Source organism: Capsicum annuum, chromosome 12 (assembly GCF_002878395.1).
Source record: "Capsicum annuum cultivar UCD-10X-F1 chromosome 12, UCD10Xv1.1, whole genome shotgun sequence".
In the NCBI taxonomy this organism is placed as follows: Eukaryota; Viridiplantae; Streptophyta; class Magnoliopsida; order Solanales; family Solanaceae; genus Capsicum; species Capsicum annuum.
In genome coordinates this window covers 27,918,998-27,991,086 of record NC_061122.1, presented here as the reverse complement: position 1 = coordinate 27,991,086, position 72,089 = coordinate 27,918,998, and the positions used below count along the sequence as shown (strand labels likewise).

Here is a 72,089-nt window from a genome sequence, read left to right as displayed (position 1 = left end):
TCGCCAGTTAGTAAAGTAATTAGTAGAAATACATTGGTCCGTGGTCTCTATTTTCTATTCAAACTGGTTATGAATAGAAGTATCAATTAAATCTTTTCAATAAAGTGGATGTTAGTGCTTTGTGCATACATAAGACAGTCATGAAATTACTATTGTGTATATATAGGACAAAACTTGACGCCTAAATTTGAACCATCACTTAGCTCTGTGTGTTGAGAATTTCATGTTGCATTGTGCTCCACTACATTGTACTATTATCAAGGTCAACAATTGATGGTTAGTTTTGTTAGATAAAGTTGCTACTTACTCGATATACATAATTGTTGTAAAGATAATACTCACTTCGCCCGATATTAGTTGGACACATTTCATTTTATATGATGATTATGAATCATAAATAAAAAAATAATTTTACTAATTCACATCTTAAAAACGTCGTAAGAATTTACAAACAAATGTGAACACTTTAAAAAAGAATTAATTACAGTGATAATATGAAAATTTTTAATTAATGCTTTCTTGATTTAGTAAGGTGATCAATTAATATAGTCAACTATTTCACTAAGATGATCAACTAATAAGGGACGGACGAAGTAATGTAATTGATGGCTTAGAAATATGGAATCTAATTAAGAAAGAGGAAATGTTAATTAAGTGATGGTTGTATTTTTTGATCATATGTGAAAATTAATCCGACAATAAAAAAATTTCTTTCGTTTCAAAATAAGTCTCATTTTTTTTTAAAAAAAACTTAACAGTATTAATCATAAGAATTGTGTCTAAATTACCTTTATTTCTCCTCAAATCATCTTTTGTCTGGAATCAAACTTTATACTAGTGTAGATCATTTATTGAGTTAGGATATATAGATTTGAATAATAGCTATAGCATAATATATTTTCTTATAGATTTTATAAAGCACATTTATTTGGGACCAAATTATGCTCGCTTACATCGACCATGATTCAGTAGCTATTGAGACGGATCAATTCATCTCCACTCATTCTAATTTCGCTAACTACATAGTGAGCTCTAAAACTTGTCAGTATATTTCGTTTAGATAGACTTGAACTAAGTTACTTTCAATTGAACACCTTCTAAAAGAATGTTTCAGTCAGACACTTTCGATTCAAATTTTGAAAAGAAATTTTGCACATGTTTTCATTCGTTTATTAGATATTTAAGTAACTACATAAATATGTCATCTTCTTTAGTTATATATAGATGAACCTCATGTAGAAAATGCATGGGATTTTATGGCTTATTGAGACGAATGTGTATAATTAAAGAAAATAGCCTATTTTAAGTGATTAACTTAACCACCTAATAAACGAATGAGACACAAACCATCAAAAAATTAAATTTTTGAATGAAAGTATCTATTTGAAAAACTATATTAGAAGTTTGAGATATTAAGGTAAAATAGAGCTTCGAATGTCTAAATTTAAGGGGGTAATTATGTGTATTAAGCATTCTTAATTTAATCCCAAAATAACGATTATGTACTATTAAGAGATAGAATCAGGCCTTTCATGGTACTTAATAATACTTACTTAATAAATTCATTACGGAAAATAATCATTAACATGGTTATTTTATCATATTATCCTTATTAAATGATGTTTACTAGCTACTTGTGTCTTGAAATTAATTTGAGAAAAAATAATTAATGTTAAGAATAAAATATAATTTTTTTTATTTTTTCTTGATTTATCAAAAATAACAAGTAAAAATATAAATCAAATTAAAAAAATAGTAACAAATAAATGCAGGAGTAACTAATTCTGATTTAATTCTATCAAACCAAAAATACTCTTACCCATTTTCAATATATAATATTATATATAATGTCTTATCCTTCCAAAATGCCTTTTCATAAGGATGTAAAGACACTTGATTTATGTCTTCTGCAATATTAACAACACTTCAAGAAATAATTCAACAGTAATAATTCCTTAATGTGGAACCCATATTACATCATAGAGCTTCATAACATAGGACTTCTCATAATATAAATATGATAATTTAAGTGTTTTTTGTCGTTTGTGTTCAAAAGATTGATTAATAATTTAATTATATTAAAGAAGGAAGGCTATCTTGTAAATTAATTAGATTTAAGTATGATTGCGTGTAATTAAACTAAACAATTTTGACTTGTTCTCTGATCAAATAATTGTTTGGTCAACAACTTAACATGACTATATTATCAGATGACTTTCATTTTTTTAATTCTTAGTTTCTCTTAAATATACATATACATAAATTTGTAACACAAACTTATTTACACAACTACTTGAACAAAGCTTATTTTGTTTTCCATAATTAGCTTTTATGTAAAATATATATATATATAAAATCAAATTGTGTAATACATTAGTGTAATCAAAAATAATTCTAAAATTTATATTATAATTACGTTATGACAAACAAATAAATCGTTGCAATTTAATAATTATGGTATTACTATTTTATCACTATTTTGATTACTAGGCAATTTAATAATTATATCGTAAGTTTCAAATTCCAAACAAGCACATAATAATGCATCGTAAGCACTTTGCCTGTCCAAATGACTAATTTTCGTTGTCAGTCTAACAAAAGGAAAAGTAAAAATTCCTAATTATTTGTTTTGGAACTCTGGGGGAATTTGTAGCTATTATTTTTGAGTTTATACTAGATAAATTTACTCTTCTGCAATAGTTTACACAGTGTACACAAAAATTGTAAATCTCAATGAATAATTTCTTTTTTATTGTGTAACAACTTACGAAATATACACGGCAAGTCAAGTACTACGAACTCGATCAAAAAAGCATTGATAGAGAAAATCGATTGCTTGTCTTTCTTATGGAATACTATGCTACACTAATTCAGCCATACTTATAAATAGTACAAAAAATAATTAAGCCGCTACTTTTAAACACCTCAAGTGCTTCTACTAAAGTGTTTCATGAATGCTAAATTAAAGCAAGGAATATAATTAAGTTGTATATAAACAAAGTGATGTAGGCCAAACATAGTGCATTGTCCACTTGTTAGGAATATTATCTAGATAAACAATCTTCATTTTTACATCAAATTCAATAAGGCTCATAATTGATCCCAATATAGTACTCCCTTAGTGCCAAAATATTAGTGATTTATTTTTAGAGAGCTAAACTATATAATTTTGATTGATATTTAATATTTATGTCTATTATATTAATATAGAAAAAAATTATAAGTTAAAAAATATTAAGGCTAATGTAATCTAATTTAGCTCAAAATAGTCAAGATAATTCCCGATTAATGAAATGCAACAACAATTTTAGGATGGAGACATAGTATTGTGAACCAAGCGGATGTTAGGGTTTTTGTCCTAGTTTTCTTATCAAATTTAAGTTTTACTTTTCTTAGAAAAAAATAAAAATAATACCATAATTACTTTTATTTTTCTGAAAGGAAAATATAAAACTTTTTCATATTTGGCAAACCTCTTTCTAAGAGGAAAGGTTTTGGAACTCTATAAATAGAAGACTCTCCCTTCTCATACAATAGCACAATAGCATCCACAATGTAATTGTTTAAGAGCTTTGGTTAGGGGGGATTTTCTCTCTCATTAGTTTTTGTGTTTTTTTAAATATTATGTTTTATAATATGTAGGCCAATTGGCCAAAACATTTAATAATTTTATACTTTTTAGTATTGTTTTCTTTGTCGTCTGATTTATCGTCTCTATGATTTGCAAACTATAAGCGTCCACATGACACCCTCTCGATTTCGAACCTAACAAGTGGTATCAGAGCCTACGGTTCAAGGATTCAGTGGTCTGATAAAACGAGGTTGAAGACAAGTCCAAGGCGGTTCTAATCAATTTGCAATTAATTGGATGATAATGAAGATTTTTGTCCAACTACATGTGGAGAACAAGTTTCAACCATATTTTCAACATTCCTGTTGTTGCATCTTTAAAAATAAAAATAAAAATTTTATTTTTAACCGACTTTTAACCATAATATTTTAAATCTTATTTTTAACCATGACAAGCAATAGTTATGAAGATTATATCAAGAACGATGTTCATGTATGTGATGTGAAGAAGGCGGAACAAGTGAAGAAAATCAAGCCAAAATGGGGAGATTTGTTAGGGTTTTTGCCTTGATTTTCTTATTAAATTTAAGTTTTACTTTTCTTAGGAAAAAATAAAAGTAATACCATAATTACTTTTATTTTTTTGAAAGAAAAATATATTTTTTTCCATATTTGGCAAACCTCTTTCTAAGAGGAAAGGTTTTGAAACTCTAGAAATAGAAGACTCTCCCTTCTCATACAATAACACAATAACATCCACAATGTAGTCGTTTAAGAACTTTGATTAGGGGGAGATTTTTTCTCTCATTAGTTTTTGTGTTTTTTTTTTTTAAATATTATGTTTTATAATATGTAGGCCAATTGATCAAAACATATAATAATTTTATGCTTTTTAGTATTGTTTTCTTTGTCATCTGATTTATCATTTCTATGATTTGCAAATTATAAACTTCCGCATGATGCCCTCTCGATTTTGAACCCAACAACTGACTTTGTAGATCCTATGGATTAGAAATCGTGAATGCAGTTGATTTTGTTGGGATTATTGGATGACTAAAATGTTGGAAAGTTTTCTTTGGGATTCACGCCCAATTATCAATTGGTTAAATAGGACTTTGGATTAGACAAAAAGGGTTAAGCAATTATGTCGAAGCTTGGGCTATTTTTCATCTCTCATCTCCTTTCTGTGTTCTAGTAGTTCATTTTCTTTTGATTACCTTTTTACTTTATTAGTCTTTCCTTAGGTAGTGTTGCTATTGTGCTATTATTCGAATTTTAAGTTGTAATTTAAGTTCAATGAGTAAATACATCTCATGTTTGTGTTGAGAACTGATTTGTTACACATAGTATTTATCAGTGTTTTAAAAGATTGGGGCATGGATGAGATGTTTTACTTAGCACGGAGTGAGGCATAAGCCTCGAGGCATTGGGGCGTAAGCTGCATGGATCTTAAATTTTTTAATTTATAATATAATAAAATAGTATTATACAACAAAAATTAGAAACAATAAATTAATAATTAAGATAATTAAAACCATGATCAAACAAACTCATAGAAAATAAAACTTCTAATATAATTTTACAAATATAAATAAAGAAATGCTATAACTAGTATGATATACAAATCAACTGCAACATTTTAGCTTTCAAATAATAAGAAAATAATATTTTTGTAAAATATATTATGATCGTACTATGCAATTTACATATTGAAAGAAAATAACCAATAAACCTTATTATCACCCTCACAGTCATTTTGAGATAATAAAACAGAATAATTTAATTTCAAATAACAATTATCTTGAGACGTATGAAAATAATATAAAAATCAAAATTGATTAGTGAAGAGGTAGAAATCAACTAATTAAGTATTTTTTGAAAAATTGTTAAATGATATTCACTCTCACCGTACTTTTAAATAATAAATATGCAATACAATGATTTATTAGTTGAGTTTCTCTTTATCTTCTAGTTTCTAAAAATGAAAAAATTATTAAGCATCATTTTCTTATTAGAGAATTATAACTTATAAGGGTTAACAATGTCAATTAAGGGTTTGACACATAACTTTCCTAAGATTTGTTAGGCGAGCTCCGAGCTTTGGGTGTTAGACTTGCTTAAAGAGTACACTCGGACGCTTAAGGCATAAGCCTTATAGGACATAAGCCTCACACCTATGCCTTGAAGCATTTTTTCAATGCCCTGCCCCAAGGCGAGCCCCACCTTTTAAAACACTGGTATCAACTGCATAACCCTTTGATTGACATATTGCAATTGCATTAATGTTGCTAGAGATAACTTTTTTGACGAGAAAACTCACCGGAAAGAATGTCTTTCGTCGGTTTTTCTCCCCTTTTCCTCTCTCGATCTAACTACTCTCTTTGTTTTCTTTTCTCGATCTCGACTCTCCTCATACCTTACTATTTTGCCCCATTTTTTGTGTGTTTATGCATCTATGGTGAGTGTGTACGTATAGCAAGAATGATGGAGAGGAGTGTGTTCTCAGGTGTTTGTGTATTTTTTTCTTTTTTCTCTATGAGTATGTCTGTATGAATTGAGAAGAAAGGTGAATAGTATATGTTGTTCTTGTTCCCTGGAAACAAAAATGGATTGTCTATGCTACCTTTTCACTGTGGGCCCCTCATAAAATGTGTGTTGTCTATGTTTTTTCCTTCTTTGTGGACAAGAAATGTGAGGAGGGGGGTCATGTGGGTAGGTAGGGTAGGAGGGTATTGGGCAGTGAGGTATGAGGTGTCCTTTTTTTAATTGGAGAGGTTGTTGGGATATTTAAAACAAGATAAAATTTGTTAGGATTTGTTATTTGGAATAAGGATAAAGAATAAATAAAATAAATAAAGTGATGAGGTGGTTATTTATTTTGTTTTTCTTGTGAAAAAATTACCACGCGGATAGGATACACGGTAAGACGGAGTAGAATGTAAAAAATAATTTTGAAGGGACAAAATCACGTGTCTACATCATGCCCCCTTTGAATGTAAACACCGAGTATTTTCATACAAAGAAGTAGACAACGAGACAGAGTTTTATCCTGATCACTATTTAAAGGAAGAAATAAAAGGAAAAAGGACAACCGAGTCTTGACTTAGGACATCCTACCTACCCAAATTGTGAGGGAATCAAGTGACAGGTATCTCAAAGGATTGGAAGGAGATGGACTATACCGAGTTGGAGGGTCGAGTGAGGTCCCATCGAGGTTCCGGTGCGCGGCTCTGTTATTACATCAAAAATAAAAATTACAAGTTAGAACATAAATAAAATTACAAAAACTCTATCTATGCAGCTTTTCTTGACTCCTGACTTGCTACTTCATCACCCTGTTCTTCAGGCGGGCTCCTGACTTGCAATTTCTTCAACTTGTTACTTGCCTTTCAATTTCTTCACCCTGCTTTCAGGCGGGTTCCTGACTTGCTATTTTTCAACTGTTGACTTTCAATTTTCTTCCTCTTGTTGCTTGCTTTTTAACTGCTTCACCTTGTTGCTTGACTTTCCATGTATTCGCCCTATTCTTCAGGCGGGCTCCTAAAATCACATCAAAACTTAAAAAAAAATTATCCCACACAAAGAAATGCATCTTTTATGAGTTAATCGGAATAATTCGACTAAGAGGTACGTCTTCTAGGGTCAAGGGGAATGACTCGACTAAAAGGTACGTCTTATAGTAATCAAGGGGAATGACTCGACTAAAAGGTACGTCTTATAAGAATCAAAGGGAATGACTCAACTAAAAGGTACGTCTTCTAGGGGCCAAGGGGAATGACTCGATTAAAAGGTACGTCTTATAGGAATCAAGGGGGAATGACTTGACTAAAAGGTACGTCTTATAGGAATGAAGGGGATTGACTCAACTAAAAGGTACGTCTTATAGGAATCAAGGGAGATGACTCGACTAAAAGATACGTCTTGTAGAAATCAAAGGGAATGATTCAACTAAAAGGTACGTCTTATAGGAATCAAAGGGAATTGACTCAATTAAAAGTTACGTCTTATAGGGATCGAGGGATATGACTCAACTAAAAGGTACGTCTTATAGGAATCAAAGGGAAATGACTCGACTAAAAGGTACGTCTTATAGGAATCCAGAGGATTGACTCGACTAAAAGGTACGTATTATAGGAATCAAAGGGAATGAATCGACTAAAAGATACGTCTTCTAGGGGTTAAGAGGAATGATTCGGCTAAAAGGTACGTCTTATAGGAATCAAAGGGAATAACTCGACTAAAAGGTACGTCTTATAGGAATCAAGGGGGAATGACTCGACTAAAAGGTATGTCTTATAGGAATCAAAGGGAATGAATCGACTAAAAGGTACGTCTTCTAGGGGTCAAGGGGAATGAATCAACTAAAAGGTACGTCTTATAGGAATCAACGGGAATGACTCAACTAAAAGATACGTCTTCTAGGGGTTAAGGGGAATGATTCAGCTAAAAGGTACATCTTATAGGGATCAAAGGGAATGACTCGACTAAAAGGTACGTCTTCTAGGAGTAAAGGTTTAATTTAAGAAGTGTATCACCTAACAAATGAAAACTGAAATCCCTGGACAAGAAAGTGCGTCTCTGCGGGATATAGAATGGCGAATTTTACCATAATTTGACTATTAAACCTGTGTAGCAACATTGCTTCCTGTATTTATGAAAGTGAGGCATTGCAGCCCTTGGTATTTACGCTTTGAAGTACTTGCTTTAAATGTAATATGTTACCTTTTTCATCAAAGAAAACTTGTGAGTTTAAAACATTGTGGCTAGCTTGCAGATTTGGCTTTCGGGTGATTTCTCTTGCACTTGTCCCATTAACATTGCTTCCAACAATTAGAATATGTCATTGACTTGCTGCATCGTTAACCTAAACTCAGATTAGTAAGAGCTACTCTGAAACAAACACGGTATCTCTGCTTTGCCATGCTTCTCGAATAAACCCTTCAAACCTTGTTATTTTCATGAGTTTCCAGACTTGTCTATTGACAAAATTCCTTTCATGCCTTATTTCGGTTCACAATCATGTCTTTTTTATGTGCTAGCTTTTATCTTGCTTTGTACAATTGAAGAAGCTGGTAGCCGATTTTGAAATCTTTTCTCCCTTGTTTTGACACAGACTTGACTCAAAGACGAGAAAAATGACAATGATTTTTATTTGGATAACTGACTCAAGAAAAATAAAACAAAAATAAAGAGAATAAAGAAAAGACAATGAATGTCCCTTTTCGAAATAAAGAAACGAAAAATTCATCTAAAAATGACAGTCAACTCTAATGATTATGCCATGCATTTTCGATTAAACAACTTGATCTTTTCATCCAAACTTTCTACCAATTGATGTTGAGTTAATGGCCTTGAAATTGAGTTGTTTCCTTCGGTCAATTGTATTTAAGACCTCATTCAGCTAGTGGTGCCCTGAAGGGTTTTTGCCAACAAGCCTCTCTTATTTTTTTCCTCAGTTCACCATTTCCTTATGGTGTCTGTGAGGGTTTTTCATCATTGAGACTCTCTTATTTTCATTTCTCTCAACTCACAATCGTCTTATGGTGTCGATAAGGGTTTTCACCAATAAGACTCTCAACTTACCATCGCCTTATGGTGCCTGTGAGGGTTTTCACCAATAAGACTCTCTCATTTTTATTTCTCTCCTGGTTCCTTATGCTGAGGAAGACAAGTAGTTCCCAAAATGCATCATCATATGCATTGCATGCTTAGCCTTAACATTCTCAAAGATTGATCTGAAGGTCTTTCTTTGGTTGTAACTTGACTTTTGGATAGGGTTAGAAAGTAAGGATGGCATGAGGCCCAAACGACACTTGAAGTGGGGTAGGACTTACAACTTTTAGAATCGACTCAAGAAATGAGGATCAACTCATACCCCAGTTTCTTTTGACTGAGCAATTCTAAATTATTTATTTGGTTGGACCGAGCCCAGAGTAGGGCATCCCATGTATCTCACCCCCGAGAGAGGAGAATCAGGTCACGCGTAGTTCTGGCAGCTTGTTTTACATGATTTAGACTTTTAATTCTTTTTCTTTTATTGATACTCTTTTCTCTTTGGATTTTTCTGACTCTATTTGTCTTGGCACTTTTTTTTTTCTTTTTGGACATATTTTGTTTTCTGACTATATTTTGATTCCAAAAGAGGGGTATGAAAAAAAATAGGACTAAAGCTCAAATGGGGTAAACAAAGGCTGACACGATGTTTGGATAGCAGAATAAAATGCCTTCGTTATATCAATCCTTGAAAATGCAAGTACATATCATGCAATATGAAAGTGCACGATCAATATCACTTATGACATATTTTACAACACTAACTTGCCCCGAACATATGTACCACCTCTTCTTCTACACTTGCCGAACATACAACTCCATCTTCGTTGTACATCCCTCCCATTGAATAACTCATGCTTTCGTGGAGTTGATTTTTGTTCTGTTCCTCGGGATCATATATCCACTATTTGACCTAATTGAGCTATGTTTTTCTATTGATGAATAAGTAATTCTTGTAATTCTTAAAATAATTGCCTTCGTTTTCAAAGAAGGCTTGAACTTGTCACCAAATGTCTCAGCACTCTACCTATTTTCTCAGATGTTTTTTTTCTAACTTTAACCCTCTGATTCAATGTTCATGCTTAAATTGGATTTTAAGATCTGCCTGAAAATTCCACTAGCATGTCATAACACTAGAATTAACCTAAAATATACTGTATAAAGAAAATAAACAAACAACACATATTTAAAATACAAAGGAAAAAAGGGACATTTCATTCAATTAAAATAAAAGATAGAAGGCTTTGAACATAATGACAAATGGACAAAACAAGATAGATCCTGAACTACAATCCTAAAATAATTCAGATAACAGAAAATCAAATAAAACACACTACCAGACCTCTTCCTAGTAGGGCGAGGTGTGACTTTCCAATTGCTTAGCCTGACATCTTAGCCACTGGTTTGCATATCGCATGACTAGATTTTTTCTCACTGTCAATGTTCTGCACCATAATCAGTTTGTCTTGAATCATCTTTCCAATTTCTTCTTTCAAAGCACAACAATCTTCAATATTGCGACCCTGGACATCAGAATGATATGCACATCGTACATTAGGATCAAAACTTCTTGAATGTAGGTCAGGAGTATACCCAAGGAGAGGAGTGATCATGCCTTGTTATGCCAATCTCTGAAATAAACTGGCATATGAATCTCCAATTGGTGTAAAACTATCCCTCAATTTCAGCCTCATTTCATTGTTTAACTTGGATCGAACATCAGGCCTATAAGGGCTTTGGTATGTTTATGGAATTGGAGGATGACTTTAAAGAGCTGGTGCACACCATTATGGGTAAGGAGGGAGTTGAACATATGGTTGTGCATAGTATACTAGATATGGAGGTGGGAAAACAGATTATAATGAATTTTGGGAGTGATTATGGAGAGCTTGGTATGAACTTGGGCTTGAGACTGATGGCAACGACGACGTCTTCTTCTTGGATGTGCCTGTCCTCTAACTACAACAATAGTGTCATCTTTCTCATTCATCTTCTCTCCAGGTTTCCTTAATTGATTGCAATATTGTCTCAAATGTTTCACAGATTCCTCATGCCCATCTTGCTCCTCAAATTTCAACATCTCAAAGATTGAAGGAAGGTTAGCAGTTGGAGGCATGCCCCAGTCTTTGTATGAAACATCTTCTTTACCCACAGGTCTTAGAGAATTTTTCATAGTATTTCTTGCACTCTTCATTTTTCCAACCATTTTCTCCGACTTTTTGGCGTATTGGACTTTTTGTTAAGAAATTTTGGTGGTCCAGTTAACTTAAAAGCAGGATCAGGAGTATAACAATGATCACCAAGAGTATTGAATATAGGTTCACTAGCAGCATGGGGATGCACAACCGTTGGGCAAGCTAGTGTGGAAGTCCCAGTAGAGAATTGAGCAACAAGATCACAGACGACATGTGGTGTTGTGAATGTAGCAGTCTTATGCTGAGGAGCTAGAGGAAAAAAAGTGGAAGTATTGAGATTCTTTTGGCTCGGAATGAATTCTGAGTCATGTTGCGATGCATCAACAACAGTAGAAAATTGAATTTGAGATTTTGGTGGAAACTCGAGATGTTTGTAGGATCAATAAAGGGAAATGGAGGAGGAGACAACCCACTGGCCTAAGCTTGATGCATTTCTGTCATTTGTTGTCTCAACCTCCTAATCTCTTGCTTCAAATTCTCTTTTTTTTTAATTCTTTGTTTGATCCATGATGTCACTCTCTATATCTTTGTTGGACACAACTAACCCTTTGGATTTGGTGTGATGTGAAGAACCAGCCAAAATGCCACAAACCAACCACCTTAAAGTGACTCAACAAAAAAAATAGCAAATGTATTAGAGTTCAACACTTTTTAAAACCTCTTTTTCCTTTTTTTTAAAAGATCACCGAACCCAAGAGGAGCGCCTACGTATCTCACTCCCGAGTGAGGAGAATCAGGTGTGCGTAGTTCGTGAAGTCTTGCCAAAATGGCCAATTAAACTCTTTTTTCATTCTTTTTTTCTTTTGCTTGAAACTGTACAAAGAAAAGAAAATAACAAATTGTCAAAAAAATTGACGAATTTTTTTGTTTTTTGAATTTTCAACTTTAACATCCCTATACAAAATAAAACATATGATTACCAAAGAAAAATCTTTTTGGGTTTTCAATTTTGAATTTCATATGAAAATGAAACTTGAACCGATTAAATTTTTTTTATATTATTTAAAGATGTATATGAAACATCTACTGTAAAAGGAGAGTGAAGACAATCTATTTTTTTGGATTTTGAAATAAAATTCCCGAACCAACAATAGGTTGCCTACATATCTCACTCCCGAGAGAGGAGAATCAGGGGTGCGTAGTTCGTCCAGATTGGACAATTAAGGATTAAGGAACAAACTAAACCTTGACTTGAGAGACATGAATACAACGGTTAAAATAAAATCTTTTTTGGGGTTTTCAATTGACACTTCACATAAAACTGATACCACCAACTATGAAAGAAAAATCTTTTTGGTATTTTCGTTATAAGAGATGTACAAAACTTCTACCATTTTTTGAAATTTCTTTTTATAAAAGCTCCTATTGGAAAAATCTTTTTGGGGGTTTCGACTTGTAAACGTTTACTAAATAAAGAAAAAAGAAAATCTTTTTGATGCTTTTATTTTTTGAGAAATGAGTGCAAAATGTAAAAATCTTTTTGAATTTTTGGATTGTGAAAAACAAAAACTATAAAGAACACTAAACTACGAAACTCTTTTTTTTTCTCTTTGTTCTCCAACAAGTTCTTGCCAACATACTTTGCTTCTAACACATGCTTTTGCCCAAATCAATCTGTCAAATGACCCCATTACCCTAAAAAATGCAACATTTAGCACATAGGGATGCTTTAGAGGTGAGTCTCCTACAAAGGACAAAGTGGGTCCCGCTAGGTCTCAATATGATACAGATAAGTATGACCTAAAGGCTGACCTATGCTGGGGTTCACTAACAAGGCTTTTCGAGGGAGCGTATGGTCGATAGTGGCTGCTTTAGCTTCCCACTCACTCTATACCAGCCGACGGCTCCCCCTTCTAAGATAAGGGTGACTCAACTAGAGGTCATGTACACATCGTGTACTATGGACTTATCGCAGAAAGAATGACTCGGATTATGCACATGATGCCAGATATAAAGCGGTAACATATAAGATAAAAACTATAAACAAAGAGCACGTAGGCTTTGAACAATGAAAAAAATAATAACACAAAATAACACAAACAATGTCTATACATCCATAATGTCAAACTAAGCCGATACAACTCTAAAAATAAGCTCAAATTCTAAAATTATTCCCATGAGAGTCGCCAGAGCTGTCACACCCGTTTTCTAACTCCAAAAGAGAATTCATTTTAAGGTTCGAAAGGGTTTTTATTATTAAAGTAACAAAAAGATGAAAATTTTTATTTCGAAAAGGATTATGTACATTTAAACTCAAAGTCTCCACTTGGCATAATTGGGTGTGCCAAGTCACCTTTGGAAATCCTTTTCGAAATGATTTGACTCGTTAAAAAAAAACTAGTTCGCGAACAAAGATTCCGGCAAAGGAATACTATTGACTGAGGAGAAGGTATTAGGCACCCCTCGATCCCGTGGTTCGACCACAGTCGCTTGATGGAGCGTATCGGCTAGTATAACACTATGAATGAACAAATCATGAAAACACATAAAACAATCAAAACAAACAAATGAAAATTCAAAAGTTAATGTACAGTCCAATTATACAGTCCATAAATAGAAAATACGAAAATATAAATACTATTCTAGACTAATCCTAAACTATGCTCCAATGTTTTACCCGATGCCGCGGGCCTTAATGATGACCATCTTCCGCCAACATGATACGTCGGGGCATTTTTCGGTGAATAAATACAATGAGTCTCGAGGCATTTCGCGGCTAAATAAATACATTTTTTCAGTGCGAGAAAATCAAACTATTCAATAGAACTTCAAACATTCCATAATATTTTCAACATTCAACCAAAGCCACAAATTCTAAACTTTGCCTACTCAACCTATGTTTGCCTAAATCAATTAACGTATCATGATACTACCAAGTTCAATTAACGTTCATTTCAAATCAAACAACCAATGAATAAACCTAATCAAAATTCACCAATTATTTCATGTTTTCAATTCTCACCCCTAAATTAATTCTCAAAATTTCAACAATTCACAATTACCACTTTAACAATCCACAATCTTTGTCAATGAAACCAAACAAAAAAATTGATATCACCCAAGTATTTATATCATGCTTCACACAAACTAATCACGAGTATATAATGTAATCAAAATGAGAACGAGATAAAATTGGACCTCAAATCGAGCTTTATTGTGCAAATTATGCAATTAGGTGATGCACCCGGACCCGGACCCGGACCCGGAAACCTCGATCGACTAACTCACCTCAAATCAAACCTCGAACGACAAACCAAATCCACAGGAACATCTCAAAACTTAATCCTAACAAAACTCCACCAAGAACAAACGAATTGGTGGTCGGCATTAACGTTTTCCAGCCAGATTTAAACTGAAAACGAGTAAAGAAGTGGTTGTTCGACATGAGATTAGCTGAATTGGGGCTGGTTTTCTATTTTCGCTTGGTAGGAGCTCCGACGAGCTCGGCAGTGATGCAACTCAAAAAAGGACTGATAGAGATAACTTTTTCGGCAAGAAAACTCACCGAAAAGAATGTCTTTCGCCGGTTTTTCTCCTCTTTTCCTCTCTCGATCTAATTACTCTCTTTTTTTTCTCTCAATCTCGACTCTGCTCATCCCTCACTATTTTGTCCAATTTTTTGTGTGTTTATGCATCTATGGTGAGTGTGTGCGTATCGCAGGAACGATGGAGAGGAGTGTGTTCTCAGGTGTTTATGTATTTTTTTTTCTATGAGTATGTCTGTATGAATGGAGAAGAAGGGTGAATAGTATATGTTGTTCTTGTTCCCTGGAAACAAAAATGGATTGTCTATGCTCCCTTTTCATTGGGGGCCCCTTATAAAATGTGTGTTGTCTTTGTTTCTCTTCTTCTCTGTGGATAATAAATGTGAGGAGGGGGGTCACGTGGGTAGGTAGGGTTCGAGAGTATTGGGTGGTGAGGTGTGAGGTGTCCTTTTTTAATTGGAGAGGTTGTTAGGATATTTAAAACAAGATAAAATTTGTTAGGATTTGTTATTTGGGATAAGGATAAAGAATAAATGAAATAAATAAAGTGATGAGGTGATTATTTATTTTGTTTTTTCTTGTAGAAAAATTACCACGCAGATATGATACGCGGTTAGACGAAATAGATGGTAAAAAATAATTTTGAAGGGACAAAATCACGTGTCTACATTTATAATTAATTCTTCTCCATTTTGGTCCGCATCAGTAGTATCATCTATCTATTCTATCACAGTGGTTTGTAAACCTATGATTTTATGATTTTCACGGTGGTTTGTAAACCCATATTTTTAATACATTCATATTTGGGTTTGTAAACATGGTTTGTAAACCCATATTTTTAATACATTCCATCCTTGCATTTTTTTTTATAGAAAGCAAGGTTTGAAATTTATTGCCGGAAAAGCTCAAAATTTTAGCGACTTGCAAGGTTCTGATGAAATCGCAAATTCTCAATGCAAATTGATAGCTGGGGAGGTAGGAAATAATTCTATGGCAAAATCCCCAATTATTACAACTCCCACTGATTCTAATTTCAAAATTCTAATTTAGCGAATTCAAAGAAAATTGATAATTTGTCAGCTTTGATTTAAAATTTCCAGCAAGTTTTAATCAAAAATGATGTTGAAAATGCTGGTAAGTCAAAAGCCCCTTCAGAAAATGATCAGAACTCTTCCAATTGTGATTTTTTGATTACTACTTTGGTTAATTGGTCGGAGACGGTGCTCAGGTGATCGTAAATCAAATTGGTCAAAGAGATTCGATTGAAAATGAGATGGAAAAAAATGAAGGAAGATGAAGAAGTGGAAAATTGATGGATATAGTGGTGGTTGTGCGGCGGCATTGGTTGGATAGTGGTGGAGAAAGAAGTCCTTTATTTTTATTGTTGGTGGTGGGAGAAGAAAGAAATTAATAATTAAAAAAATATAAAAATAAGTTAAATAATAGATATATTTTTATTAAAAAGAAATGTAAAAAATAATTTTTTAATATTTTCGGCTGCTCACACTTTTTAAGAGAGTGAAACATACTCTCTTTGCCATGTTAGCCCTTAGGGGGGAATTAATTCCAGTTATAAATAGTTTGGGGGGGGGGGGGGGGGGTAATAGGATCCCAGCAAAGTTCAGTATGCGCAACTGCAAATTCGGTCAAAGTTCAGGTATTTTTCTGAGTATTTTCTCTTAATTTATTTGGAGAAATATTTATTTAATTTTATTAAATCAAGAAGCTCAGGATTAAAGTAAGTATTAATTAGGATTGAATTTTAATTTAATTTAGCCAATCTATTAGATCTGGCCATAATTGAAATCAAATTGGCCATAATTGCAATGCAACCGGTCAATTGATTTCAATTTGGTCAAAATTAAATAAATTTGACTATATTTTAAATCTCAATTGGAGTTATATTTTAAATAACCCTAAATTCCCAAAAACTCTCATAATTTCTATCAAATTCCCACCAAAATCAAATTCAAATCCCAAAATTCAAATTTTGAAATTCAAAAATTGTACTACATTGTACAATTCTCCCTCAACCTTGTTCCTTTTCCAATTTTGAAATTCAAAAATAGTACTACATTGTACAATTTCCTCAACCTTTTCCAATTTTGATATTCAAAAACTGTACTACATTGTACAATTCCTCCCCCACCTTATTTTCTGCCTCACCTTATCTTCAATTTTAAAATTCTAAAAACACTCCTAAATACTTTCTCCCACATTGGTGGATTAATAGAATTGAATCTCCATCCTTTCTTATAAATACTGCCACTATTTTGGTAGAAAGGAAGTCTCAAAGGCTAAAAGAAAAAAAGTCTCAAAGTAAAAAAAAAAAGGAGTAAAAAAGGAGTGAAAAAAAAACTTTTGAGCAAATAGTTAAATTTTTTTTTAGTAAAAATTTTCAAGTGGTAGTCTAATCCAGGTTCTTGAAAGATTGCTTTCCGGTGAAAGACTCTGAAGAAAGCTTGAAGTCCCGTTTCGCTGCCCCAAAAAAGGTAAACATACCTTTTCCCTTTTAGTTTTATTATCGTGTTCTTCTTTATCTCCTTCTTCTTCGTAGTTCGTAGTTGTAATTTTATTTTCTGGGATTGTTTGCTGTAGATGGGATTGAAGGCCGTAGGACATTATGGTTATTTTCATGTTCATGGTATAATAATGAGCTAGAAATAGTTGAACGTATTTTTTTGGCTTTATTCTTTGATTATTATGGATAAAGTTTTGATCTTTGCTTAAAATTTGTACTCATGCTTTGTTTAAATTTATTGTTGGCAGATATGTTTGTTTTTTAACATGTAAAGTTGTTTTCTGTATATTGAAAAAAATAGTTAATATTGATTGTTTCGCCTTTTGACTTTATTTTTAATTATTATGGATAGAGTTTTGATTTTTGTTTAAAATGCGTGCTCATGTTTTGTTTAAATTCATTATTGGTGGATATGTTTGATATTAGTATGTAAAGTTGTTTTCTTTACATCGAAAAGGAATGGTTACTATTTTTAAGGGTCTGTGAAATTATTTCTCAATTTGAAGTAGTGAGTTACTCGTTTTCGTGGTCAAAATTATCTTTGATTTTTTCTTGTTTAGATTGAAAAGTTGTTAGGGTTATAATTTTTGTTGAAATGGTATAGAACTAAAATAGGATTTGGCACAATTGAATATTCTTTCTTAGATTAATCTTTTACTATTTTTCCTATGTTGTCGTTGAATATAATTTCTCAAACTTGTTTCATATATGCAATTTGCTTCACCTCGCCTATTGATTTATTTCTTAAAGTATTTTTGTGCATTTAGACGTCCCATTGTTGCTCACATACTACCATAAATTTTTCTTCAAATTTGTTGATTGACTCCACTTAGTATTGAAAAAGTGTTGTTGCATTAGTATGTCTTGTATTTCATATTCAAGATGCCACAAAATTTTTTTCTCATCTTATGCTCATTCCCCTTTTCTTTCTTTATTGAAAGCATGTCTTAGACTTTATCATATCATAGTATTTGGTGTAAATATGTGTAAATCTATAGAAAATATTTGTTCAAATTTTATACAACTATGTTTGTGGATCCATGTCTTCTTTTCAAGGGCTAGTTAATGATATTGTGTTAGGTTCAGTTTTTGTAAGATTATTTAAGAGATGTGTTAATTTCCTTTTCATTGGATAATTTGATTTGCTTTGATATCATAAATTTTTCTTCAAATTTGTTGATTGACTCCACTTGGTATTGAAAAAGTGTTGTTGCATTAGTATGTCTTGTATTTCATATTCAAGATGCCACAAATTTTTTTTTCTCATCTTATGCTCATTCCCCTTTTCTTTCTTTATTGAAAGCATGTCTTAGACTTTATCATATCATAGTATTTGGTGTAAATATGTGTAAATCTATAGAAAATATTTGTTCAAATTTTATACAACTATGTTTGTGGATCCATGTCTTCTTTTCAAGGGCTAGTTAATGATATTGTGTTAGATTCAGTTTTTGTAAGATTATTTAAGAGATGTGTTAATTTCCTTTTCGTTGGATAATTTGATTTGCTTTGATATCATAGTTTACTATTTCTTTATGCTTGAGAATGTTATATTTTTCATTTCATCATTTAGCTATAAGTGTAGAATTTTTGAACACATATTAATTTTTTTGTTTTATCTTTTTGTTTGCATGAATCTGTTTTGGAGTCCAAAGGGACTCCTTTCATCTTTCATTTTGTAATGGGCCAATGAGGCCCACCTATCCGAGTCAAGTTTGAAGTTTAAACCCAAAGTCGATTATATGGAGTGCGGGTGCAAGAAGATAGAAGAACAAGAAAAATAAGTCGAAACTCATTGATGAGGTCGCTAAGAGACATGGAAAGTTTTGATTCTTATTATTATCTTATTCTTTATTTATTTATTTATTTATTTATTTATTTATTTATTTATCTATTTAGTCATTAATTTGAACCTCGAAACTAAAGTTGTAATTTAATACAGGCGAAGCAAATTTTGGGCCTCAAAGGTCCGAAAACTAGCTTAGGATGGGTTATGGGCCAAAACCCCAAGTATTTAGATTAGGGCTGGTGAAGATGGGTCAAAATCCCAAATTAGCTTAGGACAGAGTTTATGATTTGGGCCTAATGGCCTAAGTCCTTTAGTCTCTCCTTTTCCCCTTTATATGTTAATTGTTCTTAGTTTTCTTAGACTTAGTTAAAATCCCAGCAAAGTCATCAAAATTTATTTTGCACAAATCTTGAAGACAATTTTCCTTAATGTTTTTTTTTGTTCAAACATCAATTTCCCTTTTTAAAGTTAGTCAAAAAGTTATTTTCAAATAGTCTGGATTACCGCAAGTTAGAGTATACTCTTGGTTCCTTAACAACCTTGCAAGAGTATTAATAGGAACCGCTTACTCAGAATTTCTAAACTTAAAAGATTTTTTCTGTTTTCTATCTTTAAGTAATATTTTTAGTTTTTCTTGATATTTTCTCAAAAATTAAGTTGCGACTCTGTAATTTTTTAAATTGTTTCAATTTTTTTTTAAAGTTTTAGAACAGTTTAAAAGGCCGAAAATAATATTTTTCAAACCCTTCAAATCAAAAAAGGCCAAAACAGAAATGACGACTCTTCTAGGGACTTTAACTAGGTTCTAACCAAATATTTAATTAGCTTCTTTGACTAATTATTAAACTGTTTATGTGCTTATATGTTTAAATTCTATGAAATTTAACTGTTGCATTTTATGGCATCATCTCGCATGATGATTATTAAACTGTTTTAGGATTTCGTGGATGTCCCGACCCCTGTTTAATTTCATATAAAATTCAACTTTAAAACTAATTTTGGGAACAACGATGAAAGGATTATCCTTGTTGAAAACTCCAAATACCTTAATTGATGAATAGATGAAGAAACTTGAACTTTGAGTTTCTATTTGTTCCTTTGAAGATTGTTTCTTGAAGATCTTGAATTTTGGGTTATCTTGGAAAGAGAATGGTGGAATTTGGGTTTCTTGAGGATTTGAAATTGAAGTTCTAGGGTGTTCTTGGAGATAAATCTTTTGAATAATGAGTGTATTGGGCTTAGAATAGGTTTAATCCAATCTTTTTCATGATATGGGGGCTTGGGAAAAGACTAAATTGCCCTTTAGAAAATTAAGTTCAGAACTGGAATCCCAATTTTGGGCCTCAACACGATGCATCACCATTGCAGTGGCTTACTATTAAAGGGACGAGTTCCATTTTGCACCATGGAATGACGTAGCTTAATTAAGTTGCATCACTGGAAAAGGATGAGTGCCATTTTGCACTGCACTGTGATTTCTGGTGCGACACTGGACAATTGCGGTGAGGTACTGGAAAGGGATGAATGAGATTTTAAGCTTTACTACAACGCAGTGTAATTATGGTGCTTCAGCGGAAAATGAACAATTGTGAATCTGCACTTCACTACGACGCGATGCTATCGCGGTTCTCTATTGCTTTTCACTAAAAGCTCCATAACTTCTCAACCGAGTATCGAATTTTAGCCAACTTGGTACCGTTGGAAAGCTAATTCAATTATCTACCCGTTGGTGGGTCTAGAGATTGAAAATTTTATATGTATGAAGAGTTATACACTTTTTTAGTTGACCCTTGACACACTAGGAACTAAATGGGACTAAGAAAAGTATGGGGTATTACTGACATGGACTTTACCATGATTTGTGATGCTTTAGGTGTTGGATTAGGTGTTGTGTTGATGCAGGAGGGTATGGTAATTGCTTATGTGTATCATTAATTGAAGTCTTATGAGAGGAATTATCTTACCCATGATTTGTATTTGCACATTTGTGTTTGCTTTGAAGTTGTGGAGGCACTACTTGTATGGATTTCGTTGTGAGATTTTCTTGGATCATGGTAGCCTTTAGTAGTTCTTCACCCAATGAGATCTTAATATGAGGCAGTGTCGTTGGCTTGAGATGCTTAAGGATTATGTCTTGACCATACTCAATCATTTGGGCATGGCTAAGGTAGTTGCGGATGCCTTGAGCTAGAAGTCGACTAACATGGGTAGCTTGGGGCATATTTTGACCAAGGAGAGGCCTTTGTCCTTAGAGGTTCAATCTTTAACTGACTTGTAACACCCTGCATTTTTGAGCTAAAAATCAGACCATCGTTGTTACGTGTGTGAACCCTAATCCTATGATTTGCATTTGAATATATGTTTCATGATCATTATCCTAGTGTTAAGAATGTTTTTGAGGTTAAAATTGATCGTAGGAATTACTTGGAGCAAAGTTGAGCTAAGAGCCTTTATTTTAGCCAAATTTTGGTATTTGATACTACAAGGGTCATCTTTTATCATGTATAACTTTTACATATGTGTAATTTTGCATCTTAAGACCCACCAAATTATAGTTAATTGAATTGCTTTCTAACGACATCAATTTTTCTTTAATCTAATACCCAAACGAAAGTTATGACCACTTTCGTAAGAAATAGTAAGGGTCCACGATAGGTCCGCGCCGCGTAGGATATTCCCTTAAAATAGGGTCCGTGCCTTGAGGGCTATTCCCTCAGACTAGGGTCCGTGCCACTGTAACGCCCTGAGACTACACCCTGGACGTCATACGATGCCTATAACCACACGTGATCCTAAGCTAACCCATGATACTTGCATAACTCATGAGCAACTAAATAAGATACATAAATCTGAAAGAAATAAGCGAAGAGATGTCTTTGATGAATATGATCAATATAAAACTGTTAAAGACATTTACACTTTAGTTATACAAAACAAAACTGAAAGTAAATACATCAATTCTGAATGAGCATCTATGAAGCCTCTACTAGTACTGACTACAGGTAGTCGGGACATGACCCCCAACTATCCCTAGTAAATATGACTGAATAAAGAATGATAGTAGAGCTATAGTTGAATCGAGTCCTCAAACCAAAAGAACTCAATACCTGCTGGTTCGAAGTTGCGAACTATCTGATTATGATGTGAGGGCTACAACTGGTCCCTACATTATGAGACACTGTAGCCACACAGACATATATATTGTCAGTACTTCTGGAATGTACTGAGTAAGTGGAAATGAATGCAATAAGTAAAACTAAATAGATACATAATCTTAAAACATGCATGCTAAGTGCAAGTAGACTTATTAGGAGACTGAAATAAACTGAATGCTGAAGTATCTTAAGACATGAGTAACAAACATAGTCTGATAAGCTGGTAAATCACTACACTTAGTTTCTTAAATCTTTAATTTTGTAGAATAAGTAGAACTAAATCTAGGTATACTTTCAAATCATGTAGGCTAAGTGTAAAAAAACTCACCTTGATTATACGTAAACTGAAACCTGAAATCTCATGGATAATAACTTATGTAAAACAGTATCTGAATAAAATTGTGAGTCTTTAAACTTAGTTCCTAAAATCCTTAGTTTTATTCTTTCTTGTGGGAGATTCTTCTAACTGACATAAAACCATGTGAGCTACCATGGAGTCCAACGTCTTGCAATAGAATTGTGATTGCAATTCTTTGATAAAATGATCTTTTATCTAGTTTATTCATATATCCAGGCGGAGTTTGCGTGTGTATATGGTGGTTGATGCTATTATTTCTATGCATACCAGGTGTTTGTGATTCATCATTGGTCTCTTTCTGATAAAAATTGCGGTGACAATCACAAAATCCACATTTCAGGCACTACGATGTTCCCTTTTCTCCACTTGGCATGAATTCTCCGCAATCATCTAGTACATGTCCTCCCATATTTTAGCATCATTTTTGAGATATTCTTTGTACCAAATGGTGCTAGTATTCCTCTCTCTTGCTGAACTTGTTGATAGTTGTCAAATTAGATTTGGATCTGGATCTGAAGTTTGAGTAAGATTATGCCGATCTAGGGTTTGGTTACTGCTAAAAATGATATTTCCATGGATAATTTGTTCATTTGTTCTTCTATTATCAATAGGAGCAGTAGGGAATTTGTTTGTTACAGAGGATGATGATTCCTGCTGATTAAGATGAGGTGGGTGGTTATAACCCATAGAATTAGGCATGCTCATATCCTTTTCTTGGCCTCTGTGTTCCATAAATCCTAACTAATTTGCAATCTAAAATGATCGTCTGATCTTAAAACTTCCACCTTCAGGTAATCTATCCTAAGTTACAAAAAAAATATCTTCTGAACTCTTTTAATTTCTTTTAGGTAACACAATGATATGTCATAATTGGAGGACTAATCAATTTGAGTGGGATATTTTTTAGTGCTAACTCCACTATATGTTGTACTAATTCTCTATGCGTAGGGGTGTACATAGGTCGGGTTCGTTCGGTTTTTCATTGAAATAACCAAACCAACAATGTCGGTTTTCTAAATCTATAAACCAAATCAAACCAATATACAATAGATTTTTATATTTCGATTTTAATCATTTTTTTTGTTTTTTTTGGTTTCCCTATTTTTTTCTTGTTTTTTTTACAATTATAATGTGATTGAAGAAAAAATTAAATGTTTTCACCAAAAAGATAAAAAAAAAAAAACAATAGTCATAGAGTAGTTCCAATTAAAATTAAGTTGGCAAATTACTAAGACGTTTAAACTACTATCTCTCAAAGTAATATTATGTGGATACTCAGTGGTTCAATTTGTAAGTCACTAGTTACAATAGCTTGTCTGAAAGTTTTCTTCACATAAAATGTGAGCATAAAGAAGAATGAAGAATTGGAGACAACTTATTAAAAATTTAACTCAATAAAATAATTAACTATAACATAATTCCACAAGAAAAAAGAGAAAGAAGAGAAACAAACCTAAATCAAAACTTGACGAATGAGGAGAATGAGAAAATTAAGATGAAAGTAAGATGAGGAAATAATGAGAACTCTCTAAAAACTTGGAAAGTAAAATGTAAAGTGAAGCAATTGAAGAGTTATAGGTTTGTATATTAATATTGAATTTTATATTAATCTATTACTAATGGATAAATATTAGGGAAAAGGACAGCAATACCACCTAAAACTAAAATAATATCATAAAAATAAAACTCAAATTAAATACCCTATAAATAGCCACAAACTAATTTCACTAGCTAACCTTCACCGTCATACGCTTAAACATAACCGAAAATGTCGTTAAAGTAACTTTCTCTTTCTTTCTTTCCTTTTCATTCACAATTTCCTTTCCATTCAAACTCCCAAACCTCCATTCTTTTACCTTTTTTGATACTTCAATTAATCTTTCTTATTCCATAAATTTTGTATAAAATCTCCAAAAATCTCAATTAGCTTCCTATAATTTTTTTCCCATTGTAAATTTGCTCAAAATTGATACAAAATAATGGCTTCAACTTCAGTTTTAGTTTCAATAATGATAAAATACGGAGGTTAGTGGATATATGATGTTGAATTTAAGTGTATCAATGTGGTATAAAAGAGTATCAACTGACTATAGGGATTGCATATGCATGCAAAGAATTCCCTATCCCTTTTTTAAAAAGTATATCAATGTAGTATAAAAGTGTATCAATGTGACATAAAAATGTATTAAATAGGTATAAAGACTGTATATGCATCCATAGGTTCCCCCCCCCCCCCCCTTTTTTAAGTGTATCAATGTGGTATAAAAGTGTATCAAACTAGAATAAAAAAGTATTAATTGGGTATAGAGACTGTATGTGCATGCAAACGTTCCCCTTCTCGCTTTTAAAAAATGTGTATCAATCTGGTATAAAAGAGTATCTATTGGTATATTCTTTTTTTTTTAATCTTTACATGCATCAAAACATCTCCGACTCACCTTGATTGAGTCAGCCTCTAAGAAGAACATCTCCGACTCGCCGTGATTGAATCAACCTCTGAGAAGAACATGAACCAAGACATGGCTTTTCTCTTACATTGAGACCTTATTATTTTATTGTTTTCTTCTTCAGGTTTAAAGAACTATGACATTGCTTCAAGTACAAACCTGTATGTAATGATTCTGTAAAATAAACATCATTAACAACAAATTTGAGGTCAAAATTGACCGCTTTACCCGTTAATTTTAACTTTCCTTTATTTCCTATTTTTTGCTTCATGTCCATAGTTTTCAATGCTCCAATGCAAGAAACAACAAATCAATTTTTGATATTGATTATAAAATACAGTAGATTGATCGATGCATATTAGAGGAGAAAAAAAATAGATTTGAGAAAGTATATTTAGAAAAAAAAAGTGATTTAAGAGTAACAACTATGGAGAGCATTTAATTTCCTTAATTATGTAAGGAGAGTGGTTTTGGGCCAAGTGGATAAAAAAGGAAATAAATTGGGCCGACTGGCTCCAATTGTTCATATTTTTATAGTGTGGGTCATTTCTTGTTAAAATGGTCAGTTCATGTCCTTTTCCCTAAATATTATAACTAAAGGCCCAAGAATAATATAAAAAAGTTATAAAATTAATTATAAAGTAGATTATAAGTAATTTTTTTTACGTATAAAAAATTAAAATTATATATGTATTATGTCGGTTCGGTTTAGGTTCGGTTTCATTTTATTTTTGCTAATACCAAGACAAACCAAGAATGATCATTTTTTTTTGAACACCAAACCAATCAAACTAAACTATAAGTCGGTTGTTTTCCTCGGTTTGGTTTGATTCATCGGTTTGATTTGACTTAACAGTTCGGTTTGTACACCCCTATGACTATGCGTAAGTGAATTAGTGAGGCTGAGAAATGGACAAAGAATTGACCCAATGACTTTGGTGAGCTAGCTGGATTTATTAAGGAGTACTATTTAAAGATGGGGTATTTAATTCCAAGAAAAATTAAGGTAGCCGGTCAACACGAGGTATAAATAGAGCTAAGTTAATGTGGCAGGATTTAGAGTTGATACTAAGACTTAGCAACAAGAAGGGCTAGAAACCATAAAAATAATTAATGGGAAAAGAATTTCTTGTGTCTCCTTGGAGGCATCCAACACAAAAGACAAGACAAGAGGAAGAGGCATCCAATAGAGTACTTTGGTAGCTAAAGAAAGAGTAATGACTAATCAGTAATGATTTCCCATAAGACATTGATGAAAGTAAAGACTTACTACACTAAAACAACCGACTAATAAGTAATGAATAATGAGTGATGAGTTGCAATAAATGGAGGTTTGATCCTCTTGCAGGTCAAGTGGAGCTCTGAGGTACTATTATGCTGCTTGTGAAGAGGCAACGTCGACTTGTATTGAGAAATAGTAACTAGAAAGGTATGTACAATTTCTTCTGTATCTTCTTCTCTCTTTTCATTAACATTAGGTTATTCTTTCTAATTTCTTCTATGAATACCTAAATCAACCATATGATTGCTCATGTTTCTATGATAATAATATTGAATGTTGAATATCACAATTCAAAAATTTTCAAAACTCTCAATTGCTTTTTCTCTTTTTGAAATGGTGTCTTGATAAACGCCATTATTCTCTTCTTCCTTCAACAAATTTTAAGGTTTTGAAGTTTTTTACTATAGCGAAAATGAGAGAATGCATTTCTATTCACATTGGTCTTGAGCAGTTCAGATAGAGTAGTAGTTGTTTGTTTAACACTGTCTAATTGTAGCTCTTTCCTAAGAGGACTACATCTTGGCCTATAATATGTAACCTGAATCCTCATGTTCTTGGACAAATGTTAGAAATGTGGAGATGAATAATTGTAATTGTCTCTGGATTAAATAGACGCTATGTAGTTTGAACATTAGATTTAGGTAAATTGTAAAATATCCTATTGTTTCTTCTCTGAAATAAAACTTGGGCCTAATATACAAGAAGTTTTCAATAAAACAAATTCAACAATCATAAACATGAATGTGATTTGTTGTCCTCGTGTCATTTTAGTGCACAACACACTAAAAAGTATACTTGGCCGAGCTGGATAGCACTTTCACAATGGGGGTGGACCATCATTTAATTAAAGTTGCAGGGATATCAATGATGCATTTTTTATGCCTCTTTTATCATTTGAGCCTTATACTAGCTAATATGGAATCAGCTTCTTGATGCTTTACAAATCTTTATAGGCATGACACATATGAAATACTTTTATGCAGAATGATACGAATGCTTTTGTGCTAATGGATGTTAATGCTGCTGTGGCTACCATCAAGACTAAGCGCACCATCCAATTTGTTGATTAGTGCCCCACAAGATTCAAGTATGGTATCAACTATCAGCCATCTACTGTTGTTCCTGGTGGTGACCTTGCTAAGCTACAGAGGGTTGTGTGCATGATTTCCAACTCTGCCAGTGTTGTTGAGGTCTTCTCACCAATTGACCACAAGTTTGATCTTATGTATGCTAAGCATGCTTTTGTGCATTGGTATGATGGTGAGGGCATGGATAAAGGTGAATTCTGTGAAGCCCGTAATGATCTTGCTGCCCTTGAGAAGGATTATGAGGAGGTTGGTGCTTAAGGAAATGATGAAGGTGAGGGAGAAGACAATAATGAGTACTGAGCAATGATGTAGTCTATTTTTATTTTCTTGAGTTACTACTTTCTTTATGTTGCACTACTGAAGACTTACTTCTTGTGTTGAATTGTGGTATCAAAACATGTGTTTTTTTTAGTATGTTCTTGGTTTTCATCCTACACTGGGTTTATGATCTTAGCATATGATACTTTTTCATTGTGTTGTTTCTTTGTGTATGAAGTACTCCAGAATTGTAGAATGGAGCTGTGACTGAAAAAAATATTGAATATTCTTCATAAAAATTGGATTGTAGGTTATGCCTAAAGGAATAATTAAATTTGAGCTAAAATTAGAATCTATAATTAGTAATTGAAATTGATAGACCCTACTAATTTTTTTTTTAAAAAGAAAAAAAATAGCAGAGGTTTTAAACCCCTGCAATTTTTAAATAAAAAATTATTATAAAAAAGAATTAAATTTAGAATAACGGGGGGTCAATAACCGCCGCAAATTAATTATGAGGGGTTGCAACCTCCGCAAAATGACCACCGCAAATTAATTATGGGGGTCAGAAAAAACCGCCGCAACTTGTTTGTGATGGCTCGTATTGTGGGGGTTTTATGAACCGCCGAAATTACATTTTGTGGGGGGTTTTCATAAAATTAACCCCCACAATTTGACCCCTTTTTTGTAGTGAGAATGGAGAGCAATAAGGGCATTTAAAACTGATTAGTAATGGATAACAAAGCTTATTGGATGATTTTAAGTCATGGGGATTACGGTTTGAAGTGAGAAAAAGACCAAAATACCCCTAAAGAAACTAACAAAAATGCAAGAATTTCCTCAACTGACGACTAGGTTGACAAGTCGTCAACTAGGTGACGTCCCGTCACCCTAGTAGTTAATTCTAGATGGTTTTTTCTCTTTTCTGGTTAAGGTTGATGACTAGGGTTAATGTCTCATCACCTAGTTGATGGCTCATCAACTTAGTCATCACCTAGTTGACAACTCGTCAACTTAGTCGTCACTTTCTGACAGTCAGACACTCTTAAGTAAAATAAGCATAACTTTCTACTACAATATTGGATTAAGGTGAACCCAGTTGTGTTAGAAAGAATACTTAAACATATTTTATTTGATACATAGTAGGACACCTTAATCATTATATACTAGGAATTACACTCATTTAAAATTGACCCTTGTAGCATGGGATACTTAAACTCAATCGATACTAGTGTTCTCAACTTGACTTTGCTCTAAGTGTTTTCTCTGATCATAATTCACATAAAAAATACTTCACACATAAGGTTAAAGGTCATGACACTTAATTATGGCTTAACATAATTGCTTGGGATCCTTTAAACATATAATAAATAGTTGGAAACTTATCTAGGAGCTTGTGGGGTATTAAAACAACGTAGGCTATTCCCTCGCTATAAGGTTCATGATGCGGAGATGTTGTATTTCCAATTTTAAGATTAAATGGTCAAAGGGGTGATTTGGTCCTTTCTCCTCAACCCTAGTCATCCAGAACACGACTTATAACACTCAAAAGGTCATTATTTACCTATTATCCCCAAAATTACTCTCGTAGAAACCCTCCCCTTCCCAAGAATGAAAAATTCAAGCTTTTCCTCCCAAGAATTCATGAGTGCAAGTTTTCAAGTTCAATTATTTTTCACGAATCTAACCATTGAGGTATGTGGAGTATTTATCAATGGGTTTCTTTCACCCATTGATCCCAAAACCCTTCTTTTTGGTTTAAAGTATGGACTGTATTCTATTTTATAAAATTATCCATGCAACTTATGAACTTAATCTATGTATTAATTAGTAATTTGAATTCAAGCCATGTCAACATATGTTCCTATGTAAACTAGTTTATTTCAAATTTCAATTACTTATGTTCTATTCAAGTGATTCCTTGTCAAATCTTTGAGTTATAATTTAAATCATGTAAATATGTTGTTTTCTCAAGTTTAACTCATCTCCATGTTCAAGTTCGTGTATTTCACTCAATTACTAAAATGTCTTATGTTTTGGGTCTTTGAACTATGATTTCATACCACTGTTTTTAAACTTTGTTATCATATTTTAGTATCTTTCAGTGCTGGAGGGTTATGAACACCCGATACCTATGTGTTTTTACATGTTTTCATTTTCAAGTAACAAGTCATTTAGACCATAATTTTATTATCATATTCAGATCATCATATTTATGCTTAGCATTTATCAGTACAGTACCATATTTTATTAAACTAATAATAATACCAGTGTCATTCAGTTGGGAGTAACACTTAGTACCGAGTGAACGTAGGGATGGAGGCTCCCCCGTCAAATAGGCATGAGCTGTTAGTAGCAGTCCCTACGTTCCATACCTACGATGACACCATAGATTATGATGTGTCCCCCGTCATTTAGGCATAGCACTCTCGTCCTTCATAACATCAGCCGTGTGGATCCACATCGTCAGTCATGTGTTGGTACCCTTAGAAAGGTACCAACACCCTTCCAACTAGGGTTAAAAGTTGGACTTTGATAGCTCAAATTTGGGCATGTTGATTCTAGTCAGCTCCCACAGTCTCATTACAGTAGTTAGAGTATGTCAGTTCAGGTTTTCATGACTAAGTATTCAAAAATCCGTTATTCAATCATTCAGATATCAGTTATTCAGATTATGTCAGTACATGTTTATGCTTGGTCTTGCATTCTTAGTTTTGCATGTTCATATTTCCATGCCCAGTATCCATACATAATCCTCAGTTCTATTTTACAGCATGTTCAACTTTACATGAGATTTATATACAATATTTATGTTTTTACTGCTTGCCAGCTTACAAAATTGTTTTCAGCTCATGATTTATAAAATCTCACTATGACTTACAATTTTCACATAAAGCTATGTTTAAATGTATATTTCATCAAATAACTTATATCCTCAGTTTTAAAGCATGTTTTAAATATTTCCATGATTTAGTGCATGGCTCCATATACTCAGTAATGTGCTGACCACATATATGCATTTGTGGCTACATCCTTCATAATGTAGGTACCAGATGTAGCTCATACACCAGGGTCAAATAGCTTTCATCTCTCAACAAGCAGGTGATGATTTTTTCTATTTCGGGAACTCCAGTTAGTTGTAGTTCATGTACTATACTGTTATTATTCTTATGTATTGATTAGTGGTAGTTGGAGGCATGTCCCAGCTACTTGTAGTCTGTATAGTAAAGGCTTCATAGATAGTCAGTCAAAGCCATTACATGTAATACAAGTTTCTTTCTTCAGTTTTATCATGATGTAAACTTTATCAGTATTACATTTATTCTAACTTTCTTATGATCATGTTTCCACTTAGTAAATTTAGTTTTTATACAATTTAAATTAGTTGCTCAAATAGTATGCCAGTTTATGGGTTAGCTTGGGATTACTTATAGTTCCAAGCACCATATTACGACTAGGGGGTAGTCTTGGTCACGACATAACCAAATAATTAGGCTTGATATTTAGACACATGGGAGAATTTTAGCATTTATGGAGGCTAGATCTTCTTTGATGGAGTAAATTTGAGCTCATCAGTTTAAAGATGTTGGATTGAGGTTGATTTAAGATAAGGTATTGAGTAGGGAGGCTAAGAAAGCCTCACTTGATTCATATAGAGTTTTTTGGATTGGAGGATAGGTTGTGTGCTGAGAATAGGTGACTTGATTAGGTTGATATTAGAGGAGGCCCATTGTTTCAGATATGCCATCCATCCAAGGGTTACTAAAATGTATCGTAACTTGAGATAACACTACTGGTAGGGTGGTATGAGGTATGATATAGTAGATTTTATAGATTATTACCTATGTTATCAACAGGTGAAGGCTAAGCATATGAGACTTGGTGGTTTGCTTTAGAGGTTACCCATTCCCGAGTGGAAGTGGAAAAAAAACACCATGGACTTTGTGACTGGTTTTCCTCGTACATCTCATAGTTCTGGTAGTGTTTGGGTCATTGTGGATCGATTGAACAAGTCAGCTCATTTTATTTTGGTTTAGGTCTCATTCAATGTTGAGAGGTTGGCCCGTGTCTACATTTATGAGATTGTGCATCTGCATGCTATGCTGGTGTTCGTTATTTTTTATTGTGGTTTTATGTTCACATCTCACTTTTGAAAGACCTTTCAGGATGACTTGGGTACTCAGGTTGATCTTAGCACGACATTTCACCCCCGACTGGCAGTCAGTTAGTGTGGCCTATTTAAATTTTGGAGGATATGCTCTGATCTTGTATGATAGATTTTGGTGGCCAGTGGGAGTAGCATTTGGCTTAGCAGATTCATATAATAGCAACTATCATTCTAGTATAGATATGGCTCCTTTTGATGCATTGTCGCTTCCTAGTTGGTTGGTTTTATATTTTTAAGGTGAGATCTCGAGGTACATACTTGCTTCGTGAGTCTTTAGACAGAGTCCAAAATATTCAAGATAGACTTAGAAAGGTTCAGAGTAGGCAGAAGTGCTATGTTGATCATAGGCTTCATACCTTGAGATTTGGGGATGGTAATCGTGTTTTTCTTTGAGTTTCACCTATTTAAAGTATAGTAAGGTTTGGGAAGAGGGGAAAGCTTAGACCCAGGTATATTGGTCCATTTGAGATTCATCGGACCATTGGTGATGTGGCCTATGAGTTGGCTTTGTCCCTAGATTTATCAGCTGTTCATCCAGCTTTTCATGTTTCTATGCTTCGCCGTTACATTCCTGATGAGTTCCATGTCATTCATTCAGAGTCCGTTTAGTTAGATGAGAGGTTGTCTTTTGTTGAGGAGCTAATCTCCATTTTGGTTAGGAAAGTTAGACGATTGTGTTCCAGAGTTATCCTGGTGGTTAAGGTTCAATGGCGACATCGACATGTAGATGAGGCTACGTAGGAGTTCGAGTCTAAAATATGCATAGTTCTTATCCCAGCTCTTCGTTGATTCAGGTATTTCTTTGCCTTAAAATTGAGGACAAACTAGATTTTTAGTGGTGGATGAAGTAACGACCTGAAAATTTGATGAAATATGTGAAATATGTGTTTCTATGTAATTTGATTATTTTACCCCTCCATATAGTTTCATTATGGTATTTCTGGGGTGTGGGGGGTGGTTGACATGATTCTTGATGCATTTTGGTCCCTTTTGTGCGAATTATGATAGTTTGGTGGTTTTGAGGGCCTTATTATGGACCTGTGGGGTTTTCTTTTGATCCGTACAATGGATGACTGACCATACTGCACCAACAACTTTGTATTGTCAATTTTCAGCTAGGTAGACCTTTAGTTCGAGTCCCGATGCACCTGATCTTATTTTGACCTGTTGGTTAAAAATTTGAAAATTTTAAAATATGGACGTGGGACCCACATTTAGTTGAAACGACATCGGATGAAAAATAAGACTTTGCCAATGCGTTCAAAATGCCAATTTTATGGTGGTAACATATTTGGTTGGATTTTATGACTTTTAAATCTCATTTTAACCCGCGATTTGGAAAATTGTGATTTCGAATTTTGGGGGTCAACTCTGTGAAAACGATATCTTTTCAAAATTTTAATATAGTCATTGAGTTCAAAACGTCAAATTTAGTGTAGTTACATAGTTCATTTGCGTATATCAGACTCCAAGCGAATCTCAGGCACTCCATCGAAGTCCGTTTTGGGACTTAAAAATTTGATGCACCAGGTTACTAGTGCAACCCGGAAAATAAAGGGTAATGCTTTAAATACCTGGTTTCCTGGTCCAAGTATAAATATCCCCTTTTTCCTCGATTTTGCTCATTCTTTCACCTTGCTTCTTGAGAGTTAAATCCTAAAATAGTGTAAGAGTTTAAAAATAAAGCTTGTGGGTGTTTCAGAAGCTAGATTAACGTCTATTTCTTGATTCTTTTACGGATTTAAGGTGAGATTCATCCTTTTATTACTTTAATTCTTGATTTAATTTCTCAAACCTCCCCAAATCTTATTACTTGATTTAACTCCAAATTTCACTCCTTTTTACTTGAATAATGTTCCTAATCCTATAATTACTTGTTTTTCCAATATTTCATCTTTAAGCCATCCTCGATTCTTGAATTTTAAATAGATTTCAAAGGTTTTACCCAGTAAAGCTTAAAAATAATTTTTCTTCGATTTGAATCTTGTTTTTGACTCAATTTGACTTGGTTTTCAGCTCTAGATTTCTAAAGGTATGAGGAGCACGTTTTTGAAGTAAAGTTATGATTTTTCTCTTCTTTTTTTGAAAACCCATTTTGAGGGTCCGTTTTGAGCCCGAATCAAAATTAGGCAATATGAGTATCGTTGAATTTGTTTTGATGTGTACATTCTATATTTCTTGATTTTAGTTGATTTCGGGATTCTTCATGAGAAGTAAGGTCGTGGGTTTGAAGCGTAGTAGATCAGTTCCGACATTCGAGATAGGTTATGGCTTAACTCTTTAGACTGGGCTAGGTAGTTAATTTGTATACCAAAATACATGTTAAGGGTGGGAATCAATTATGAAATATGGCTATCTATATGTTGTGCCCGTGTGGGGGGCCTAAATGTGATGTAATTATTAAATTTGATATATCAAGTGATATTCGTGACCGTGCGGGATCTTATGTGATGATTTGATAGCCTTGAATACCCGAGAATAATTGTATTGTATTGTTAGAAATTCCTATTATGGAGCCTTTGTCGTATTATGATATAATCATACTTTGTGGGAATGTGAATCATGTGAAAAATTGTTGGATGGTGGAAATAGTGAGTAAAAATTTGGCTCACGTGGTTATAAAATTGTAAAAGTATGGTTGGTTTTAGAAATACTTCATATGGATTGGTTTCTGGAAATACATCATGTAGATTGGTTGTGGAAGTACTCATTTCGAATGGTTGTGAACCCTACTTCATCATTCTCATGTCGTGATATGCCAGTTCACTTGTTTGTTTTATTGCTTTATATTTACTTATTTTCATATGTGTGTACTTGATTTATGTCTTATGTTATGTATGTGCTTTGGAAACACTGAAAATACTAGAATCACTAGAAATATTAAAAATACTAGAAATATTGAAAACACTGAAAATACTAAAATTACTGGAAATATTGAAAACACTGGAAATACTGAATATTGCTCAAGGTTGTGTGTCAAGCACAAGACTGTGTGTCAACCTCATGCATCATCATCATCATCACATCCTCATCGTCATTAGCATTATCATCTTATATATTGCATTTGCTGATTGAATTTACGTATTGACTTGTTATATATATACTTGCTTTATACCCTGTTACTTATACTTGACCATTCTGTATATACATATTCTTCTCTGTTTATACTTGGATGTGATATAATGATACTTGTGTTATACTTGTTTTATTGTTGTTGTATTTATGATATATATATATTAAAATTGTTAGAGCAAGTGTGTGGGCTACCATTGTGGGACATTTTCTGATTGCAGGTGACATGTTCTTAGTGTGTATTTTGTGTACTTTATTTTCTACTTTGCTCGATTAGCCTATAAAACATACTGAGTACAAGTGGACTGTACTCACTCTTACTGTATCCTTCTGGTGCAGATCCAGGTTCGAATGCACCCCACGTTGCTGGACTCAGACGATTGTTGGAGCTTTCAAGGTAGTTGATGATTTTCAGGGGTCCGGATTTCTTCTACTACCTTTCTCTATAGACTATGTCATGAATTTCATTTCAGAGACAGAGTTCCTCTTGTATTTGGATATTTTATGTATATTTTTTGGATTTGAGTTGTATTAGACCCGTTCTTATACTGTTTACACATAGTTTTGGGAGTTATGGCTGCATTGCTATGTTTCTTTCCGCATTTATTATACTTTTATGGTTCGATTTTGTTCTAGGAGCCTTACCTTAGGGTTATTTTTGTGTTTTCACTCTTCATGTATTGGTTTTTATGATAGGCTTACTTGTCAAGATTCGCCGCGACAAGTGCCTTTATAACCTATCTTTTTGGGGTCTTGAGAACTCGAATTCTTATAACATCAGGTAATTTGAAAGGAATATTTACTCTTTATATAATTATAATTTGTGACCAAGACATGTTAAAATAAAATTGAATCTAAGTTATACGTAAATAAATTCTTTCATTTTCCGACATGATTTACTAAATCTAACTTTTTCATGATTTTCATCCATCTCACCAAAGTAATTCAACACTAATTCTTTTTCACAATTGAATGCTATTTACTAGTTCTCACATTTTCCCACCAATTGTGTTGAAATCGTAGTCGAATTTGTTGACGATTACTTCCAATAATAAAAAAAATAAAAACTATAAATCATTCCTTCATAAAAATTCTTGATAAATATATACACAATAAACAATTATAAATTGAGAAAGAATGATGGACATAGGTATGGAAAAGTTACAGAGAGAAAATGGATTGAGGAGTTATGAATAGGGGTGAACATTCGATTTGTTTGATTCAGTTATTTAATATCATTCTATTTTTTTTTATTTTCGGCTTGACAAAAATGACAATCGTAATCGAGCTGAAATAAATCTAGTTAAGTTTGATTTCTATAAATTCAGTTTAATTTTCTTATTTTTTTTCAATTTTGAAGATCAAAGTAGTGGGCCTTGTCACGATTGGTCTTTTAAAGTTGATAATTCTTTAGAAAAATGGCTTTTCCCAAACTTGATTTTCATTCCCAAACTTAAATAGTCCATCATGCATGAAATGAAATGAAATAATCATAAGCTTAACATAATTACATAACTGCATTATGCATAAATTTACATAAGCATAAGCATAAGAATTAATAAGATAGGAAGACCGTAGAAGATACACTAGAGTCTAGAAAAAGTAGATGAAGTTATGAAGATACACTAGTAGAGTCTAGACATGACATAGTAAGTTTAACACAAACATAAGTCATAACAGTCCATCACCAAAGTCCACAAAACAATTGTCAACATTCCACAAAACAGTCATCACTACAGTTCATAAAACAACTACCACAATTCACGAAAAAGTCATTAGTCCACAATCCACAAAATGGCCACCAATATTCCACATAATAACCACCACCACAATCCATAAAATAGGCACTACCGTCCATAAAACAGTCATCACAGTCCACAAAATAGTCATCTACAATCCAAGAAAACAGAAATTTAGAAATTGAAGTTTTCATTCAAGAAAACTGAATTCAAATCAAGAAGAAGAAGAAGAAGAAGAAGAGGAGGAGGAGGAATCAAAAAACACACTTCGCATCAACCACAATTCATATTTGTTCGTTATCAACTACACTTCAACAATATTAGACTCAATTTCACTACAAGCCATTCTAAGAAAATATGAGACACTTGTTAGTTGATATGCAATATAAATAAGAAATTATTTTTGATATAATGAATACAAAATCATAAAGTTCTTACCAACTTCAAGTTGCTCAAGATATTCTTAATCTTTCTTGATATGAATTAGAGTAGGTTCACGTCTAAGCTAATCTTGAAGACAAATAAGAGATTGCACAAGTTTAAGAGTCAATTAACTCCTAAAAGGATCAATAACACTATCTCCTGTGCTAAATGCACATTTATACGAGACACTGAAAATAAAAATGATTAACACATCACAACCATATTCGTGATATGAAAAATCTCGGCTCATTAACTTTGCACCAATCTAACATATTTAATTTTTTCAAAGCTAGCTCAATTTCTTCAGCAAGATATTTTTCCAACTAGATTTACTGCTTGAACCTTCACTAACTTCGTTATGCTTCTCAAATTATTGTCTTGTTCTTGTCATTTTTCTTCTTTGAAAGTTTTCATAACCACTTACAAATGAAGAGTTTCTAGAATAAAAAGAAGTAGATGAAGATGAAGAACTTTTGATTTTTTAACATAATGATCAAATAAGGCTTTTATATATGTCTTCACCGAATCAGATAGCTTATCCCCAATTTTTTTTTTCAAATATGTCCACAATTGCAAAAGGAACATATTCAAGTTTGTTGCGGGGATTCAACACAGATGAAATAAAGATCATTTTATTTATTTTCTTTGAAATACTGCAATATTTTTTAATTTTTTTTCTCATATTTGTTGTCATTTTTTTCAAATTAGAATTTTCATTTTCTATCATCTCTTTCAAAATAAGATCAAGCTCATAATTTTCACAAAGTCTACACTGTTAGTAATATATTCTAAACTGAAAACTTTCAAAGTAAGATCTTAAATTTTTAAATTTTTTTTACCATTGCCGTCACTTTTTTTTCAGTCCTTACTTGTAAAGACATCTGTATTAGTTCCATCTTCACAAGGAGAGGTACGAAATTAATTCAAAAAATTATTATCATTGAAACTATATCTTTCAAATGCAAGCTCAAACTATTATGACATTTCAAGCATCAAGTATGTAGAGTTCCATCGAGTAGGAACATCTAAACATAATGATTTCTTGCAAGTTATCAATTGAGATTTACAACATTCTTTGAACATTTTAACTCTCTCGACAGATTGTTTAACATACTGCACAACTTGTTTCACGTGCATGACAAACTTATCAATTTTCTTTAGCCCATATTGTACAATAAGATTAAGGATATGTGCCATATACCTCACATGAATGTGTTGACCACCTATTATATTAGCTCCCCAATTACTTAATTGTTTAAATATTTCTATCACTATAACATCATTGAAACAAGAATTATCAACTATAATACTAAAAATAGTATCCAAATCCCATTCAAGGAAACAATTAGTAATGGAAGCAGCCGTGTCAACATCCTTATGACTATAAATCGAACAAAAATTTATCACTCTTTTATGCAATTTTCAATTTGTATCTATAAAGTGAGTTGTTAAATACATGAGGTTAATTTTTTGTATAGATGTCCAAGTATCTATCATAAGATAAATATTGAACGTGTTTTTTTTTGAAAAACTTTTTTAAAACTTATTTTTCTTCATTATAGAACTGATAACAATCTCTTGTCGAGGTTACACGAGAAGGAATATGAAAGGGCGGCTGTGACACTCATAAAATTTTTAAAACCTTCATTTTGAACAAAATTAAATAATAACCCATCAACAACTATCATTTGGGTTAAGGCTTTCCTACTTCGTGCTTGATCAAATGTCCAAGTGCCCAATGTCCCTTGCTTTTCATCCGTAGAAGACGGTAGATAAAAAAACATTATTTGACTGTCATCAACAACAACATTAGGATGGTAAGGACATAAACTAATCATATAATTATTCATTGATGAAATACCATTAACGCTTGTAGCAATTGCATAAAGTTTTCCACAATACTTATATTTTGCTTCATTAACTCTAGTTTTTTCATAAATGATCTTGTCAAACCATTGTCAATATTTTGCCCTAGGTCCCGTGACCTTTTTTTTCTTTGAAGCTTCATCTTCAATGGTAGCTTCAACTTTATTTGGAGATAAAGTTGAAATATTTTTATTTGATGTCCCACCTTCACTTACCCTACTTTCAGTCTGTGAAAATAAAATAATTTCTTCATTAGTTTCAGCCTTTAGCCTTAAACTACCAATTTAAATAAAAAATAAAAAAAATACTAGATCAGATATATTTAGAAGTGAGGCACCACCAGATCAAAAAGAGTCAACAACAGCGAATCAGAGAAAAGCGACTAGTCATTATTTGACTACGACTAAACTAGTTTTTGCCAGTCTCTTAGTCGTTGTGGTATGAATCCAAAGTCGTGAGGGAGAGCTGGAGAGACAACGATTTTGAAAGAAGTGACTCATCGTTGTGGTTGACTGAACATCGATCGGTTGAGCTCAAGGTTGACTGATCACTGGTCGATTGAGCCGTTTAGGCTCAGAAGTAAGTGCTCAAGGTCGATTGAACTTGAGTGCTTAGCAACAGTCAGCGGCGGCTCAAGCACTTCGGTGGCCTAAGGCAAAAATTGAGCGGAGGCCTTAAATTTTTAACGAAAAAAATATTTTTTATTTATAAAGTCTATATTTTAAATATTTTGAGATGCAAAGTTGTTAATATTTTTTTATAGTCGATTTCTTCTAATAATTATTTTTACGTTCATATAACTAATGCATTTAATCTTTCTTGAGATTTTACTTTAAAATTTAAATACATCAAACTTTTAATAATTCTTTACTTTAATATAAGAAGTTTATTCTTTTCTACAAATAGTACTTAATAATTTCTTTTACAAAAAACATATAATCTATTATTGCATAAAAAAAATGAGGCCTCTCAAATTTGGGGCCTAAGGCGGTTGCCTATTTTTTCAATGGGTAGAGCCGAACCTGACAACAGTAAGAATCAGTGAAGTGAATTACTGAAAAATGAAAATAATATAGAGATAGAGATGATATTTAAGTGAGAGGAGGCGCTGATAAAGAGAAGGTCAGATGGTGATGTGAATAATGAATTAGGGTTGTGTAGTAAAGGGTTATATATATATAAAGGATATTGGACTTGTTGGACTTGAGCCTGTCGTTGGATTGAGATATCAAATTTGGATAGAATTTGTACATAATTAAATATAATAGAAATATTAATATACTGTTTATAATTTTGATTTTTTGGTGTAATCGCATTATTTTTTTTGAAAAGTCAAAAAACAAATCGATTAATTGAATCCCTAGAATTTTAAATCGAAATCGATTGAAATATTGAAAAATCGAAATCAAAATTAAATTTTAATTTTAATTTTTATTTTTTTATTTGAACTAAAATATGCCTAACTGAAAGAAGTGACTCGTCGCTGTGGTTAACTGAACATAGATCGGTTGAGCTCAAGGCTAGCTAATTACCGATGGGTTGAGCCGTTGAGGCTTAGAAGTAAGAGATCAAGGTCGATTGAACTTGAGTGCTTAACAACAGTAACAATCAGTGAAGTGAATTACTGAAAAATAAAAATGATATAGAGATAAAGATGATATTTAAGTGAGAGGAGCCACTGATAAAGAGAAGGTTAGATGGTGATGTGAATAATGAATTAGGGTTGTGTAGTGAAGGGTTATATATATATAATAAAGGGTATTGGACTTATTGGACTTGAGCCTATCATTGGATTGGGATATTAGATTTGGATAGAATTTGTATATAATTAAATATAATAGAAATATTAATGTACTGTTTATGTAATTTTGATTTTTTGATGTAATCCCATTATTTTTTTTGAAAAGCCGAAAACCGAATCGATTAACTGAATCCCTAAAATTTGAAATCGAAATCGACCGAAAGATTGAAAAACTGAAATCAAAATTTAATTTTGATTTAAATTTTTAATTTTTTTATTTGAATCAAAATATGCGTAACCCTAGTTGTGAATATGGAGGGTTTCAAGGAGAGAGATTAGGGGGGGGGGGGGGGGGGGAATATTAGTGTTTGAATTTTGGAAAAGGAAAATAATAAAAAGAAAAAAAAGAAAGTTGGTTACCTGTTGTAGCAGGTCAATGTGACTTGATGGTGTAAAAAGTTAAACATTAATGATGCACAAACCATAAACTCTTATTATAATTGCTTTTCTCATTTCGATCGTTAATTAGCGTATTTGTTTTAGTATATAATTTCATCCTTCTCAGAGAACTCCCACATGGAGTAATACCTTTTGAAGTGTGGATTTGTTACTATTTTTTGCTCGATTATTCTTTTCGTCTCAAGTTATGTGGTGTTTTTATTTATTTCACACACCTTTAAAAGAATATGAATTTGTAGAGATTTTTTATTATTTCATCTTCATTTATTTCTTAAGATATAACGTCACTTCATTACTCCATATATTAAAGTATTTGTGATCTTAAAAAATAATTACTACTACTCACTAAAGATTAAAATTAAAAAGATAATTAAATTTATCTTAAGTTTTTAAAATAACAAATAATTTCAATTTTGGAAAGTAGGGACTAGTTTCCAAATAAATCATGGAAGAACCAATATTAATTTCCTTGTCTGATTCTTCTCTATTTTCAGAGTAGACATTTAATTATAGTGGACAGATGCTGATGGAAATTAAAATATTTGCTTGTACCTAATATTAATGAAATGATTTTTATATATTACAAAGTATTTTAATCGAAAAACCTGTTTTAACAATGTATGCCTGCTATTCCGCATACACACTGAACTTTCTCTAGAAAGAAAATGTTAAATGATGGATGTGTTTAATTGTTGTTTAACTATTAATTACGTACACTAAACTCATGAAGAATTCTCGGATTTAATTGGCATTTAGGAAGCTATGCTAAAAGGGTAAAACATTTCCTATTAAAACAATTATTTATAAAACTCGAACCAATACTTGGGATAGTTTGATAGTTAGACACTTTGAAAAACTTATTTTTACATTTAGTCACAAGTCTTGAAAAATTAGGTGTTTAGACACATTTATTACATCATCCATTTTTACATACAAACCTACCACACAAGTTTTAAACTTTACACTTTAGTCCCCTCCCTCATCCATTTAATATTTAATATGTCCCACCTTTTTTTATATTTCAACCATTTTTTCATATTTCCTATTTTAATTTAGAAAATTGTCCAAGAAGACTCCAACAGAAGCTCCTTTTTTCACCAATAATTTCCGATTCCAGCCACTTTTTCGATGAAAAATTGTTCATCACAACTGAAAATCTCCATTCTTCATCATTGCCTCCATTGTTGTTCCATCCTTTTTGAAAAAAAATTCCAAATTTGTTTTTCACCATTTCTACTAGCTCGAAAAGCTTTCCAAATTCACTCAATACCTCATCATTAGATATATTTTAGTAGTTTAGAAGTCCTAGACATACATTTTTCCATCCCAGAGCTAGGAGGGCAACGATTATATAAAAAAATCAGTCGATTCGCGTCGTTGTACGGACGTATTCATACCAGTGATCGACCAGTCATCGACTATCTATAGACTTAAACATTGGTCTATTATCAATTTGTGTGGTCTATTATGGCAATAGCAGAGGTAGTTGTCGTAGGTGGTAATTATATGGGTGCGTGGGAGTAGGGTCCCAACTGTTGGAGGTGGAAATCAGCTACAAAGGAGACAATTCCCATCTCGCTGCATCGCAAGGGATAGTACGACGACATGGTTTGAAGCGTAATTGAGAGCGGAGAATTAGAATGTGAGCCAAAGAACATTGTGATTAGCTATGTAATGAATGTGCGGGGTAAAATACACCCCACGTTCATAAATAATGATCGTCATGTGTCTTTATACATGTTGGATGTCACTGCCGATGGATCTAGGCCATTATTGAGAATAAATATCATTCCAGGGTCTTCGACAATCCTGCCACCACAGCCGAAAATCGACGAACATGATTCATTTGAAGATGAGAGTTTGGATGCTTATCCAATGGATTCGTAAGATGATTCAATGGAATTGGAAGATCCAATTATCTCTGAAGAAGGGGGATAAAAGTGCAAATTGGGAGCACAAACCAACCACACCTTCTCCGACGAAACTACTAAGGTAAATTAAATATTTACCAGTAAAAAAGAGCTGAAATTGTTGCTGGACGTAGCAACTGTGAGAAATTCTTTTGATTATGCTACGTTGAAGAGCTGCAGCAAATTCCTCAAGGTGAAATATGTTTGTCCTAGTTGCAAGTGGATGTTGCGAGTGAAGAAGTATGAATGCACAGACAGATTCGTCATCTATAAATACATCGCCGATCACAGTTGTGGCATCGAATACGCAACCCACTGCCATAGGAAAATCACATCTAAAGTTAATGTATCATTGTGTGTGAACATATATCGCAAAGGAAAGGGTCTGGACACTAGTGAGATTCGGAGGATCGTTTTCAAGAACTTGAAAAGTATACCAAGCTATTGGAAATGTTGGTTGGGGTATGTGATTGCCAAGGAAATGGTTCGAGGGACAGTGGAGCACGGTTATTCCTTTCTGCCCATTTTTTCATACATGATCGACGCTCTTAATGTTGGCACTACCTATTTCATCATGGTGAACAAGGTCGATTGTAGGTTTATGTACTATTTTTTATTATTGGGCCCTTGCATTAAGGGATTCGCCTACATGAGGAAGGTTAATGCAGTTAACGACACTCATTTATACGGTAAGTACGAGGGCGTGCTGCTAAGCTCGGTTGCACAGGATACAGAGAACCATATTTATCCCATTGCCTTTTGCATCGTTGACAAAGAGAACGATGTATCTTGGATGTTCTTCTTTGAGAAGCTGAAGTCTATTGTATTCGATGGACCAGATTTATGCTTTATCTCCGATAGGCACAAGAGCATTGCCAATGGCATCATGAAGGCGTACAACCTGCTCATCACGGGTACTGCATGAGGCACCTAGGTGAAAATCTCTAGGTAAATCACCACTACGGAGAACACCTATATCTATTCTACAACGCGGAAAATGCATATTCTCCTGAGGAGTTTAGCGACCATTTTGTTGAATTCAAGAACTACAGTCTTGAGGCAGTCTTTTTTCTCGAGCATGATCTTGGTTTTGAGAAATGGAGCAGGGCATATTTCCCCGGCAGTAGGTTAAACATGATCACCACAAATATTGCCGAGTCGGTGAATGCTATGTTGATTGACGAAAGGGAGTACCCCGTGGCATCCATATTCAATTCGATTACCAAGAAATTTGATGAAATATTCAGGGAGAGGCGTGCCTACGGCCTCAAATGTAAGGATAACAAATTTTTTTTGGCCGTCGAAAAGATCTTAAGAGACAATATGAGCGAGGGAGACTCCTTCTATTCAGAGAACATAAGCGGGGACAAAAGGCAATACATTGTGTTCAGAAGTGGCTGTACGACCAAAGTCGACCTACTGGAAAGGTCGTGTTCTTACAGGAAGTTTGACCTGGTCAAAATACCATGCGTTCACGTGATGACCGCTTTGCGATTGAAGCATGGTGAAGATTATAGTTTGAGAGTCTATGATTACTCTTCGCCCTTGTATAAAGTGGAAGAGTACCTCCTTGCGTATTCGGAATCAATTAATACTGTCCCTTTGGAGTCCGAATGGCACGTGCCACTAGAATTGCTAGACGTGAACATTATTCCACCTTTCGTATTCACCAAACTCGGAATAAAGAAAAAATGCGTTAAGGGCGTGGGAGAGACTTTCAAGTCAAAGAGGAGGAACAAGTGTTCACTGTGCAAGAGACCCGGGAACAAGAGAACCACTTGTAACAACAACAAATCGTAGTTAGTCTTGTGTGAATTTGTATTTTTGTAAGTCATGGCAGTGTATGTATTTTGAAAACCCTTTATTTTTTGATTAATTCCAGATTTATCGACTGTACTCTTAGTCTATTTCGATCTTTTTAAAGTATTGCATATATTGTGTGTCCGATCTATTTCTTTTATTCTTTATTTAACACATGGTTTATTATCGATCCTATATAAGGTCTATTAAAAATCCTAAATGTTCAAAAGGACAGATGCGAGCAGTTGAGCATTTATTACACATCAAAAAAGCTGTTGCACGTCCAATCAGACTTTGCATCAATTGGGTAGACACTACCTCTCTTCAATTTTCACCATTCAAACGTATACCAACCAAAGGATTCTATTTTGGTCTATATAAACACCCATCTACGACACCCAAAATTCATCTTCATCAACTCAAAATCAGATTAAATCGATGACAAGATGCCATACACTCCTTTAAGACCCAGAAGGAGGATCAACCTTAACTACAACCTTCTCCTCCTCCGTAACGACTTTAACCGCCTCTCATATGGACTGGGGCAGGACAGGGAGCATCATAACTGCGAACTCTGGTGGATTGCCCATTTTTTACGGGCGATTGTAGAACGGCTCAACATGGAGCCGGGGGAGATGATCACCCCCCACCATCCCCTTAGTTTTAAGTTTTTTTGTCTTTTTTTTATTTATTTTAATGTCATCGCAATGGAAAGCTTTCATGTTCAAGTTTATGTTAGATGAAAGCTTCTGTATTTTTGTACTTTTTGTTTGGGTTTTGCTGAAAATATGGGTCTACCATTGCAATGATGAATGAATGAATGAAATATGTTAGTTTTTCCTATATTTGTCTTCCTTTAAATTTCTGCAATTTTAGACTCATTTAAATTTTTGTGCAATTTCCTCTGTTAGAACATGAATCAAACAGTTGTGAATTAATGGAAAATTAATTTTTGTTTCCTGCATTTTGTGGTACTATAATTCTTGTTTAGTTTTTGTTTAATTATTTTATTCCTTTAATTCTTGTTTAGTTTTTGTTTCTGGTTTAATTCTTGTTTCCTGCATTTTTTGCACTGTAATTTTTCCATTTTTATCCTTTTTAGAATTTTTTGCGTGAGATCAAGGTAGAAGATGAACGGAATAGTTGTCAGACGTTTAGGATAATTCATATACGTCAATGGAAAGCTAATCTGGTCTATCCAAGATTATGTTAATTCATACAAAATTAAATTTATAGTCGATGCAGTTTATTTGATACTTATCTCAATGTCTATGCTTGACCTAATACATAATCGATGTGTTAAATAGTACCAGCCCATCGATTGTATTTAGTAAATATCATAGACTGTAAGCCTTTTCAATGATATACAATATTGGTTTATTGTCATTAGTAGCATATTTGAAAAAAAGAAATAATTAATCAATAAAATAATAAATAATTAGATTTGATGCAATTAAAGGAGTTTGAACAAGTCATGTGATAGTATGAGAGTCTGAATAAATTGGATGAGGTGATCAATGATGTGTGAGAATGGGTAGTGGATGAACAAATGAATTCCTCACAACATACTTCTCCTTTGTTAAACATTGCCCTAAGGATGTTGGTTATTCAACCACAACTCATCACCTTACATCTTGTTTCAGCACTTTCAGTTTATATGGACTCTCATACGATCACATGACTTATTTAGGCTCGTTCGATTGCATAAAATTCAATTACTTATTATTTTGTTAATTAAATAATCCTTTTCAAAATATATTCTAGTCATGGTCTATAAATGTGCGTCATAGTCTAGTTCATGTATTAATGAAGTTGTACTAAATCTATGCTAGACAAGGATTAGTTTTGTACTCGACCTAATATAGTCTATCATAGACTCGTAACTACCTCCATAAATAAATAACTAGACTATGATATTTATTCATAGACCATAACTAGCACATATTTTGAGAAGGGTTAATTAATTAATAGAATAATCAATAATTGAATTTTATGCAATCGAATGAGCCTAAATAAGTTATGTGATTGTATGAGAGTCCACATAAATAGAAAGTGGTGATCAATGACGTGAGGTGATGAGTTGTGGTAGAATAAATGAATTCTCCATAACACAATTGTGCTTTGGGTAAACATTGCCCCATGCATGTTTAAGTTGTTCATCCACTACCCATGCTCACACCTCATTGATCACCTTATCCAATTTACGTGGACTCTCATACGATCACATGACTTGTTCAAGATCCTTTAAATGCATAAAATTTAATTATTTATTATTTTATTAATTAAATAATCCTTCTCCAAATATGTGCTAGTTAAGGTCTATGAATATCCAGCATCGTCTAGTGAGGTTATTAAGGAATTAACTCTTAGTATATGCTAGACTATATATCTATTCTGTAAATCATCTACCCTAAGCCTTAGAAGGCATTGATTATTAATAAGGTCTATGAAACATGACCAACAGTAAAAAATAATCAAAATGTCAGATTTTTACAACGGTAATAAAGTCCACGTCAAATCAACACCCAACGGTAGTATCTCACTTTTTCTTCTATAAAATGAAGGTTATTTTTGTGTTAGCACTCTCATATTTTTTGTCTTTAACTTTTGCAAACAACTACAATGTCTCAACCATCCCAAAAATCAAATGCAAAAGTGTCCTACATATGTCACTGTGGCAATCCAGCTGTTTTTAGGACGTCACGCACCGATTGAAATCCAGGTCAAAAATTCTTTAACTGTGCTATTGAAAAGGATAATGGGTGATGCTCTTTTTTTAAGTGGCTTGACGAAGACTCACCGACGAGTAGCCCATCGATATCAAATTTTTGAGGCACTTCTTCCAAATTTCATATACTCCAAAGACTTCGGAAATTCAAAGAAAATAGAGATCTACTCATGACATTGCTAAAAGAAGCCGAAAAACAAAGGGATTACTTGAAAGGATCACTAAAAGAAGTCGAAATGGAGAGGGATCAAGTAAAAGGCTGATTTTGGCCGAGAAAAAGAGAAAGGCCTAAAAAATTTATTGTATGGTTTGTTATTGTTGTTGGCTTTCTAGAAAGGTGTAATAGGGATATAGGAAACTGAATAAATAGATGTAAGGTTTATTAAATCAATCGTGGGTGTAATCTATAATTAATAGAGAATTATGTCTACGTCTTTTATCATTGACCTCTATAAACCATGATAGTTAAGGTAAGTAAATATATGAATTACTCAATCGATAGTATGTTAAGTCTATAAATTATAGTGAATAACTTCTATTATGTTTCTAATCAACCAATGTAAATTAGGACAATAGCTGAACTGGTAACGCAATGCAGCCAGCTATTTAATCTAACGAGACAATGGAATAACTGAACATTATTTCATCAGTAAATGTCATCATTGACATGTCAAATATATGTAATTCATCCATAAAGAACAAATCACTAAAAAAATATATCAAACATATGTAATTCAATTATCCATAAAGCAAATCACTAAAAAAAATAAATCAGTAAGAAAATTGTTTGTTCTAAATCCACAAAACTAGTTTTCTTGAATGAGTTTCGCTACAATGCACATCACATCCAATTCTTTTTCTTCCTATTTTTTCTCCCCTTCTTCAACTTCTTTCTTCTCATTTTCCTTCTTTTCTTCTTCTGCTGATTTCTTCTCTTCTCCAATGTTTTCAACCTCTTGTTCGACCACTAATTCTTCTTCAACTGTCTTCTCGATTTTTTCTTCTTCTTCTGATGATGATGATGATGATTTTTTTTCACTATTTTTTTTCTCTCCTCATTTTCTTCTTCTACTTCCGCTGTCATCTCCTCATCTTTTACTTCTTTTTCCTCTTCTTCTTCTTCTTCTTCTTCTTCTTCTTCTTCTTCTTCTTCTTCTTCTTCTTCTTCTTCTTCTTCTTCTTCTTCTGTTGCATTTTCCTCTTCATTTTCTTCTTCTTTCTTCTCTTCTTCACCTTTTTCATCTGCTACAGTCATGTCCATCACTGCGACTGTAAGTTCTTCGAGGTTTACTTGATGCCAGCTAGGAGGGGTCCTGTTGAGGTGCACTATATTATTTTGAAATAATTAATAAATATATACAACAAAATTAAATTGATAGAGCAAAATATAAATTAATTTACCTTCTTCTTGTTGTTTTTTCTTATTCTTCTCGATTCTCCTCAACCTCTCATCTCTAACAAAAGAAGCAATATGCAGTAGATTTTTCTCGAGCAACACAATGCGTTTGCGTAGGTCATCGTCATTAGAAGCATCTGGTGAAGTTTTGAGTCCACTTGAACCAGCATGATCACAAACGCGTGATGGACTTGGAACATAATGGTGGACACTCAAATATTCGTCTTCGGTCGCTACCTCCACTGATGAAGTCAGGACAGTCACGCCTTTTAGCTGGGCCTTCAATACATCGATGGACGTATCCTTAACTTTGTCCGTGTATGACTTAAAATTTTTCATGTATCTCTGTTCCATCTCACGGACTTAGGGGTAAGGTACGGGTGCACAATCTACAAAAAAATAAAAATAAATTACAACACATTTGCTAATATAATAATATTAGTATCATATCAAAATAAGTATAATTTTACCTTTGTGTTGTTTTCTTTGTACTTAAATGGGTCGTCTTCCATTATGTTATCGCACTTCAACCTGTGCCATCGAAGAAGACGGGGAATGGGCAGGGGAGAATCCAATGACTTGCCGGCGTACCTTTCCAGATGAGGAAAGGCCTCATATATCCAAACCTACAATCAATAGAAGCAAAAGTAAGTCTATAGTGTCTATGTATTACTGCATAAATATGTAGAAGTCTATAATAAATCAATAGGTTGGTTGACTAAAAGTACCAGAAAGGCCTAGGGAAAGCCAAATAATGCGTACGATGAATTATTCCTCTTGACAAAAGCTTCTTTCTGCTTGGTCAAATCAGTCTTCTTTTGAAGATAGATCAAGGTCAGCTCAAAGGACTCTTTTCCCTATGGATACCCCCCAAAGAATTCTAAATCTTCCGCCATCTTGATGTGGTCCGAATCCACCTTCTTTGACGGGTCCTTTGCCAACGGCATCGCGTGCACAAACCAAAGCACACTTCAACTTTTGTTGATTATTTAACCTATTACCTTTCATCAGGCTAATCAACTTTGCAGCAGTAATGCTCTTGTTCTTTGTCACCTTAAAATAAAAACTTTCTCCATTTTGGAGGACTTTGTTCATTTTTGATTCACGGAGACACGTTGAACAATTTAGCCCCATAATCAAAGTAAATTCCTTTAAGCCGAAACAAGCTGGCTTACCGTTCACACAAAACCAAATCTCATGCAGTTTTTTTTTTAATTTTTTATACGTCGCAGCAATATATAATGAACCATCTGTCTATTAAACTTAAAATATTCCGGAATATGCCTCAAGTGTCTAAAACATGTCTTCTTAAAATCACAATACAACTTTTGTTCAACAAGAACCCGTCTAAACTCTCGATATACCGCCATTCTTGCTCTCAAAGAAATCTTTGCAGGAAAATAGCCAAGATCATCCATCCAGGTTGTTAGGCCGTACGACTTAATAGAGATGTCTCTCGCACAAATTGCCAAGGATAGGGGATCCTCCTCCCCATCTCCGCTATCTCTCCTATCCTCACCATCCCCGCTATCACTTTTACTTTCTTCTTTACTTTCCCCCTCGCTTTTACCTTCACCATCCTTAGAATCCTCACTCTCATGTGCACTACTTTCATTATATTCGAAAATATCAGCAAGAATTCTTGATTCGATTTCCAACTCCGATTCATCGACTACGAATTTTTTTCTCTTGAAAGTTTTCAAAACTTCTTCGAATTTTTGCTTCCTACTGGTAGAAGTAGTGGAAGCAGGCCTTTTAATCGCTCTATGAACTCTTCTCACCATTTATGATCTACAGCAAAAAACGAATCTGTAGTGGCCGATTTATCGACCACCAATCTATTAAAAAAATGAACAAATGCAGCAAAAATAAATCTGCAGTGGTCGATCTATTGATCACTGGTCTATTTAAAAAAATGAACAAATGCAGCAACGACAAATCTGCAGTGGTCGACCTATCGACCAATAGTCTATTAAGAAAAATGAAAAAATGCCTCACACCAAACATGCAATTCAAGTTCCAACATTGGCAGTGCAATTCACAACGACAAGAACACCGTTAAAACAGGTCCAATTCAGTATAAAAAAATTCAAAATCAAACGCAATATAACTACCAAAGTTAAAAAAATGTCTAATCATTATCCACAACAAAACCCGATTAAACATGCAAAATCGACAATGTTAACTAAAAACACCCAAATTTTGACTAATTCAACGAGGAATAGTGCAATTTTTGTCAAAATCGAAGAACCCCAACACAAAGCATTATCGAAAAAAATTAGTAAAATGGATCTAGAACTGATTGGGGAAGAAAATTACACTTACCTAAGTAAGAGAAATTAAAATTTTTTACCTTAGGAAGCAAGAATCAACCATATTTTTCTGGTCGAAAAAATCGGAACCAAAACGGGAGAAGGAAGGTTTTGAGGAGAGAGAAATGTGTAGTTGAAAATATTAATTGATTTTAAAAAATATTTTGAAAATGTAAAAATATACAAAAGGGACCATGTGGTAGTTTTTAAAAAGTTATATTTTTTTTCCAAGTTTTAAAAATGTTAAATGAACCCATGACCCCATAACCCTGGCCTACTTTTTAGACCTAACCCTAAAAAATAAATCAAAAAGAAATTTGATGTCTATAGCTCAAAATAAGTTTTGAAAGTGGGTAGGAATCAAAAAATTCTCCCAATACTTTTAATTTAGGGCGAAGAGATATAGATCATTCCGTTACACTATGTACGCTATAGTTATATGTAATATCTGTTGTAATTATATACATAGATGGAAACCAAAAAAAATAAAGTTGTAATTATATACATAGATGGTTACTGTTAGGAAAAACTTGTTAAGGGAACCTTGTAGTCTATAGATGTGGAATGCTTGTTTAACCCACGTACAATCTTTTTTTAATTACATTATCGATTGCTAAATGCAATTTAATTGATTATAATAGTTATTTAATGTATCTCTTAAGTTGTTGTATTAGATTTAAATGAAAAATTATCAATTATCATAAATTTAAGACATCATACATAAACTTGTTCTTTAACTTAGCATCATCAGTTAACATACGCCTTGTAATTACTTTGGATGTATACAAGTAAACATTTAAACTTGTAAGAAATAAAACAAGTACTCATACCTCTCCTATATGACAAAACATATAGGATGGCATGCAGGATGTGAATTGCCACGTAAAAAATATAGGACATATATGTCTACTTATTTAACTTTATACAAACTTAAATACCAACTTATATACACCAAAATTAAAAAAACGTAAATACCAACCAAATCAAATTAAAAGACATATATATAGATGTATTATGTCTAAATTAAATTTAACTTACATAAGGTAATATAAAGTACCATGTAGTATTGTCTTGGGAGGAAGAGAGAACATGCAACCCACTACCTCACGCGCACAAGACCCCACACCGCAAAACCCTAATTTCCAAGAGACCCTTTGCTTAGCTCTCTTTCCCATTTCTCATTTCTCAAGAGACTACACACTATACCTTGTTCAACCTTTCATCCTTTGACACACTTTTGTGTCTTCCGGTGTTTTGCCTAGTTCCCACCCACACTGTAGGATCTATCGAAAATAGTTCATTTATCTTTACAAAATAAAGATAAAAATTGTGTATGCATCATTTTTTATAGATCATGAATTTACTTTTGACGTAATGAACAAATAAAAGTGAATTAACAAAGAGAGTGATAAATTTTTAAGCTAAAATATAGTTATTCAAAAGCAAAATTACTGAGTTCAGTCGAGTCTGTAATCGACATTCGCCCCCCGCTCTAGGTCCCCACCACCCCTCACTCGTCACCCCGAGAATAAAAAAGAATATTTTTATAAAACAAAACTTAAGTAAATAAATAGGAAGACCCACAAACCTTATTAACTCATTCTCCTTGTTCCTTAATCATCATCATCACTCTCCTCTCTCTCCTTCTCTTGTGATCATCTCTTTAGCTCTTTGCTTAGATCCTTGTTGAATTATTCTCTCACCATAGTCATCCTTGACCCTCCCAAAAGAAAAAAAAAACTAGTCCCAAATTCTCAACCTTTGTAAAATCCAAGATTTTCACACATAGAAAAAAGGGATAAAATCAAAGATCCTTTTTCCCCATAGTTTTAATCTGTCCTTTAGACTTCAAGAATTCATTTTCCACTAGACAAAAACCCTATCTTTGAGCTAGTTTCCTAATTAACATGGCAAACCCATGGTGGACAGGCCAAGTAGGTTTACAAGGAGTTGAAACATCATCATCAGCTGGTTCACCATCTCTTAAGAAACCAGATCTAGGTGTATCTATGAACGATAACAGTGGTGGTAGTGGTAGTCATGACGAAGATAGGGACCATAGTGATGACCCCAAAGAGGGTGCAGTTGAAGTAGCCACTCGTCGACCCAGAGGTCGACCAGCTGGCTCAAAAAACAAACCCAAACCTCCCATCTTTGTGACGAGGGATAGTCCTAACGCACTTAGAAGCCATGTTATGGAAGTTGCTAATGGAGCTGATGTAGCTGAAAGCATAGCACAGTTTGCTAGGAAAAGACAAAGAGGTGTTTGTGTATTGAGTGCTACTGGAACTGTTACTAATGTAACCCTAAGACAACCTTCTGCTCCTGGAGCTGTCATGGCATTACACGGGCGTTTTGAGATCTTATCGTTGACTGGCGCTTTTCTCCCTGGACCTGCTCCTCCTGGATCAACAGGTTGTTTGTTGAACTGTGTGACCATCTTATTTATACGTTTAAATTGATAGACGAGTTATACTTTTGATTTTTGTACTTAATTATGTTATGTATCTAACACTAACACCTCTATTATATTGTTTGTTCTGATATCATAATTGTGTGACTATTTCAGTTAAACTTTTATAGAGAGAGTACACTTTTAATTATATATAATACCTAATTATGTTATGTGAACATATCTTTTGCCTGCTCTAATTTCATGTTGAACTATGCGATTTAGCAAACTCATCTACAAGTTTAAGCTGCTAGAAATAGCACAATTTTAATTACAAGATTACTTATGTTATATCTTAACAAGTCTATTTCCTTCTCTAATTTCATGTTGAATATGTGACTATTTCGTCTACAACATTAAACGGTTAGAGAGAGAACGCTTCTAGCTAGTTGCAGTACTTACGTTATGTATCAACATTCCTTTTGCCTGCTCTGTTATCATATTGATGAATTGTTTGACTCGGCTAAGAGATTACTTAAGTTGTTAGAAAGAGTACGATTCTACAAAATTACTTAATTATATCATGCCTCGATGCAGGTTTGACTATATACCTAGCAGGAGGACAAGGGCAAGTTGTAGGAGGAAGTGTAGTAGGGTCATTAGTGGCATCCGGACCAGTTATGGTAATTGCATCAACTTTTTCTAATGCTACATATGAGAGGCTACCACTGGAGGAGGAAGAAGAAGGCGGTGGACCGGCAGCACAAGGACAACTTGGTGGTGGTGGATCGCCACCGGGAATCGTAGGAGGTGGTGGTGGCGGAGCACATCAACAAGGTGGTGGTGGTGGTATGGGTGACATTCCATCATCAAATATGCCAGTATATAATTTGCCACCAAATTTGCTACCAAATGGTGGACAATTGAACCATGAAGCATTTGCTTGGGCACATGGACGCCCTCCTTTTTAATTTAGAGGTAATTTAATGATAACAGTAATAATAATTCAAGGAAAGAAAAACAAAGCGAGAGAGGGTTTAGAGCTTAGCTTCTTCTTCTGATTATGTTGTATGGTAAAAAATTTAAAGAAGTTATTTGAGGTCTAATTTATGTATATTAATTTTCTCCTTGAATTTGATTCAACATGATGGGGTTTCCTTACCCTACTTCAATCTTCCTCTTCTTCTTCTAATTCTCCTCATCATATTCTTAGGGTTTTTTTGCTGGTCGGTAAAATGTTTTTGAGCAATTTTCTATATGGTTTTATTATAAATCTCTACATAATAAATAATTCTCAACATATCATTTTAGGGTTTCTATCTTTTTTTGTTGATTCCTTCTCCCTATGTTATTTTCTTTGGATGGTGTATTTTGCCCCTCCTACCTAGTACATCATTTTTAGTTCTTTGAAAGCTATTAGGGTAGATTGTCTATATTATATCTCTAAGATACTAACTCTTTCTTGATTCTAATGCGGAATGCTTAGTGCATCGAGGTATTTTTTATTTAAATACTTGTATACTAGGTGGGATTACATTGGATGTTTTGTTGTTGTTGTTAAATACTTATATTAGATATATAAGATGAGATATAATATATATTCAGATTTATTAGGTTTTCTACCTTTTTATTTTCCACAAAAAAGATTCTTATAAAGATAGAGTATTTTATTTAAAAGTCTCCGCATGCCAGCGGAGTTAACTGCCAATAAAAAAAAGTGATATACTAAAGAGATATATAATGAGATATCCACACTTAACTAATCTAATTAATGGGGTTTGATTTATCTATATCTATTTCAAACAAGTTTCATGCCATTTTTTCTTGCAAGTAGCAATTCATTATTCATACAACATCCAATATTACCGGCCACTTTGTCACAATTTATGTGATAAGTTTATCTTGTTTTAGTTAATTCACACCCAAATCGTATAACCTGATCATTCATCATATTAAGAAATAAGTTTTTTTTTTTTTTTTTTTTTTTTTTTTTTTTTTTTTTTTTTTTTTTCATTTTATGCTAACTATGTTGATCTATGGAGTTCGTTTTATACTACAAAATTCAAAAGCTTTTGAATATTTCCTAAAGCTTCGTATTCAATTTCAACATACCACATATATATATTGTGACGGAAGGATTAATACTGTATAAAATAAAAAAAATCTAGTGTTTGATGCTCTATAAATTAATTTTAGTAACAGTGAACAGAGAATCTTAGGAAATAGAGTTTGCTGAATTCATGGAGAAATGGTACTTTTGATGCAACTAGTAGTGACCAGCTAGAAGAATGTGAAGATACTCGTTCCTCCTATGATATTTTTCATGTTTCATTTTTTTAAAAGTTAATTAGATTAATTTTTATTAATATTTTAAAAAATATTTTTTTAATCTTATTAATATAAAAAAAAATTATAATAATAGTACTTTTGGATATCTTTTAAATATCTAATTGTAATTTTAAAATATTTAATATTTTCGTTGTGCCAATTTATATCACTCACTTAGCTTTTTTTTTCCAGGTCATTCTGTTCTATAAACATCTCATGACTGAATGATTCACTTTTAAGTTTGGTTGCTAGGTAAGTTAGACACTATTCTAGGACGTGGATCGATCATGATTTATATTTAGTAACAATCCAACTTTAAAATGTCTATTTTATCCTTAATGAAATGATTTATAACCACACAAATAACTATGACTTATTTAAACAACAAGTTTCAAAAGTCTTTATTTCTTTTTTAAACCACTTATTATGTCAAAACTAGTTCATATAAATTGAAATGGAAAAAATAAATATTAACCTTCGAAAAATCAACATGAAAGTATAAATAATATATAAAGATATGTAGCCCTCCTCCCTCTCTCTATTTTAGATCTGAATTTATGGATCTTATGACAAAATCTGTCTTCTATGTCAGCAACACAATAAATGGTTCCATGGAGATCATCTTATTATTCTGTTCCTTTTTTATTACTACTATATTTTCATTCGTAGGATTGACATATTATCATGTTTTTAAGGATTGGATCACAAAAGATGCAGGCCAAGTGAAAGACATAATAGGCCACAGCTTTTCTGCACATCCCATGGTACATGCATGTACTCCATCCCCCCGGTACATTCATGTATCCTTTTTCTTAAAAGAAGTTAACGGATCCTAGCGATAAAGAGTTGTATATCAGTGAATTGTAATAATATATTTTTTTAAATATATATATATATATATATATGTAATTTAATCAATCGAGTCCTAGATAAGTGACTTATAAGTTAAACTGCTATAACAAGTTAAATATACTAATCACGTAAAACGTTGTTACGTTATGTAAATTTCATTGATTTTTTAAAATTGGAAGTAGAATGATCAATTTTTGTATTTCATTTTCCTACCTCGAGTTTGGCACCTGTTTTTGAGACTCAATTTAATCTATATATGCATCACGTCGCTGCGTAAAGCCAAGATCGTCCTATCAAAACTTTTAAAAATTGTGTTTTAATATTAATACACAGTTACTTATTGAATGTTTATCTTTTTTATTTCTCCCTAGAATTCAATATTCACATTGAAATTTGACTAATAAAAATTCTCTTATTGCATGAACTATTTCTCTGGGCGTCGCTCCTAAAGAATGCCTTTTCTTTTTCCATATCTCGCATTCAAAGCTAAAGATGAAGAGATCTTAATCATTCCATCATAATCCATATTGGTTACCTATTCAATGTTAAAAATGGTCCTATGAAACCTTGAGGATGTGAAAGAAATTAAAAAAATGACAACTATAAATTGGCTCAAGAAGTTCAAAGGAAAATGATAAGAGTTTCTTTCAAAGCTCAACATGTTATTATCAGCCAAGACTTTTTGACTAGGTCGGGAAAAAACATAAACATTATTAAAACGACAATAAAGCCCATAATTGCTCAAACAAATTAAAAATCATTTAATTCCCTTTTTAAAGGAAAAAAAAAAACTGCAAGAGACATGCACCTAGAATATTCAACTACTGTCTTGTCGTTTTAGAGAACTCTACAATATAATATGTGAACAAATAATACCATACCAATAAACCTTTATAATGGTGCATCAAAGTGTGGGCGGAACTAATATTTAATATAGGTGGGTTCACGTAAATTCTATAATTTTTATTTTCTATTCATATTTTTAAATATTTAATTATGAATTTAATTATTATCGTATAATAACTTAAGATGTTTAAATTTTTTTATAAATTTTAAATTTTAAATTTGGGTTAATTAGTTGAATACATTAATTCGTTACCTGAGAATTTTTCAACAATCAAAGAATAGTTTTCTTCTTTGTTTAATTTGGTCACTTTCTTCATTAGTATAATCACGTTATGATGTTTTGCCCACGATTTATAGCTTTTTAAATACAACTACAAATAGATACTCTTTTAATTTTACTTTACGTTGCACATTTACTTTTAAGTTTGTATCAAAGATAATATTATTTATATTCAAAAGTACTTTAGTTGTAAAATATTTAACACTGATTGTAGGCCATAAATCTTTAAAAGAAAAACTTTAGATTTATAATAAGTTTTAAATATTGTCACATAAATTGAGATAAAAATACGCATAATAATATGTGAAAAAGGGATGAATATATTTCTCTATTCCATTAAAAAAATATTAATTAGAAGTGTATTTTATAAAATTAACTCTCTATTAATATGTCTTGAAACATTAACTCTAATTATTTCTATTTTCTTATTTAATACTACGGGTAATACGGGAATGAAATAATGAAATACTCTAGATTTATGAAAATGGACTACTAATATGAAACAAACATATTTATTTAGAAAGAAAGTCAAGTAAAATGAAACGGAGGAAGTAAGAACAAATAAAAAAAGGGAAAGATGAGTGTTTTGTTTGATTGGTGCTACAGTTGGCACAATAATGGAATATTTATTAATTAGACAATAAAATGAGGGGTTTCTATCACTTTACTGGTGCTTAGAGGATTAATTAATTAAATGATTAAATTAATTAGGTCAGTGTTTGTTGTGGTCATTGATTCCTGATTAAAACAATTACTTAATTAGCTGGTGAACAGATGACCTTTAGTAGCTCACTAAAGCTAATCTAACTTAATTAATTAAAATTAATTTAATCGAACTATAATTACCGTATTATTTGTTGTTGCTATTGTTATTTTGTATTTTGTTTTAGCATAATTTGTTTACAATTATATTTCCTTTCAATACTTGACGTGGATATGCTCTATTTGAAGTGAAAGTTTATCATAAATAACTTTTCTGCCTTCACAAAATAGAGGCAAAACTGCTTATGCACCATTTTCTTTGGACTCCACTTATTAAATTACGATGAATATGTTAAAAATTAAAGTTAATTTAACCAAAACACTATTAGGCGAGTGTTCTAATACAATTGGGGTACGAGATTAGTTTGCACGTCACTATTGTAAATTACTTGTTTAGAATTAGCTAAAGCTTCAGATAACCTGCTCATTAAAATAAAAATTTTATATGCCCTATTTGATCGAGCTTCTAAAATCAAGTTATTTTAGAAGTATTTTTTTTTAAGATCAAATTCGTCGATTTAGAGCAGTACCTTTGAAAGATGACCAATTAGATTAATTTTGACACTTTCAGCAAAACAAAAGAAAAGGAAAACGAAATAGAGGATGTAACAAATTCTTATCAAAATACTTAATTAGTTTGAAGTTGATTTTTGAACTAGCTCGTTCAACACTAGAGGGTGTTGCTCAAATGGTGAGTAGTAAGTATCTTTTATTTTCAATCTGAAGGTTGTGGGTTCGATTTACCGAGTGAGCAAAAAGGTGCAAGCTTCTATGGAGGGATAAAAATAAAACAACTAGCTAGTTCAAGCCTTATTTGTTTGCGGTTAATGAATGTATGAATTTAATGAGTCAGATTTCAGCCCATTAAATTCATTTTTTTTATGTTTTAACGCATCTTAATGGGTCTAAACATGTCCGAATGAATCTGTGACAGATACTCTCATAAGCAATCTACTTTTATTTAGAAAAAATTCAATCTCTCTTTTGCAAACAAAATTAATGTTCTCTCTCTATCCCTCGTATCTAACTATCAACTGATTTCAAATGATTCACTAAAGTGTAATTTGTTTTTTTTTAAAAAATAAATACGTATTTATCGAATATTTAATTTAAACCTTATGTGTAAGTTATTTAATTATTAATTCATGATTATTATTATTCTACTCATTATTTGCACTAATGATGAGTGCATACACGTAAAAAAATTAGCTTGTCTCATTATTCCAAGATCAAGCTGTAGCTATATTGTATACTAATCACTATGACTCTCGTATAATTTAGGTAATATTTACTATGTTATACTATGAAAACAATTATTTAAATACTTTATTTTCTTATGTACTACTATACTAATATGAGTAAAATTATTTGAAATTTATATATTTAAGTATTTTATTTTCTTATCAAATAATAATTTTACTTTGTTTATATCACTTTTTTTCTAATAAAAAGTTTATATCACTTTTTTTGTTTTCTAATACTTTATTAATATAATATCTTTTCTTATTTTATTTGATTTTACATATATTGTACTTATATATAAATAACTTATACATGTTCAGATGCTTAAAAAACAAACAACTTTAATCATTCAATATTTTGATCCACAAACAACATTTTAATCATTCAGATTATATTCAGATTCAGGCGTTTTAATCTTAATAAAAATAAATGCAGTCTTAATAAACTAAGAACAAAAATTTAGGTGCTTTTTAATTTTGGGAGCCGATTGTTTATCCATTTCTTAAAAAAAAAAGTCAAAATCGGTTAAAAAAGTTAAATATACCAGGATGTATGAAAAAGTAAAAGATAACATAAACATGAACTTAGCAAGATACGGCGTGTCAAAATCGAATTACTTTAGTGAATTATTAGAGTATAGTACCACCTTAAAAAAGATATTTAAAAATATAGTCAAAAAGTAATTTGTCAATATTACCCCTTTGATTCTTCTAAGCTCTTCTTAAAAGTAAAGAGGTGCCTCCTTGAAAATGTAAAGTAAAGAATAAATTTAAAAAAAATAAAAAATAACACTCTTAAATTTTAAAAAAATCGCTTATTGTAAGATTTATGAGAAATGGATTAGTAGACTTGATATCATGTATGCAATAGCCTAGGTTGGCGACTTATGAAATGTTTGGGTGTGTAGTTGTGATATATATCTACATGAGGACTAGTGTTGAACGCAATAAATTGGGGCGAAGTCATTAGTTGAATAAGAGAGTTAGGTTTATAAGTATAAGTTGTACCCCATGTAGCATGTTACATGATGAGGTTTCAAGCGTGTATGTTTTATCTTTCCTAGTAAATGTTCTTGAGTTTTTCATATGAAGAAGGAAAGATAAATAATATATGGTGTTGGTAAAGCCAAGTTGAAGAAAGTATACATAGACGATATGAGCTCTTGGTATAGTTTTAAAAATTTTATTAAATTGTGAGAATATCATATTAGAGGTGTAATCCTAGTATATTAAGGAGTGAAAAATAAATTGTTATGTGTTAAGAAGTATCGATGTGTTTTCTCTTGAGAGTGTGAGTTATAGCGTGATGGCTATAGAACCTAGCAAAAATTAAGATTAGTGTCCCTTGAAAGGATATCCTAGAAAGAACTTAGTGTTCTCATTTTATGGTTATCATGGGGGAGTTAATTTGGCGTTCATGTCTATAGTGATGCCCTTATTGTGCTGAGTGTTTTGCTAATAGATTTAATGAGAGGATTCCATAAGTCTTGGATAGTGACCTTTGAGCTAAGGAGAAGATTATGAACTCAGGAGGATCTTGAACTTGCTCATGGTGCCGAGTTTCAGGGAAGATTTATGATGATATCTACTCTTATTTTATCAAATTCCCCCTACTTCAGTCTAGGAGGAAATACTACCAATGCCTTATGTATTCAAATTATGCCTATGCCTATGGTACGAGTTCTCTATGCAACTTATGTCCATACTTTGACCCCTGAACTAACATTAATAATATCTCTCACAATCCTAGCTTCCAAGTATTCAAGATCTATGTTGCAATGCTAATGATCCATAAATCCACATCTCACATCATGCTTAGTTCTAAGAAACTGTACTTTCTATATGTTACCAATCATTTTATTTCATGTCTTATCCCAAAATGATGTTATCTTTGAAAAATCATGACCTTTTTCAGTTCTTAGCAAGAGAAGAAATAGCTTCAAACAACAATCCATATCTTATTCATTGAATTTATGAATACAAGCTTTATGCTACATAACTCAGGATATATGCTCTTAAGTTTCTCACTATGTCCAGCCCTAAAAACTTATGCTATATTATGTGTATCCCCAAATGACCCTTTATTTATTATCTAAGTGTTTAACAAATGAAGCATTTTGTGCCTATTGTATCATATCTTATATCATATGCCCCATCTTGAGTAGTGCATGCATTGAATATAAGTTATAATTTAATAGTGTCACTCTCATTTTTTATGCTTGTTCTCAAGTCCCTCAATGACCTTTATTATGTTAGATGATAGTGGTTATGTGTAAGACCCCGCAAAGTTCTCTTGTAGTCTGAGCCTTAGAGCGTGTCAAGTGAAGTGTAATTCCGACCCTAAAAGATTAAGAAGTGACTTCCTAAGTGAGTATCATTTTAACCATATAGAATTTTCTTAATTTCGACTTTTTATCACATGGAAAATTTGATCAGCTTTCCGTCGATATAAGATTCACCAAAATCCGATACTCGGGCAAGAAGTTATGGAAAATTTAAGTCCTAGTCGTAAAACAACATCATTTTAGTGCTTGGCACGTCGCGGAGAGGGTCTTTTTGACAATTGTCAATTTCCAGTGAAACTCCGCAATAGTGGCGTGTCGCGGAGGACCCCAATTTCCCAATAGTCAATTTTCAGTGGCCTGGCGCGATTGTGATGCGTCGTGCTGACGTACTAGGTCCCAACTAGGGTACAACGCGATGGCTCCGCATCACAGTGACTACCAATTTCGTATTTGTCAATTTCCAATAAACCACCGCGATAGTGGCGCGTCGCGGTGGCCCATGAAATTGGGTTTCCAACTTTTTTTTAGCTTCGTTCAAAAGTTAAAAAAGCGCACTTTGAACTTTTTTCAAGCCTCTTATACCGTGAAAACACCAAATCAAAGTCATTTACAAGCATTCTATGAAGTTTTTCTCAAGTTTTCTCTCAACAAAAGCCCTAAGCATCCAAAACCTCTTCCAAGGATCTCAAGAATCCACCATAGATTTTCTAAATTGAGTCAAGATTCAAGGTTCCCAAGTCAAGGGCTTAAAGAACCCTCATTCAAGAGTACGAATAGAGTTTCAAAAACGAGAGTTCATCCAAAGCTTCTAACTCAGGGTACGTGGGGTTTTGAAAAAAGATAATCCTTTCACCCTTGTGCCCAAAAGCTTATTTAAACTACAATTCTCTGTAATTTATGAGATTTTACATGAAATTAAATTGGGGTTTTTCACCCTTTGTTATTGGTTGCAAGCTTTTAATGTTTCTATTGAATTGAGAGTCTAATGGCATGATTTTTACATATTTTCTTGAGAAATTGCAGCTTGGTCTAGACCCCTTGATTTTAATCCTTGAGAAGTTAATAGTTGAAATATTTGATACATTGAAGTATATGAGTATGTTGAAATTTTGAAATAAATTGCTGAAATTTCCTGATTTCTACATGAGTTATGAATCTATATGCTATCTATTATGATTTTGATGAGTTTTAACTTAAGATTGAATTATGGGTTATTAAACTCTACTTGAGACTTGCAATTTTATGAACAATTGTGCTATAAGCACCCATGATTTGAGTATTCTGAGATTATTGAGAAATGTTTTGACCTATTGGTCATTGAGCTTTTAAATTCACTTTCCTACATCAGAGTACAAATTTGATTATTGGGTTCGTAGTGAACCACGGGATTATTTCTAAAAGTGGATTTTTACTAGATGAGCGTAGATAATCTAAAGGGAGTAGTATTTAGCACCGAGCGCGTAAGTTACTATGGTTTCTTACCTCAAAACTATGTGCCACCGTAGGTTAGGCCTGTGGTTGAGTTTATAATTATCATTGGACCTAAGGCCGAGTTGATATTGGGCGCGAGGCGGAATTTGTTTAGTGATCACTGGACCTAGGTTATACTCCCTGGCAAGAGTATGACGCCTCTCCCCAACGTGAGGTTTCTTCCTTAGGAGGAAAAAATGTTGGACTCCATGTAGCTCACATGGTTTATGTCGGTTAAGAGAAACTTCCTTAACATTTAAACTTCGAGATCAGTTACCTCCCTAAACTAAAGTATTTTCCATTGAGATAAGATATTTTCTTTTAAAACTAAAATACTTTCCCTGGATATGAGTATTTTTCCCTAAAGCTTGAAATGAGATATTTTTCTAACGTGAACGAAATTCCTTCAAGTATGTTCCAGAGTTATATGATTTCGAATTCCAAGTATTTGAGTTTAAAAGAGTTATGAGTTCTTGAGCATTGAAGAAGTTTTACTCTCCATGAGACATATGCATGAGTTGAAAGTATTGCTCAAAGTTTCCTTTAGCCTTGAGTAATGAAAATAAGAGAAGAGTACAAATTTCAAAGTTGAAAGTATAATGACTCACGAGATTGTGTTACATGTTCCATTTTACATAATTCATGAGCTTCGCATTTTATACTTATTCAAGCTATGTGAGTCATTACTTATTACATGCATGATTTGATTAAAGAGTATTGATGTTGTTTCATATAAATGCATGCACCCCTATATACTCAGTACATTCCTAAGTACTGATCCACATATACGTCTATGTGCTACATTGTCTTATAATGTAGGTTCAGGTGTTTAGTCCTAACCTCTTCTATGATTTTCGAGTACCTCTAGCTACATTCCTACTATGGTGAGTCCTCACCGTTTGAGAACCTATATTTAGACATTTCCATATTTTGAGAGACTGTTGTTATTTCCAGTTCATTTTGAGTCAGTTGGGGACCTGTCCCAATGGATCTCTAGTTCATGGATTAGTAGAGGCTTTGTCAGACTAGTTATCGTATTGTGGTTGTGTTGAGGTTTCTAGTATTGTGGTCGTTTGGACCTGGCATTTTCTCCGTATTTTCTTTCATATGATATGACTATGCTAGTTTTTGAATTATTTCATCTTGAAATGAGTGTTATTAGTGGAAACAGGATCAAAGGGTTAGCTTGGGACTACTTGTAGCCTTAAGCACCATGTGACGTCCTGGGAGGAGATTTCGGGTCGTTACAAACTTGGTATCAGAGCCTAAGGTTTTTAAGGAGTCATAGGGAGTCTGACAAACCGTGTTGAGTAGAGTTTTGAACATCGGTGTGTAGCGTGCCACATCTATGAGCAAGAGGCTACAAGATATTTTAGGAAAATTTATTTATTTCTTTCAGATTCTATGGTGCCTACAGTTGTTCCTCTCATCTAATAATTCGTGCTCTTCTATTTAAGAAAATGCCTCTCCAAAGAGTGAATGCCTGCAGGAATGATGATGAGCAACCCCCACCTATTGATTCTTTGAATAATACTGTGTCTCATGTTGAGTTTTGATGGCCTTTCAGGCGTTAACCCAAGTAGTCACCGCTAATGTTCAGGCCAATAACTAGGCTGTAGTTCCTAATCAGCAGGGAGGTGATTTAGCTATGGCTAGAATCTGTGATTTTATGCAGATGAATCCGCTAGAGTTTTATGGGTCCAAGGCAGGTGAGGACCCACAGTTGTACCTGGAGGAGGTGGGAAAGATCACGCAGGTAATGCATGTTTTTGAGGAAGAAAATGTTGAGTTGGTGTTTTACAGGTTGAAGGACATAGCTTATGACTGGGTTGTATCGTGGAGGAAGGGTAGAGGTAAGGATGCTACTCCTATGACTTGGCAGGTATTCCAAGATGCATTCTTGGACAATTTCTTTCCGCTTGAGATAAGGGAGTCAAAGATTGAGGAGTTTATGAACTTGAGGCAGGGCTCCATGACTGTTAAGGAGTACTGCTTGAGGTTCAACTAGTTGGCCAAGTATGCTCCTGATTTGATTTCTGACACCCGAGCTAGCATGAGCAAGTTTGTGATCGATGTTTTTGGGTTGGTACTAAAGAAGTGTAAGACTGCGATGCTACATAGGGATATAAATCTGGCTTGGTTGATGATGCATGCCCAACAGATAGAGGTAGATAAGATTATGGAGAGAGATCGAGTGAGTGGTAACAAGAGGGCTAGATCTGAGCAGCATGAGTTTAGCTAGCGTAGGTTCCATGGAGGGAACCACCTTTAGTTTTAGAGGTGTCTGTCTATGCCAGCACCTTTATCAGCTAGTGCTCCCGCGCCTAGAAGCAGGTAGGAGCAAGAGGATAAATCTTTTATGTCTAGGTCGCAGAACAGTGTTGGTAAATGGCCCTGCAATCCTCCTTGCGCTAAGTGTGGTAGGAGTCATCTCGGGGAGTGTTTTGTAGATCTGAGGGGTTGTTTTGGTTGTGGTAAGCAAGGCCACAGACTTAGAGATTGTCCTCATACTAGAAAGGGGAACAGAGATACCCGACCTCAGGCACAGACTACTCGTGCACCAGCTCCTATACCCTGTCCCGCCCTTGGTTAGGGTGCTTCATCTAGCACTGCTGGCGGTTAGTACCAGAACAGATTCTATGCCTTACCATCCCATCAAGAGCAGGAGGACTCTCTCGATGTTGTTATCGGTATGCTTTGTGTCTTTTGCTTTAATGTCTATGTGTTGTTGGACCCCAGGTCAAGTCTCTCTTATGTGACCTCACTTATAGCTGTGAATTTTAAAATGAGTCCTAAAAAGATTTCTGAGCCCTTCCTAGTTTCTACACCTGTAAGGGAATCAGTTGTTGCTAAACAAGTGTGTAGAGATTGTCCAGTTACTGTTCTTCATAGAGTCATACTTGGTGACTTGATAGATTAGACATGGTATATATTGACTTTATTCTGGGTATGGATTGGCTTCATTTTAGTTATACGTCTATAGACTGTCGTACCCATGTGGTCAAGTTTCAGTTTCCTAATGAACCAGCTTTTGAGTGGTCTGGGAGTTTGGTATCTCCAAAGAGTCATTTTATCTCCTATCTCAAAGCCAAAAAGCTAATATCCAAAGGTTGCATCTATCACGTAGTTAGAGTCAAAGAGACTAAGTCCGAGGCTCCAACTATTTAGTCAGTCGATATTGTTAATGAGTTTTCAGATGTTTCTCCGAAAGATCTCCCAGGGGTACCTCCCGATAGAAAGATAGAATTCGAGATTGACATTCTTCCTGATACTCGACCTATTTCTATTCTGTCATACCGTATGGCACCTGCGGAGCTTAAGGAGTTGAAAAAGAAACTCAAGGATCTTTTAGACAAAGGTTTCATTCAGCCCAGTATTTCTCCTTTGGGCGCGCCTGTCTTATTCGTGCAAAAACAAGATGGTTCTTTGCATATGTTCATTGACTATCGTCAGCTTAACAAGGTCACAGTAAAAAATAAGTATCCTCTTCCGAGAATTGATGACCTATTTGATCAATTGTAAGGTGCAAGTCATTTCTCCAAGATAGACCTTAGATCCGGTTATCATCAACTTAAAGTGAGGGAATATGATATTCCAAAGATAGCCTTCCGAACCCGGTATGGTCACTTTGAGTTTCTAATTATGTCTTTTGGGATAACCAATGCCCCAACATTATTTATGTACCTCATAAATCGAGTGTTCAATCCATATCTTAATATGTTTGTCATTGTCTTCATAGATGACATCTTTGTATACTCCCGTAATGAGAATGACTATGCGAATCACCTTAAAGTTGTCTTGCAATCTCTTAGAGATCACCAGTTGTTTGCCAAATTCAGTAAGTGTGAATTTTGGCTAAGGTATGTAGCCTTTCTGGGTCATATTATTTCAGCCGAAGGTATTAGAGTTAACTTCTAAAAGATAGAAACTGTAAGAAATTAGCCTAGACCTATATCTTCATCTGACATTAGAAGTTTCTTGGGTCTAGTGGGCTACTAACACTATTTTGTTAAAGGTTTCTCTTCTACTGCGTCTCCCAGGACCTGACTGACTCAAAAGAAAGTTAAGTTCCAGTGGTCAGATTTCTGTGAGAAGAGTTTTCAGGAGTTGAAGACTCGACTTACTTCAGCCCCTGTGTTGACTTTGCCTGATAGTACAAATAGTTTTGTGGTGTATTGTGATTCCTCTAAAATTGGTTTGAGTTGTGTGTTGATGCAAAGAGGTAAGGTTATAGCCTATGCCTCTAGACAGTTAAAGCCGCATGAAAAGAATTACCCAACCTATTATCTTGAGTTAGCCGCTGTGGTCTTTGCTTTGAAAATCTGGAGACACTATTTTTATAGTGTTCATGTTGATGTGTTTACTGATTATAAGAGCCTGCAATATGTGTTTACTCAGAGGGAGTTGAATCTTAGGTAGATAAGGTGGCTAGAGTAGTTAAAAGACTATGATATCAGTGTGTTGTATCACCCGGGGAAGGCCAATGTAGTGACAGATGCCCTTAGCAGATTGTCTATTGGTAGTGTTGCTCTTGTAGAGGAAGGTAAGAAGGATTTAGCTCGTGATGTGCATTGTCTGGCTAGATTGGTGTTAGGTTGCTTGATTCAGCTGAGGGAAGTACTTTGGTTCAGAGTAGTTCCGAATCCTTTGTAGTTTCGAAAGTGAAGGAGAAGCAAGATAGAGATCCTAGTTTGGTCAGACTGAAGGAGGTAGTTGAGGACTAAAAGGTTGAGGTTTTCTCCCAAGGGGGAGATGGCGTGTTGAGATTGCAGGGTAGATTGTGTGTTCCGTCTGTTGATGATATGAGGTAGAGGATTATGGCTGAAGCGAATGGCGTACGGTACTCTATTCATCCCGACACTACCAAGATGTACCGTGACTTGCAGGAAATCTATTGGTGGAATAGCATGAAAAAGGATATAGCTGGGTTTGTAGCAAAGTGTGCAATGTGCCAACAGGTTAAGGTAGAACACCAAAGACCTGGTGGGGTGTGACATAAGAGTTTGGTATACCTACTTGGAAGTAAAAGGTGGTGAATATGGATTTCGTGACAGGGTTTCCTCTTTTGCATCGTCATCATGATTCTATTTGGGTTGTTGTGGATAGGCTGACTAAGTTCGCACATTTCTTGCCCATGCTTACATCTTATTCAGCTGAGGATTATGCTAGATTGTATATTCGGGAGTTAGTCAGGCTGCATGGAGTTCCCTCGTCCATCATTTCCGATAGGGGCACTCAATTTACTTCTCAGTTTTGGAGGGCGTTTTAGCAGGGTCTTGGTACCCAAGTTCTTTTGAGTTTCGCTTTTCATCCACAGATAGATGGTCAGGCTGAGAGGACTATTCAAACCCTAGAAGATATGTTGAGGGTGTGTGCTCTTGATTTAAAGGGTAGTTGGGATGGGCAATTGCCATTAATAGAGTTCTCCTATAACAATAGTTACCATGCTAGCATCGGGATGGCACCATTTAAGGCCTTGTATGGTAGGAGATGTAGATCAGCCATAGGTTGGTTTGAAGTTGGTAAAGCTACCGTGATTGGGCCTGATGCAGTGTTTGAAGCTATGGAGAAAGTTAAGTTGATTAGAGAGAGGTTAAAGACAGCTCAGAGTTGTCAAAAGTCATATGCTGATGTGAGGAGAAGAGATCTTGAGTTTGAAGTGGGTGATTTGGTGTACTTGAAGATTTCACCCATGAAAGGGCTGAAGAGATTTGATAAAAAGGGAGAGCTTAGTCCCCGTTATGTTGGACCGTATAGAGTCTTGAGCCATGTTGGTAAGGTGGCCTATGAGGTTGAGTTGCCCGCAGAGTTGTCAGTTGTTCATCCTATTTTTTGTCTCCATGCTTAAGAAGCATATTGGTGATTCCGTTGTAGTAGATCCTTTAGATAATGACCATATTCCAAACAGTCTTTCCTTCGATGAGATTCCTATTGAGATCCTAGATTTTCAGATTGTAGACTAAGGAACAAAGAAGTTCCCTTGGTCAAAGTTTTGTGGCGGAACCAGTCTGTTGAAGGTGCTACTTGGGAGGAAGAAACAGACATGCTAGCCAAGTACCCGTACCTCTTTTTTGCGAGTTAAGATCAATCTGAAGGTATTATTCTTCCTTAATTCAGTCCTTAGTTCAGCTATGTATCTATTCTTGCATGAGTTCTTGCAATTTCTGAGGTATTCAAGAGTTTAGAGAGATGTTAAGCCGTTTAGCAAATTTCCTTCAGCTATGTGAACTCTCTTTTTCCTGTGTTCCTAGTCCAACAAGTAACATTCGAGGACGAATATTTTCAAGGGAGAGATACTATAAGACCCCGCAAAGTTTCCTCGTAGTTTAAGCCTTAGAGAATATCAAGTAAAGTTTAATTTCGGCCCTAAAAGATTGAGAAGTGACTTCCTAAGTGAGTATCGTGTTAACCATATAGAATTTCCCCAATTTTGACTTTTTATCACATGGGAAATTTGATAAGCTTTTCGTCAATATAAGATTCACCCAAATCCGATACCTGGGCAAGAAGTTATGGATAATTTAAGTCCTAGTCATAAAACAACATCATTTTAGTACTTGGTGCGTCACGGAGAGGGTCTATTTGACAATTGTGAATTTCCAGTGGAACTCCGCGATAGTAATGCGTCGCAGAGGACCCCAATTTCCCAATAGTCAATTTCCAGTGGCCTGACGCGATTGTGACGCATCGCGCTGAAGTTCCAGGTCCCAACTAGTGGGACAACGTGATGGCTCCACATCGCGGTGACTACCAATTTTCTATTTGTCAATTTCCAGTGAGCCACCGTAATAGTGGCGCGTCACGGTGGGCCATGAAATTGGGTTCCCAGTTTAATTTTTCTTTCCAGCTTCGTTCAGAAGTTAAAAGGGCACTTTGGACTTTTTCCAAGCCTCTTAAACCGTGGAAATACCAAATCAAAGTCATTTACAAGCATTCTATGATGTTTTTCTCAAGTTTTCTCTCAACAAAAACCCTAAGCATCCAAAACCTCTTCCAAGAATCTCAAGAATCCACTATAGATTTTCTAAATTGAGTCAAGATTCAAGGTTCCCAAGTCAAGGGCTTAAAGAACCCTCATTCAAGAGTACGAATAGTGTTCCAAAAGCGAGAGTTCATCCAAAGCTTCTAATTCAAGGTATGTGGGGTTTTGAACAAGGGTAATCCTTTCACCCTTGTGCCCCAAAGCTTATTTAAACTACAATTCTCTGCAATTTATGAAATTTTACATGAAATTGAATTGGAGGTTTTCACCCATTGTTATTGGTTGCAAGCTTTTCATGTTTTCCTTGAATATAGAGTCTAATGACTTGATTTTTACATGTTTTTTTTGAGAAATTGCAGCTGGGTCTATACTCCATGATTTTAATCCTTGAGAAGTTAATAGTTGAAATGTTTGAAACATTGAAGTATATGAGTATGTTGAGATTTTGAAATAAATTGCTGAAATTTCCTGATTTCTACATGAGTTATGATCCTATATGCTATCTATTATGCTTTTGATGAGTTTTAACTTAAGATTGAATTATGGGTTATTAAACCCTACTTGAGACTTGCAATTTTATGAACAATTGTGCTATAAGCACCCATGATTTGAGTATTCTGAGATTGTTGAGAAATGTTTTGACCTAATGGTCATTGAGCTTTGAAATCCACTTTCCTACATGAGAGTACAGATTTGATTATTGGGTTCGTGGTGAACCATGGGATTATTTCTAAAAGTGAATTTTTACGAGATGAGCGTAGATAATCTAAAGGGAGTAGTATTTAGCACCGAGCGGGTAAGTTACTACAGTTTCTTACCCCAAAACTACGTGCCACCGAGGTTGGGCCTGAGGATTAGTTTTTAATTATCATTGGGCCTAAGGCCAAGTTGATATTAGACTGAGGTCGAGTTTGTTTAGTGATCACTAGACCTAGGTTATATTCCCTGCCAAAAGTATGATGCCTCTCCTCAACGTGAGGTCTCTTTCTTAGGAGGACAAAACACTGGACTCCATGTAGCTCGCATGGTTTATGTCGGTTAAGAGAAACTCCCTTGACATTTAAACTTCGAAATCAGTTACCTCTCTAAACTAAAGTATTTTCCATTGAGATAAGATATTTTCCTTTAAAACTAAAATACTTTCCCTTGATATGAGTATTTTCCCCTAAAGCTTGAAATGAGATATTTTCCTAACGTGAACGAAATGCCTTCAAGTATATTCTAAAGTTATATGATTTCGAATTCCAAGTATTTGAGTTCAAAAGAGTTATGAGTTCTTGAGCATTGAAGAAGTTTTACTCTCTATGAGACATATGCATGAGTTGAAAGTATTGGT

At 33.6% G+C, this 72,089-nt stretch overlaps 4 protein-coding genes and 1 pseudogene across 6 annotated transcripts; 4 read left to right on the top strand and 1 right to left on the bottom strand.

Annotated features, from left to right (window-relative positions):
• Window positions 1–20,533: 20,533 nt before the first annotated feature.
• Window positions 20,534–23,358, bottom strand: LOC124889578 (annotated as a pseudogene).
• Window positions 23,359–26,186: 2,828 nt separating this feature from the next.
• On the top strand, window positions 26,187–27,701 carry LOC107849341 (tubulin alpha chain-like). Its single transcript, XM_047401536.1, has 4 exons — window positions 26,187–26,264; window positions 26,422–26,439; window positions 27,339–27,416; window positions 27,462–27,701. Exons 1-4 carry the CDS (start codon window positions 26,187–26,189, stop codon window positions 27,699–27,701), a joined length of 414 nt encoding a protein of 137 aa, XP_047257492.1.
• A 15,205-nt stretch (window positions 27,702–42,906) lies between these two features.
• LOC124889577 lies at window positions 42,907–44,004 on the top strand. Its single transcript, XM_047401534.1, has 2 exons — window positions 42,907–43,052; window positions 43,182–44,004. Exons 1-2 carry the CDS (start codon window positions 42,907–42,909, stop codon window positions 44,002–44,004), a joined length of 969 nt encoding a protein of 322 aa, XP_047257490.1.
• Window positions 44,005–44,213: 209 nt separating this feature from the next.
• Window positions 44,214–44,879, top strand: LOC107849340. Its single transcript, XM_016693943.2, has one exon. It carries the CDS (start codon window positions 44,214–44,216, stop codon window positions 44,877–44,879), a length of 666 nt encoding a protein of 221 aa, XP_016549429.2.
• An 8,024-nt stretch (window positions 44,880–52,903) lies between these two features.
• On the top strand, window positions 52,904–56,925 carry LOC107851669 (AT-hook motif nuclear-localized protein 20). Of its 3 annotated transcripts, XR_001669118.2 has the most exons (4): window positions 52,904–53,730; window positions 54,305–54,685; window positions 56,228–56,287; window positions 56,731–56,925. XR_001669118.2 is itself a non-coding variant. In XM_016696750.2 (3 exons), exons 1-2 carry the CDS (start codon window positions 53,223–53,225, stop codon window positions 54,676–54,678), a joined length of 882 nt encoding a protein of 293 aa, XP_016552236.2. In that variant the 5' UTR covers window positions 52,904–53,222; the 3' UTR covers window positions 54,679–54,685; window positions 56,228–56,925. The 3 variants fall into 3 exon arrangements, 2 of the variants coding, with proteins under 2 accessions (XP_016552236.2, XP_016552235.2); XM_016696750.2 differs by having other exon boundaries at window positions 56,228–56,925; XM_016696749.2 differs by lacking the exons at window positions 56,228–56,287; window positions 56,731–56,925 and having other exon boundaries at window positions 54,305–54,879.
• Window positions 56,926–72,089: the final 15,164 nt, after the last annotated feature.

Excerpts from the sequence above, each read along its gene's own strand:
- LOC107849340 (XM_016693943.2), top strand. The coding sequence starts at position 44,214 with ATGATCACCACAAATATTGCCGAGTCGGTGAATGCTATGTTGATTGAC.
- LOC124889577 (XM_047401534.1), top strand. The coding sequence starts at position 42,907 with ATGTTGGATGTCACTGCCGATGGATCTAGGCCATTATTGAGAATAAAT. Across the intron at positions 43,053-43,181 it reads GATGCTTATCCAATGGATTC|TAAAAAAGAGCTGAAATTGT; the intron begins GTAAGATGATTC and ends AATATTTACCAG.
- LOC107851669 (XM_016696750.2), top strand. The coding sequence starts at position 53,223 with ATGGCAAACCCATGGTGGACAGGCCAAGTAGGTTTACAAGGAGTTGAA. Across the intron at positions 53,731-54,304 it reads TGCTCCTCCTGGATCAACAG|GTTTGACTATATACCTAGCA; the intron begins GTTGTTTGTTGA and ends GCCTCGATGCAG.
- LOC107849341 (XM_047401536.1), top strand. The coding sequence starts at position 26,187 with ATGGGAAAAGAATTTCTTGTGTCTCCTTGGAGGCATCCAACACAAAAG. Across the intron at positions 27,417-27,461 it reads CTAAGCGCACCATCCAATTT|CCATCTACTGTTGTTCCTGG; the intron begins GTTGATTAGTGC and ends ATCAACTATCAG.